General features: G+C 39.7%; 1 pseudogene; it reads left to right on the forward strand.

Annotated features, from left to right (window-relative positions):
• The first annotated feature begins 9688 nt into the window (after positions 1-9688).
• On the forward strand, positions 9689-56695 carry LOC142442443 (sperm-associated antigen 5 pseudogene; annotated as a pseudogene).
• The last annotated feature ends 15394 nt before the right edge of the window (positions 56696-72089 follow it).

Genomic DNA, 72089 nt, shown 5'->3' on the forward strand with positions numbered 1-72089 from the left:
AGCCATCCACCAGGGAAGCAAATAAACCCACATGAAAGAAGCATACCAGCCTGTGTGATCATGAGCGTTGATGGGATAGGTATTAGGTATCAAAAAATCCGAAAAAAATAACTATATGGATATGAATTGGGAGTGGACCCAAAGCTCATCTATAGAAAATTGAATATTCCCCCATCCCCACCCCTGAAGGGTTATAAGGAAGGGACGATTCAACCAAGGTGTACTATAGGACCAATGAAACACACCTCATTCCTCTAATTCCTCAATGCTCCCCGCGTGCCACCCACACCCCTCCGAGTTGCCATGACCCAATTCTACCTTACCAATCTGGCTAGACCAGAGAAAGCACATTGGTACATATAAGAGCTCTGGACACATGAAATTCAGGATAGATAAACCCCTCGGAAACAGTAGTGGGAGTAGCGATATCTTGAGGGTAGGTGGGTGGTTGGGGAGCAGGAAGGAGGAGAAAGGAGAAACCCATCACAAGGTTAGATTTTGTCTCCCCCCTTCAAAGGGGACAAATAACAGAAATGTGGGTGAAGAGAGGCAACAGGCAGTATAAGATGCAAATAATAATAACAATATATAATTGGTCAAGGATATAGGAGGGTGGGAATGTCGGGGAGGGAGAGGGAAAAAGAGGAGCTTATACCAAGGACTCAAGTAGAAAATGTTTTGGACATGATGATGGTAACATATGTAAAAGTATGCTTGATACAATTGATGTATGGATTGTTATCAGAGCTATAAGAACCCCAAATAAAATTATTAAAAGAAAAGAAAAAAACTCAAAGAGGTAGTTCTGTTCTATCACTTTGCATGCTATGAGTCAAAACAAACAAATTTTTAAAAATCTCAAAAGCAACTAACAAAAATTGCATTGTATTCTAAAATGACTGGTGAACTCCTCTGTTTCCAAAATATCTAATAAAAGGATGGAAACACTGTGTCCCAAGTATGTGTCAAACAAAATTAAGCAGGGCCCCTATTGGCCTGGAGGTTTGATGTGCATGAGTGTGTGTGCTTTGTTCTTATTATCGCAAAAGCAAGTTTCTGGGGAAAGGCAATTGCATCATGAAATCTTCCAAAGAAAACTATATGACGCCACATTTGTCAGTTCATCATTTTTTGAATGCACAAGTTAGTGGCACTCATTATATTAACCATGTTGTCCAAACATTACTAGTCTCCATTGTTAAGTTTTCCATTTCCTCACACAGAAACGCGGTGCTTGCTCGACAATGGAATGCCCGCCTGCCTCACAGGCTCTAGTTGCTATTAGGACATTGTGATCCTATTCTAAATGTTTCACATAAGTGGGATCATACCATATTTATTCCTCTGTGTTTGGCTGTTTCTGTTTTGAATAATTATTCGATAATTATGATAATTATAGTGTTTAGAGCTGACTATTCAAGACTCATGCTTGTGAGAGTCGGACACGGAATAAGGAAAACACAGAAGAATTGACGCTTTTGAATTGTGGTGCCGGAGAGGAATGGTGACCGTATCATTAACTGCTAAATGGATAAACTGTTTCGAGTTGGAAGATATATGGGCAGCGTTTATACTTCATCCTAAGAAGCAAAGATGGCAAGATTTGGTCTTACATACTTTGAGCATATTGTCAGGAGAAGGCCATCATACTTTGTAAAGCGGAGGGGCAGAGAAGGAGGGGAGGCCCTCAATGAGATGCATTGGCCGAGGGCTGAATCAATAGGCTCAAGTGTAAGAAACAGGGTGAGGCTGGTAGCGGATCGCGCAACGTCTCATTCTGTTGTGCGTAGGGTCACTGTGGGTACGATCTGACTCAATGGACCTAATAACAATGTCCCAGTCTCTAATGATCTTATTCAGTGCTGGTACTATTTCTACACGGGTACCAGGAGATGAACACCTGAAGTCATCTCAAGGAAACATCTAAGCTGTCCTTACAGAATATAGAACTAAAATCAGGTTAATAGCAGCCATCAGCGCCAAGCACTACTTCTTCCTTCTTGCCTGCCTTCTTTCTTTCTTTCTTTTTCTTTCTTTCTTTCTTTCTTTCTTTCTTTCTTTCTTTCTTTCTTTCTTTCTTTCTTTCTTTCTTTCTCTTCTTTTTCCTTTCCTTTTTTCCCCTTCCTTTCTTGTTCCATTCTTTTAGGGAAAAAGAAACCTATATAATATGGGGTAACAAAATAATTTTCAAATTATGTTCTGACCCTTGTCAATCAGTACTATGCTAAAAAATCATTACCTTAAAAAGATAAATAAATTAAGTTCACAAAGTACCCCTACCTATTTGATGTATTTCGCATAGAATGTCCTCATTTACTCCCCAGCCCAGTTTTACAAGAATGATGCGTCCTTTAGTTCTTTTCATACTAGAAAACAGACTCATACAGGTTAAGCGAGGTAGGTCATCTTAACCCCTGCCTTCCACCAGTAGTCACTGAAGGCCTGACAATCAGATGTGTTGCAAGAAGCGCAGCCAATGCACTCCTAGAGGCGAGGACGGCAAGACTTCCTCTTGCAGCCTTTGGAGACATCGCCAGGAGAGCACTCCCTGGAGAAGGACGGCGTGCTTCATATAGTGCACGCACAGCGGAACAGACGAAAGCCCTGAGAGAGGTGGGTTCCGCATGGCTCACAGAACAGGCTGAAGCCGAGGCCCCATTGTGCGGATAAACAACCTGGCAGAGTCTGGGCTGTTGTGTCCAGCATAGCCGTGGGTCGGAACTGCCTGGAGGGTGCCGAAAGCAAAATCAAATAAAGAAACGATGCTGATGACAGAGAATCCAGGGGATTCTCTCCAACGTCTTTACTCTTTCCTCACTAAAACCCTGTCCTAACAGGTTTGTTGTATGTGAATGTTTTTTAAAAGCACACAAAGCAAATTACAGAAACATCTCCCATGCTTCCCCTATGTCCATGCTCTGAAAGTATATATCATTAAAATAAACAAGTATTGCTTACAACTGGAAAATTAGCTGCAATGCTGTGTAAGCATAATTTCAAACAACATAACCAATACGTACTTTAAGTCCATGACAGAGAAATGTTCCGTCACTCAGGCAGGTACCACATATATAGAATATTCACTGTACTGGCAGCCTATATGTTATTATATTCTAATTATTTTGATCACATTGTAAAAATATAAGTTCAAGAGAAAATCAAAGAGTTCTGAACTGTTGGTAAAATATACTGGGGGGAAATTCACCTTATTTACTTATGTAATTTTTGCCTTAGAAGTTGGTCATTTCTCATGAACAGCTAACAGCAAGCATGCTGCTAATTATGCCATCTCTTTCTTTCTGGACTGATAAAGATATTGATATCCAACTCTACATAAATAAGGAGAGAAATTTTTAATTCAAGATAATATCACTAGTGGCAAGAAATCTATCTATTGAACATCCCAGTTATACAATCTATCAGGATCCGGGGAACAAATTGAGAGACTCCTGAACTTGATTTTGGTCTTTACCTAAAGATGCCATGGACTGGACACTCGTCCTTCTCTTTGGCCACCCAGTACCCCAGCATCCTTCCTGTGTGGGCCAATTTCACACGGGATGAGTCTTCACAGGAGAAATCATTTCCATCTCCAAGGAGAAAATTTATAGACACTCATTTGCCAGCCTCCCTTGAAGCTAAGCTATAAATAATGGACAGAGAGTCTCCCAATCAGATCCACCTATTTCTGACTCAAATTTGGAAACTAATGGAGCAAGAGGCACAGTCTTTCTCGTTGGCAGCATCTGTAGCTGCTGAAAGATGGAGAAGCAGGAGGCGTGAAAACAGTGGTACTTTGTCCTCAATGAGCACAGCAACCATTTCATCATCTGACCTGTGCTAAGGAGTGGTTTAGATGCAGGTCCTGCTTCTGAGAACTGGTCATCTTTCTCCAGCCTTCTTCACTAGCCTACGAACATCCTAATATTACTTTGATACATTTATATTTAGCGAAAACTAGCTGCAGCTTATGTCTATTGCTTCCTTTTGAGAAAATAGTAATACAGATCTCTATTTACAATAGAATCAGTAGGAGATTTTTTCCCATAAGCAAGTTTATAATAATTACTGGAGGAATACCAAATGATTATTTAATATGTGTCTATGCCTATTAAGTTATGCTAACTCTAGTAATTATCACTAATGATCAGAAGTCAGAATCTCAATATATTTTTCTAGACCTATCCCGGGTTAATTCATCTTCCTTTTATCAAGAATTCAATTGGCCTCATCTGCTTTTCCCTTCTAATACTTGTGATGAATTAAGTGATATTGAACACTTTGTCCAATATATCCCAACTCACTGATAGGTTGCCTACCAGGGAAAATGGCTCCTAAAGGTCTCAGGTGTTAAAGTGGATCCAAGAAAATTGCTTAAACTCACGCTTAATCTTAAATCTTACCTACTGACACCACAAGGCTGAGCTATTCTCGCTTCTGCATTCTCAAACGGGATGTCGCTGTATTAAGAATGTCATTGGGTCCAGCAAAACTGGTATTTAGCTACTTGTTGTCTCCTTAGAAATCTATATTATCAACATCTAATAAATCTAGCTAGTCTTTCCTCCTTTCCCCTATGGAACTGAATCATGGCCATCATTGATTTTCATGTTTTCACTATTTATATGTAGAAATCTGCTCTTACGTTGGAGGGTTTGCCAATTTAAATAAGCATCTTAATTTTCTTTAAAAGAGCCTTCATGGTTCAGTGAAGCACTCAGCTCCTCATTAATGGCTTGACAGTTAGAACATACCCACAGTTGCATGGTACAAAAGGGGAGCATCTCTCCTAAAAATAAGAGTTTAGAAAATCCTACTCTAGAATATATGGGGCCACTGTAAATCAAACAATGACCTGATGAATCCTCACATTAGCTATATTACTAAAGCCAGGGGAAAAATTATTGTAACTCATAATTTTCAAACAATTGAATTTTAACTAAGGATTTTATAGTTAGCAATTTTTGAGCCCAAATAGACATTAAAAATGTAGAAACACACACATAGTGTGTGTGTGTGTGTGTGTGTGTGTGTGTGTGTGTATTCCTAGCACTAAATCAGATTCTACATTTTTAGGCCAATTTTCATATAAGAAACAGGTAGACATCAACATACTAAGCAAAGCTGTTTAAGATTCCTTTGCTTTTTGGATTATATACATGGTTCTTAAATTTAAAGCTTTTAAAAATGTGCCCTAGAGAAAAACGTTTGGACAACTATCAATTTTATTTTTAGTCATACTTCTAATGCATCATTTTATAGAAGCTGGTAAAATATAATAGTAGTGTTAAAGATCAATGGCTCTGCTTAACTGTATCGATGTAAATACTGTTTTATCATTTATTAACTCTCTGACCTTGGGCAAGTAGCTTAGTGTATCTAACCTTTAGTTTCCTAAGTGAAATAACAGTGGTAATACTCTTTGCTGTGTCATAGGCTGGTATGAGAAATAAGCAGGGTAATAGACAAATAGTACAGGTAACAGTATCAAGCACAAAACAAATGTGTAATATATATTAGCTGTTTTTCTTATCATGGGTCTCACAGTAGAGAGATCCTAGAAAAGAACTGAAGGCGATGAAAAAAGGAAGGGCAAGGAAGTTAGAACTACTTAAACACAAATACTGATTCGACTAGGAAATTTAAAGATATATGTTTAATTTCAGATATTAATAATAGTATGCGTATGTAAAAACCCTCAACAATGTCACCAGTGATTAGCAACCTTTGGTAATTACTTCAATGAAAAAAAAAACACAGCTGGTGCCTAAAAAGGAGGCCTTTGTTTATCATCGATTTACAAGAGTTCTATAACACCTTTGGTTGTATAGCCTTTTTGTAAATGGGTACACTGTCACACTCATCTCTTTTTTGTCAATAGCATCCCAATTAAAATTTCCATTCAGAATCCATGCTCTTATTTGGGAAAAAAAGAGCTTATCTTTCACCGAAGAAATATCTTGAGAAATGGAGTTACTACTGCCGTTGCTGTGTTTTGCTCCTTCCATGATAGGCGCGAATTGTCCAACTGAACTCAAGATGAATCGTGCAGACCTGTGCCCAGGTTCACTACAGTGTCATCACCAAAGGCTCAACCGTTTTGCTTACTCAGCTGTCTTGATACTACTGTAGACAGAATTTTGCATCTTGTTTGGATCTCTCTCTTGCAGTCCCTGAGACAAAGACTGAGTGCAGAGAGGTCATTTGGGAGATGGGAAATAGCATCCATGACTTAAGGAAAGGATACAGTAAGAAGGAAGAGGGTAATGAGCTTTAGGACAATGGTTTTCTTGGGATACTTTGGCAACCTGCATGTCTCCACATGGACCACAGAGTCAAAGTTGAACCACATTCTAAGTCTGTTCAAGTCTGACGTGGACATGCTATAGTTCTCCCTGGAATGTGACAGGATAAATAATCATAGAAAGAGGTGACAAAGGGTCTGCACCCTGTGAACAGATGATTTGAGGCCATTCCTCACCTGCACCCTTGGTTCTGCTGAAGCATACAGCTCTCTATGCCATTCTCCTCTGAGCCCAGTTTCAGATGGCAGAATTGTCCAATCACAGTTGAGAGCTTGTCCTTCCATGATACAGTGATTCATGACGTATGAGATAGTTTATTGTGCCAGCCTGGCCAATAAATACAAGTCGGATTCTTTGAAGGGTGGAGACATAAATGGCTTGGCAAGCCTTGCCTTTCTTGTCTCTCGCTCTTTGATCATCGGACCAGTGTGCGGCTGCCTTGCTTATTCTGTCCCTCAATTTACAGGCTACACTACCTGTGGGATGCCTAGCCTGTGGGCTGTGTCGCTGTAAGTTGACGTCCCTTTACGACCACATGTTTGGAATTTACAACTTTTGAGCTGGGGACTGACTGTTGGCGACCTGGCTGACAGTTGGTGACCTGCCTTGCTGTTTGTTGCCTGTTCTGGGATAGCCTAGCTCTCTCTAAAGAGGACTAACTGGTGGCCCTCAAGATTTCAAGGACTGCCAGTGTCTCACAACTCTCTCATGGAAGTAAGTTGCACTGAGTCATTTGTACTGCTTTACAATTTAACTGTTCACTTCTTGAATTATATATCTATCTATCTGTATATAATTTAACAGTTCATTTCTTGTTATATATCTATCTTTATAAATAAATACATATATAAATATAAATATATATATATAATTACTAGCAATCTGGTTTTGTCTCTCTAGAGAACCCTGTCTAACACAATGTATGAGGTAAGTCATCTGACTCCTCCAGTTCTAGCTTGATATAGAAAATTATGTGGAGATTTAGCTTCATGGTGATCTTGTTTTTCTATCTGTGTAAACAATAAATTGCCTAAATTTCTAACTGAACATTCAGCAGTTTGAAACCACCAGCCACTCCATGAGAGAGAGATGAGGCTTTCCATTCCTGTAAAAAATTGCAGTCTACAAAATCCATAGAGGCAATTCTATGCTGTCCTTTAGGGTTGCCATGTGTGAGGACTCACTCAATTTCAGTGATTTAAAAAAAATTATTGGGAATCATTGTCTTTTTATTGATACTGAAGTATCCCAAGTCAATATGGCAGCTACAACCACATACCTCTTAATTCAACTAAGATATTATATTGTAAAGCCAACAGGCATATTGGGCAACTTGGAAGTTATGTGACTATAGATGATGGAAAATGCAATTTAAATATTTTAGAATACCTTGGTAAAAACCTTGGCCAATGTGTGAGAGTGGAAATATGTATGCCTTCACACCCATTATTTTTAATTAAGGCTATCTCTGTGGAACACAAACTGTCAGCTCCTCTAACCTATGGTATCATGAGGCAAACTGCTCCACTAGTCTAAAGATGCAGATGTTTGATGTCAAATAAAGATAGCATATACAGAAATGCTAATGAAATCCAATTGCACATGGACAGAGGACTGACATGATCTAATAGGCCTTATTAAATCCAGAGGCATTGTAAGGGAGAGTGAGTCACAGAATCTAGTGCAGGTGAAGAAAGTGAATATTAAACACCACCTCAAAGAAGAGACCACTTAAGTAAAATAAGTCTAGGTACATCATTGCTCTGCATTATATATAAAAAGAAGCGGAGGCTAGGAAGAAGAATTCGGCATCGGGTCTGAGAGGAAGGCATGTTAACCAGCTGCAATGTGCACGTGGCACATCCTTGCTGGCTAAAGTGAAAAGGACTTGAAGTCCTTGCTGACGAAGGTGAAGGACTGTGCCTTTCCACCTGGATTACAGCTCGATGTCAATAAATTCACCCCCTGAAAAAACAGACCAATAATGATAACTGGATAAATTATTGAAGTTGCCGTGGATTTGTCTTGTTTGAATCAGTAATCAATCCTGTGGATATGGTGGTCAAGAGATCAAATGACATATGGTATTGGGTGAATCACTATACAAATCCTCAATACAAGTATTGAGAAATAAGGATGTTACATCGAAGACTAATGAGCACCTGACCCAAGTTATGTTATTTTCCCTTACCTCGTATGCATATGACAGTTGGACACAGAATACGAAAAAACAAAGAATTATTGTTTTGGAATTGTGGTGCTGTTGACAAATATTATAAGTTACATTGGCCACCAAAAGAACAAGTAGATTTGACTTGGAAAGAGTACAACCAGAATGCTTCTTAGAAGCAAGGCTAGCAAGACTTCGTCTCACATTCTTTGAACATCTCAAAAGAGACCAGTCCCAGGAAAATGACATCATGCTTGGTAAAATAGAGGACCAGCAAAAAGAAGAGGAAGTCCCTGACAAGAAGGATTGATATGGTGGCTAAACAAGGCATGCAACAGAAGAAAACCTGTAAGGATGAAGCAGGGCTGGGCAGTGTTTTGCTCTGTTGGTCATAGGGTCGCTATGAGTTGGCACTAACTCAATGGCACTTAATAACATCATCCTTACACTGTCCATGTGAAAGATTTGACCTATCATCAATAGAGATCCAGGGGTGAAATAAAGCAAGAAGAGCAACATGACCAGGTATACAATATAACCTAGAAATAAATACTTGTTAAAACATGGAAGCTGCATTGGCGTTGAAGCTGAAGAAATTCAATGGACCAATCTAGAGAGGAGAGATGATGTGATACCCTGAACTCAAATGAAGACACAGGCATGGAGAGGGAAGAGCAGATGTACAGAAAAAAGAAGAAAAGATTGTATAAACAGTGGCACTGGGGAGGATGGAGAGGACAGAAGTAAAAGACGCTTTGGAATATGGATCAATACACTAAGTCTAGCATGTTTACAACTATCACCAAACCAGCTCTCTCTTCCTTTATTCTGAATTCTGGCGACCCCAGGTGTGTCAGGGGAGGACCGTGCGCCGCAGGGTCTCCCATGACTGCTTTTCAGAAGAAGATCGCCAGCAATGTCTTCTGAGGAATCTCTAGACTGACTTTCCCCTCTTCCCTTTTCACCAATGATTATCCAAGTCCACTAACAACTTGCAACACACAAAGAGTCTACAAATAACAGAAATTATGAATGGAGCGGATCCGGTGCACCTAGAGGAGAAGGTGCAGGGGTTAGGGCAGATAATGTTTTACTTTTAGGAATGAGCTGGTGCTTTCTCCTCTACATTCTGCTACCTAGGAAGAAACAAAAGGAACACATCCTTTAGGCTTTCATTTTAAATAAAGCAAAATAAAATAAACAAAGACACAACATGGGTTTTAAAGAGACTGCGCATGGAAAAAACAGAGTTCAAAATGAAAAGCAAGATAATTCTATTGACACGTTCTATAAAAATGTCTTTGTCAGGAATCCAGTGCCAGTGCCCAGGAAACGCATGCAGAAACATAGCCAGACGCCGTACGCGACTGAGAAGCCAGAGAGGCGCAAAGGTCAGGACTCGGGTGTCAACCTAATGTTTGTTCCTCGAACCTGCCAGGGCCTCTCAAAAAGAGAAGACCTGGACATTTGTTCCAAGATGGGTTGAAGTCTAGAAAATTCTGTGGGGGTAGAGCTATTCTATCACAGATAGATAGGATCACTATGAAGTCCTATTGATTTGATGGCACATAACAACAACATATGCAAACTAGTGCAACACAGACTATTTTTGTTTTAATGGTTGACATTTAAAGTGCTCTGTGCTTTTCTATTACTCGATAAATATTTGATTTGGTGAGATTTGATGGTCCCTTGCGTGCATTCCTGGAGCAAGGAGCTCCCAACAGAATTGGATTCTGTCTTTCTTGTAGACAAATTTTAAACTAGCTTTCTTTCTGTTCCATGCTTGTCACATTTAATGTTAATGATCACCTTCGAACCATCAAAGTAATTTCATATCCAAGTGAGAGACAGTCCTTCTCTTAAATTCTGATAAATCTGTTGTGATTCAATTGCATTGACTAAGCAATTAACAAGGAACAGAGCTGAGATTGCAACCTTGGCATAAACAACAAAGCAATTTAAAGTGACAGCGTCGTCAGGTGAGTGAATCTCATTTGACAGTCTTACCGAGTTTAATATCTTACTATTGGTGTTCTGGGAATAATGTAAATGAAGCATGAGAATAGGTTTGTTGGGGTATTTCTTTTTTTTTCCTTGCATACTTATTCATGTCAGTGCTCGTCATTATGTAGAGGAATTTTAAAAGGTTATGATGAAATGATGTTTACTTTGGCTTATATTGGTGAAAATGGGTTCAGGTACAGAACACAAGCTCACCTCTGTCAAAGGGAGCTCTTACACTGTGCAATGGATGCCATAATCTATGCATGATTTATTTAATGTCATGAAGCCAACTTTTTCTATTAAAAAACTATCAAGTTTGACATTCATATACTGAAAATATGGAAAGCAATCTCACCTATTGCATAGGCTTCACATTGACATGTGTCATAAAATACACAGACACCAAAAAAGCTTTCTATTTCTTTTTAGTGTTGCATTCAATAGATTCACTAGAGAATTTATTTTAACTCAATTGTCGATATAATGTTTAATCTACTTAAACACACTTGCTCAATTGCACACACATGGTCCACAAGGCACAGTGTCCCCAGAGACAAGTCTGGGCAACTGAAAATAGTTTTAAACATTATTCCATTCTACTAAAAAACGAACAAAACAAACAAACAAGTAGGATTTGCATACAAGATGAAATCAATCTAAAAGTGGCCGGGAGAAGAAAATGCACACTGGTTCTCACTGCATTCTGGAAATACAGTCAATACTTCTAATGTGTCATTTTCCCTAGAGGGCAGATGCACCTATAAAACAAACACTGATCGCATTGTTATAACTCCCTTTCAATGAATAAAATCCAATCTTTGGCATAGTCTTCAGCCACCGTTTTTCATACCCTCTTCTGGATTCCTGGTTTTAAGTAGAGGAGCTAATACCCAAGGGCTCCAGAGGAAAGATAATGCTTTGAAATTCTTGATGGCAACATGTGTACATATCCATTTGATATAATGGATGTATGGAATGTTATAAAATATGTAAGACCCCCAATAAAATCACTTACTTTTTTAAAAAAGTAAACTTAACAATAGGCAATAAAAAGTAGTCGCATTAATTATGTGGCAGGGCAGAAATTAGTAGTAAGTATCAAAAAGAGAAAAGTAGCAAGCCAAACTCTTTTGTTCTGCTCATTCCTTGAGTATTTGAGGAAATCAATGTTTTAGTCATGGTGGTAGAGATTCTCCTACTTATGTGCCACCTCTGTTGTCTATTGTGAAGATTCATTTCTATGCAAGCTATATACCTATTTGTTGACCATGTAGACTCCTCAGATAAAAATATTGAAACTATAATAACTTTAGCTTGAATAAACTCTAAGTTTAAAGACTTTCCAGTGCAAAATTGGTTATTCATCGTACTTTGTAATATAGATAGCATTTCTCACGTTTTAAAAATATTTTTTACACTTTCCATCAAAAACAAGAACAATGTCCAACAAAAAGGACCATGGGCTAACAAATTATTTCTGAAGCTGGCCATATCCTCGGTGTCAATTTGCTCTGGAATAAGATGAACATAGGAAAGGGAAACACATCAGGTGAATGAATAATCTTTGCACTGCAAACCACTAGACAGCAGGAAAACTATGACTATTGCAATACATTGCTCCCCTTCTTCCAGTAATGCGGATACCACCACTGCCAAAACCAGTCCTTAAACTCTGAAGGCAAAGATGTCCATGACCTATGACCTAGTTGATTGCATCAACCTGGCCGATAAACACATGTGGGGTTAATTGAAGGGCGGAGGGATCAATGGCTCAGTGAGCCTCGCCTTTCTGGTTCTCGGGTCTCTTGCTTTGTGATGGTCGGACCAGGGTGCAGCTGCCTTAGCCAGTTCCCTGCTTTAGCTGGAAAGATTCACTTCCTGCAAGACATCCCCAAGGAGAAGACGCATGGACCTGCACTGATGCAGCCCTGGGTGCTGGAGCAGCCGTGTGGAGAGCCCTGCCTGCATTGAGATGCTTACTCACTCACTGATTCGGCTTTCCTCCTGCAGTCGGTGTCATCGCGTGTGTTTTGTGAGATGGAGGAGGACTTTTGTGGATCGGCATCGGATATATGGGTTAATATTGGATTTGTGGGCTTGGGCAGCACTGGGTTGGGGTATTTTCTTTGTGTGCACTTGACCTGTATGTAAAAGTCTCTCATGTACATGAGTTTCTGTGGGTTTGTTTCTCTAAAGTACCAAGACTAATACAACCGACCAATCAGATCACTGTGGACGATCCATCATACAGCTTGTTGTTGCTGTTGTTGTTGTTAGGCAACATTGAATCGGCTTTGATCCATGGCTACCCTGTGCACAACAGAATGAAACAAGGCACTAATGGCCCCATATATGCCCATTCCAAAGAAAGAAAGTGATGCAACATAATGCTCAAATTATAGAACAATTTCATTCATATTACAAGCAAGTAAAATTTTGTTTAATATCATCTTACAATGGTTGCGGGAATACTGCAACAGGGAACTTCCATAAGTTCAGGCCAGATTCAGAAAAGGATGTGGGTCAAGAGATATCCTTGCTGATGTCAGATGGATCTTGGCTCAAAGTAGAAAATATCAGAAAATCCATTTATTTGCATTCCGTTGACTGTGCAAAGGCATGCAACCATGTGGACCATAATCAACCATGGGCACGTTGAGAAGAGTAGGAATTGCAAAACTCTTCTTTGAGCTCCCAAGGAACTTGTATATAGATCAAGAGAAAGTTGTACAAACAGACAAAGGGCATGGTGCATGGTTAAAATGAGGACAGGTGTGCATCAGGGTTGCATTCTCTCACCATACATTTTCAATCTGTATGCTGAGCAAATCACCAGAGAAGCTGGGTTATATGATGAAGAATGTGGCATCAGGATGGCAGGAAGGCATATGAAGAAGCTGCAGCATTCAGAAGACAAAGCCATGCTTCTGAAGAGAGAGGAAAGAGTGAAACCCTTGCTGATGAAGATCGAGGATTACAGCCTTCAGTGTGGATGACAACTCAATGTCAAGAAGACCAACATCCTTACAACTGCACCAATAGGTAACATCCTGAGACATGGAGGAAAAGTAGATATTGTCATGGATTTTGTCTTGCTTGGATCCATAATCAATGAATATTCATGTAAGCAGCTGTCAAGAGATTTAAGAACGTATTATGTTGGGTAAATCTGTTGCACAAGTCAAGGACGTTATTTTAAGGACTAAGGTGTGTCTGAATCCAGCTAAGATATTCTCCACTGCATTCTATGCATATGAAAATTAGAGATTAAGTAGGAAAGACTGAAGAAGAGTGCATGCATTTGAATTGTGGTCCTGGGGAAGAATATTGGAAGCATCGTGGACTGTGAAAAGACACTTACCTGTGTTGGAAGAAGTATGGTCAAGTGCTCCTTAGAGGCAAGAAGAGCAAGACTTTGTCTTGCTTATTTGGGGCATGTTGTCCAGGAAGACCAGTTCCTGAACAAGAGCAGCATGTTGGGTAAAGTGGCAGGCTTTCAAAAACCAGGAAGGCCCTCAATGAGGTGCGTTGCTTCTGTGGCTGCACCAAAGGACTCATTGCTTCAGGATATAAAGTAAGGAGTAAAAGTCTGCCTACAGACACTTAGACAAATCCAGAAATTATTTAGGAAAGAATATGAAATGGCCTTTTTTCCAATCTAGAGGCAAATTCAGATCACAGGAAGATTTGACTACATTTTTTAAGAATTTTACTGACATTGTGATGGACCTTCTGAAAAGAATACTGGTGGCACAAAAGTTAAGTATCAACTGTTAATAAAATTAAAGAGTGTTGGCTTAAAATTCCCACTTGCTTAACAGAAAACAATCTGGCAATCTGTTCCAATTAGGTCACAGCCTAGAAAGTCCCAGGGAAGGTCTGAGATAAAATCACTCAGCTGCCCCTAACAGCAATGTGAATCTTTTGAGCACTAGTTCAATAATTCATCAAAATCCGTCCTCTCCCATAGATTCAGGGTGAAGGTAGGAGAAGTATCTACTACCATTAGAGCCAAGACCAGTTTGGTCCACATCCAGAAAAGGCCATATCTCTGATTGTGAAATATTTTCTACCATTGGCAGAATTTTCTTTTATTTTGTCAAAGTTTAGAGGGGGGAATGGTTACTTTGATAAATGTACATAGTATTTAAATGTCCAAAAATATATCTACTCTGATGTCAAAGAAGTAACTTCATGTAACTAAATTATATTTTCTTGGTAACAATAGGCATGTGATAAAATGGGCATTAAATTGAATTGAGCCCCTCTCTCCAGGGTATAGCTTGAAAGGCAACCTCTATGATTACAAATCACTCAATAGGAGCGATGCAAACATTTCTTCATAAGAACTATTCTCTTGCCCTTTGTCAAACCAAATCCACTGCTATTGACTCAATTCCAACTCATGGTGACACTGTAGAGGATTGGGAGATTAAATCTTTAGGGCGGGAGACAACCTCATCTTTCTGCCATGAAGCAGCTGGTGGGTTCACACTCCCCAACTTTCAGTTGGTAGCCCAAGGCTTATACCACAACACTGTCAGGCTTCTTTATAGCTATGGGATTGATATGTAGTGGACAAGAGAAATGTGTACCCTCGGTAACAGGTACAGCTGCCCTGCTTAAGATACTAGGGTGACAAGCTCTAAGTGGGAGACTCATTATTCTAATCAGTCAATAAAGCATAAACTGCATCCATGATTTAGGTTTCAGAACATGAATAAACATATTTTAGAAATTGTGTTGTAATGAATAATAAGCAGAAATCCCCTCGAGCATGGGCCTGAAAAAAGATGCCAATGCTCACTCTGAAGAAAGTGTCGGCGGCTTACGCTCAAAGACTGTGGCTTGGCTGAGCAACCTGTGACGGTTAGATTTGGCTGGCTTTAACACTAGCTAACATAGACCGCAACAATTTAATACATGAAAAATAATTGTTAAAGTGATCTTCGGATCAACTACAGTTTATGGAAAGTATAAAATTATGGCCATGGGATTACCAATTAGAGCTGGAGACGTAATTATCTGGCCATCATGCTCTTGAGCATTTGGGGGTTTAATATCTGCTGCCTGTCTTTGAAGCAGGAACTTTCAAAAGACAGAACCTTTGAATATGTAGTTAATAATCAAATAGCAATGGTGTAGCGTATTCAGAAAGTTCAGTGACTTGTGAAAAATCTACCTTCAAATGAGTTCTGAAACTCCCAAAGGCCACGGTGCTTTCTTACGGTGCTCATCTATTGGATGAGAGAAGGTCAAGTGCCTGGTCTCATTCTTGTAAAAACAAAAATTAAGATCACGCCATTAATTGTTCCTAGGGTTTTGTTTGTTTGTTTAAAGAACTCCTCAAGAAAAGTGAATTTCAAAGTAAAAGAGTGAATTGCTACTGGTAGATTATTTTGTTCGCCGGTCGTGGAAAATGTGGATAATACCAGTGTTGTTCTCACCAAGAGAAAGAATCATTTGTCTAGTTTGTAAATGATTAAAACCTAAATGAATTTTCCCTTGCTGAGTGTGTTTAAAGGAGCAATGAATTATTTAATGCGACTTTTCTAGCCAAAGGCTCTAACTCCCCATAAATTATTTTTTTCTGCATTGGCATGGTAAGGTGGTAAGGGAAGATATTTATAAAATCTACCTGTGAGTAATTGTATAGATTTGATGATTTAAAAAAATAATTTTATCAAACCTTCAAACTCACTGGGATCAAGTCCATCTGATTTATAATAACTCCACAGGACAGAGTAGAACTGCCTCTGAGATTATATATCTTTACAGGAATAGAAAGTCTCAGCTTCTCCCATGGGGCCGCTGGTGGTTTCGACCTAGTGATCTTGAGGTTAGCAACCCAAAGCACAACCCACTATGCCAACAGCACTCCTGTTGATTTAACAGTTGCTACCTATAAAGTTTGCATTGGATAATGTTCAGAAGAGATTGGTAGCCCTCCTTCCTAATCTATTGTAGCCTGGAAGTTTGTCTGAAACCTGTTCAGCATCATGGCAACATTAAAGTCTCTACTGATAAGAAACCAGTGATTGCTGCTGGTTTCCCATGAAGTTCGTGCTGAGAACTTACTCTCCCACATGGAAGGCGAGTAATATAACAGTGAACCACCGGAGGCCCTTCTGGTTGGACACAGGGTTTAACAAAAATGTTTCCTCTCAAAACCTGATTTCTAATCTTTCTATCCAAGCAATTACTGGACTAAATGATGAACAATTAATATGAATACTGCTAGCAAAAACCATTCATCCATCAATCAACTGAAGGGAGTTATTGTTTTTTAATTTATCCCACAAAGACATGCATTCCTGTTAAGTTTAACAACCTAGTTCAGTAATTTTAAACAAGAGGCAATTTGCCCAACCAGGAAACATGTTACAATGTCTGAAGATATGTTTTGGTTGTCATAACTGAGAAGATGTTACCCTAAATATTGGGCCCATTCCCTGAAGTAATAAGCCTAATTAATAATCACTTCAAGTGGAACTGGTTTATTAGGAGGCTAGCCAACAGGGCATCCTACAGCAAAACAAAAGGCTGCTTGGTGGATGCTCTAATTACCTCAATTTTCCAAGTGCTATTGATACTGATTTCTTCTAACAATTTTAATCACAAATTACATGCCGATGGGCTATATTCTTAAGATACATGACAGGCTACAAAGCGTCATAAAGCACAGCAAGTGCCTAAAGCATAGTGAGTCTCTACAAGAAGAATTCCTAATTCACAATCTTAATTTCCCCTTCTAACCCAGTCCTCCTTATCAATCTTATACAATGAACAAAAAAGCTGGAGGGGAAAATTCAACTGCAAGCAGGATTCACATATGAATTTGCATTCCAAACCCTTGCTTTGAACAATTGGAAACAATCAAAACATACGGTGTTATATGTATAACAACACTTTTTATACCCAAACACCAGTGATATAATTCAAACAGTCTTGTCACAATTGATAGTCCACACCTCATGTGGTAGTTAGATGATTTTTTTGTCATCAGGAAGATGTATGGAAGTGTGGGGGTGGAATTCAAACTGTCAATCGGGTCACAACTCATAAGAAAGATCCCCGTAACCTCCTGCTCTCACTCCCTAACACTCTGCCTTCCAATCTGCGGGGACTCTGGTGGCCACCTCAGGAGTGGCCGGTACTCTGCTACGTTTCCACTGACATTGGGTCCACAAGTCACTCACTGGCCTGTGATCTTCCCGTATCCTGCATCATTGTATTTGGCTGTGTGAGTCTGAACACGGTCTTATGAACTAGTATTAGACTCATGGACTTGAGTTGGCCTAGGCTGGGATGCTTTCTTTATATATACTTACTTCTTAATAGAAAGCTATTTCTTATAAATATATAAAGGTCACCGGATTTGTTTCTCTAATCAACCTGGCCTAACACACCCCACTAGCGCCTTAAACTTTAGACCTCTGTTATTAGGTCTTAAGATGAAGTTAATTCATTGCTGGTTATTTTCTATGCTTAACCTAGAAAGCGTCAGCATATCTCTGCTACCTGGCAAGAGAAAACTTCTTAACTACTGATTGGAAGTAGTAAAAAAGCACTAGCACGTAAGTGGAATACAGTATATACAACAACAGATAAAATTGCTTTAAAAATGAATAGGAAATAAAACCTAAATTATTTACCAAAATGAATCAGGGATCCACTAAGTGAGCCAGAGGTATTCATTCCAAATAAAAATGTCTATCTAACCTTAACTTTTGCTATTTCCTTGATCCTCTCACTATGAAAATTTTAAGTTTTAGTAAAGATTGAAACAGCACTTTCCTTGACTCTGAACACCTATGAATATATCTGAATATAGTACAAGTAGTTTTGATGGCCTGGTCTCTAAACAACTTCTCTCTGAAGTTTCCCAACCCTTGACTAATTGGTATTATCAGTTATGAGAAGGAGCCTCAGGCACTTAACTGCTGGTATTAGGTGTCATTACGTCAGTTCATACTCAGCAACCCTATGTAGAACCAAACTAAACACTGCCTGATCCTATGCCTTTGTCACAATTTTTCTTATGATCGAGCTCATCTATACAGTCACTGCATCAATCCATCTTGTTGAAGGCCTGCCTCTTTGTCACCACCCTGCTTCTTTACCAAGGATGATGTCCTTCTCCTGGGACTAGTCCCTCCTGGGAATACGTACAGAGTACTTGAGATGAAGTCTCACCACCCTGACCTCTTAAAAGCATTCTCAGTTTACTTCTCCTAAGACAGATTTATTTGTTCTTTTGGCAGTCCATGATACTTCCAATATTCATTATCAACAACATAGTTGAATGCATCAGTTCTTCAGTCATCCCTATTTAATGTCCAACTTTCACTTGTATGAAGCAATTGAAAATACAATGCCTTGCGTCAGAAGTAACATCTTTGCGTTTTAACACTTTTAAAGGTCTGTGCGGCGGATTTAACCCAGTGCACTGCATAATTTAATCTCTTGACTGTGATTCCATGAGCAATGATTGTGGATACAAGCAAGATAAAATCTTTGACAACTTGAATAGTTTCTCCACTTATCATGATGCTACCCGTTGGTCCATTTTTCAGGGTCTTGGTGTTCTTTATAATGAGTTACAATCCATCCATACTAAAGGCTTCAAATCCACTTCACTTTTAGCAAGCTAGGTTTTGTCATCTGCATATCACAGGTTGTCAAACCCTGATACCACTTCTTCTTATATAATGCAGCCTCTCCGATTATTTGCTCAGCATATAGATTGAGTAAGTGTGGTAAGAGGATGGCCCCTGACATAAACCTTCCCTGATTTTAAACCATGATTTTGTTCTTTTCTTACCATTATCTCTTGATCCATGTGCATGTTCCAGAGGAGCAAAATGCAGTGTTCTTGGATTTCCATTCTTCTCAAGGTTATCCATAGCTCGTTATGGTCCACACAGTCAAATGCCTTAGCATAATCAATAAAACACAAATAAACATCTGCCTTGTATTCTCTGTTTTGAGTCCAGATACATCTGACATCAGTTGCCTTTTCTGTTCAGCTTATTGACTTCATCATTTCTTCCATGTGCCTTGGTTATGCTACCATTAAGAACAAGTTTCTGAGTCTCTTCTGACATTCAAGCTGATATTTTCTTTGTTTCCTACCTTTTTAAAGACATTTTGCTTTCTTCATGAATAATGCTCTTATTTTGTTGTATTAGTCTTGGTTGACTAGAGAAACAAATTCAGTGACACTCATATATGTGTAAGAAAGAGCTTTATAACAAAGAGTAAGTGTATATTAAGAAAACATGCCAGCAGCATGCAAATCAAGTCCAATATTAATCCACTAGACTTATATTAATCCATAAATCTCTCTTCTGACTCACACAGCACATGCAATTATGCAAAATTCAGGAAGATCACAGGTCACTGGGTAAAAAGTGTGGATCCATTGGTGGTGGAAGCATCTCCAGAGCTCTCACAGGTCTAAGTGTGGCTCCAGTAGCTCCCCAAGTGACTCAACAGCCGGAAGACGAAGCAGAAAGAGATGCTTTCACAAGCCCAGCAAATCTCCATCTGGCTTGTGAACAGGAAGATGAAGGGAGAGAGAGAGGAAGTTCCAAGAATCCTTCTGAGAAGGCCACTTCCACAAGGAAGCATCATCAGGCTGTGACCTGATTGACAGGGAGACTCCACCCCTTCACTTACTTATCAAGTTGACATCAATTATTTAACTACCACAGAGCACCCCTTGTCAACTTGTCACCTTTAGCCATACATAATTTTTAAACAAAACAATAATAAAATCACATCTGTGCCTAACAGGATAAAACTAAAATGCATAAAATTCAAAATGCGCCAACCTCATTTGAACATTATATTCTATAAGGAAACAAAACAGAAATATTCCATAGTTAATAATTGTAGTTATGTGAACACATACCATAATCCTATCAATATATTCCTTTGCCCATGAATGGTTGTAAGTCAACCACTTCATACCTTTATTTCCTCCATTTTGGGTATCCAATTTATATATTATTCACTTTCATCAACCCAGTGCTCTGAGAAGGCAAGCATGTCCTTTGATGTGAATAATCTTCATTCCATTTGGAACCTTGTGAGTCTGCATCCATAAGGAAAGTCAAATCTGGACAGGCCATCCATGAAGTCAGAGCCATCGGCACCAACTCAAAGACTCAAAATCTTATCATCGCCTGGTCCACTTTTGGTCAACTCAATGTGCCCCCCTCACCTAGATTCACCAGGGTCCCCATTTAGCAGCCATACTGTTCAATGATGGGTGCATCACAAATTCTCAATCAGCTTAGCCCCCTTGTGCTAGGTCATGAACTTCAGACCAGCATCCTGTTCTCATTGTCTCCTCTACTCCCTATGAAGCAGGTCCATGGGTATTTGTGACCAGACCCAACCTGTCTCTTTACTGCTGAATTTCTCCACTCCCACTGAACAAGTGGATCCAGGTGGTCACCTAGCAAGCACTTCAGGCTGCCTTCAGGCTCCTTTTAAAATTCAGTCCTAAAGAGAAGAGTTCTTTCATGGCTCCAGATTTTTGCAGGTTCAGGCACAAACAACTAATTCAAAAATCCAAACGTTTCTTTTACTCCCTCCGCCTATCAAAAGTCCCCTAGAGAAGTCTCTTTGAATGCAAATATCCTGAGCACTCAAAGCATTCAGAGGGCCAACCACTACATGGGCTTCTCTTTTAAGAGCCTTCTTTGCAGGCATGGCCTAACCCATTTAAAGATTCAAAGTAATGGCTGAAGGCAGTGAGTTTTAAGCTCTCTATTTTGATACTTCCTATTAATCATTTCTAGCAATCATTTTACCAGTAACAACTGGCAAGAGAAAATGTTCAACACTGTATACAGCCTGACCTAAGCTCAATCCTTAAAACAGTCATATTCCATCCTCATCTAAACTTATCGCTTTTGGCCTTAGGCCATTTTGCCCGCTGAGCTCAAAATTTATATTTATCACGTTCACTTTTTTCATTTCAAACAGGAATAGCCAGAGATTACCACCAAGGAAAAGAATCTAAACTTTAGCTTCTCGTGTTCTTTCCAGGAAACAATAGAGTGAGTAAACACTGTGGGCCTATCTGACCTCTGGCTAGCCAAAATAAATAAAGACTTCATGAGGCAGAGGTCAAGCCAGCATGCACTCTCCATCTTCATAATTTGTATCTCCAGTACCCCACTCACAAGATACCATAATGTGTTAGGCCAGGTTGACTATAGAAACAAATTCAGTGATACTTATATATGTGTAAGAAAGAGCTTTATATAAAAAAGTAATGGTATGTAAAGAGAACATCCCAGTCCAGTCCAGATCAAGTGCATAAGTCCAATACTAGCCCATTATACCAATACTAGTCCATAAATCCTTCTTCAGACTCATACAGCACATAAAATGATGCAGAATACAGGAACATCACAGTCCAGTAGGTGCAAAGTCATGTGGATCTAGTGGTGGTGGAAACATCTCCAAGACTCTCACAGGCCTCAGTGTGGCTCCATGTGCCTTGTCAGCAGGAACACGGAGGCAGAGAGAGGAAGTTCCCAGAATCCTCATGAGAAGGCCATGCCCACAAGGAGACATCATCAGGGTCTGTCCTGATTGAGAGGCAAGACTCTACTCCTATACTTATTTATCATGTTGAAATGGAACTATATAATTACCACACTCATGTAAGTTGTGCTCAGTGCAGCAAATCTGCTTGGGGTGTTCTCAAAATTCAGATGGGATAAACTCAAGATTAAATTTGGAGCCTTGTGGACATTTAAATTTTTTCTTCAGCAACAACTTGAACTTACACACAAACAATTGATGATCTGTTCCACAGTCAGCTCCTGGCCTGGATTTGGGTGCTGATGCTGAGTTTCTCCTTCATCTCTGCCCACAGATGTAATCAATTTGATTTCCATGTATTCCATCTGAAGCATTCCTTTCACGTTGTTGAAAAAGAGTATTGCTGGAAAAGTCAGTGGTCTTGCAACATTCTATCATGAGATCCCCAGTTTCTTTTCTATTATCAATGCCATATTTTCTAACTCTCTTCCTTCCTCTTTGTTTCCAACTTTTGCATTCTAATCACCTCTAACTATCAATGCATCTCAATTTCACATTTGATTAATTTCAGACTAAAGACCTGAGTAGAATTCTTCAACTTTTTTTATCACTAGCTCTGATGGTTCAAATTAATAATTGATGTTTTCAACTGTTTCTTCTCATTTTGAGCCATGTCTCATAAGTAAATGAAGCCCAAAAAGTTACTCCATCCTAGTCATTATGGTCGATTCTACTTTGAAAAAGTAGCTCTTTCTCAGCCACATGTTGAGTGCCTCCTGGCCTTAGGGGTTAAACTTCTGGCACTACACATGGCAATTTTGTGCTTTTTTAAAAAAATGAGGGTTTCAGTATCTGACAGTGCTTTAATTCTATCCACCAGGTTTCCTCATAAGCAGGCAGCCGATTTTTCCTTCATAGTCTGTCCTTAGTCAGGAAGCTCTGCTGTAACCTGTTCACTTTGGATGCCCCTGCTGGCATTTGAAATATCAGTACCATAGCTTCCAGCCTCACATCAACACACGAGCCACCAGACTTCAATCAAATGACAGACATGTGGTATAGCTATATCACAGGCTAACTTAGATATTTGGTGATAGCCTCTCATTGCTCTTCCTAATGGAACAAGACTAAAAAAAGCAATACACTCTAATTATATAATAAATGAAGTCTTTATCATATCATTCATAGTTAATTCCCTAGTTGGACAAGTGTATGCTGAGATGACAAAGTGCTGGCAATGGGTAGCTGCATTGACAGTGTTCCAATTGAACAGGGACTTTCTAGGGAATGTGCAGGCTTAGGATACCATAAAGAAGGAACAACCTAGCCTGGAGCTTAGCATGTCCGGGGCTATAGCTGCCATTTTGACAGCTTTTCATTCGAAATTACTGTTTATCCCACAACCAAAGCATGCTCGACTATGATTTGAAAAGTAGATACAATTAGAAGAATGGGTAGATTGAGACATGTAGCTATAATACACATCTCTATGTGGGCTCTAAACCACAGGTCCCCAATTTTAAATGTTATAACATGCTAATTCTTCTTCCTCGTATCCTGGAAAATAGTGCTGTTAGGAAGAGCTTCAAGAGGGGTGAAGGGTACAACAAGGTCTCCTGCAGAATCTAAGTCTTCTAAGAATCATAAGTTAATTTTTTGTTTGTTTGTTTCTTTTTTTGGTCACAGATATTTTGCCCAAGAGTGTTGCTTTCACAAAGGCAATCTTTAAAACTTGACATAGATGAACTGGTATGTTTTTCTATATAGGACAATCTAGAGGTACAGTAACTGGATTAATGGTTCATTGAGGGTACAGCAAGCAAGGTTGATGGAAAATGAGGAGCTAATACTGATGAGTAGAAGAACCAAGAAAATGTTCTAAAATTAATTGTTTGGATATTGTAAAACTGTTCTTGATGTGATTGATCCATTTTGTTTTATGATATATAAATTATATGCAAATAACACTGTTAAAAATTAAAATTAATAAATAAGTTTATAATTCAACGATCAAAAACAATGGAATTTAGGCTCCATTTTTAGATTTTTCCACTCATGTACACTAAGTGCCTCTGAATTTAGACTCCCATATATATTTTCCTCTTGATTACTTAAACATTTTTTTAATCTTTTTAAGGAAATTTAGGTTGGTGTACTATTCCTGTGAAGCCTGGTCCTTGTCTCATTTAGATGCCTGCTTGTTTTAAGAAAAACCTTTAAGACCTCTGACAGTGCCATTGATAGCCAGATGCCCTCTATTATTTTCACCATGCTTTATTATAGCATTTTATTTTCAGTTAGATTTTTAGAAAATTTAGTATGAAATAGGGCCACATTTGAGAAACTTCTTTGATGTAATTCAAATTTTTTTAAATGGGGGCTAAAGACCTTTGATAATAATTATAAGTATTGGAAATGTCACCAATTATTTTTTATGTATTGGCAAATGCCATGTGTCAAGGAAAAAGACTCATAAAAAGGAGTGGCTTAAATCAGGTGAATAACTGACACATTGCAAAGGTCTCACAATATAATGAAATAATTTTTATCCAAACAAATAACAGAAAATTAATATTCTATGTAATTTTCCCCTAAAGCACAATGCAATGGTTTAACAAACATGTTACCATCATGAAAATCCAATGAGGCAGTTCTACTCTCTCCCATATGACTTAGATACACCAGAATTAACTTGGTGCCTGTGTTAGGCTATACTAACTAGAGACACAAATCCAGAGGCACTCATATATGTGTAAGAAAGGCTTTATATTAAGAATTGCATATTAATAAAACATCCATAAGTCCAAAACTGGTCCATAAATCCCTGTTTAGGCTCTCACAGTCACAAGCAATGATGCAGAACACAAGAATCTCACAGGTTGGTGGGCACAGTCAGGTGAATCCAATACTGGTGGCTCTGGCACCAATCAGGGTCCACTAGCAGGAAGGTGAAGGCAGAAGGAAAGGGGGAGGTTCCCAGGATCCTCCTTATGAAAAGGTCACTCCCACAAGGAGTCACCATCAGGCTGTGACCTGGATGACAGGTTGAATACCACCTCTACACGATTATAGATCTTCAAGTTGACATGAAATATGTAACTGGCACATTTTAAAAGAAACCTCTGTATTAAGATTGTCTATTTGCTAGATAAAGTTCTCTAGAGTCAAGGATGGTGAGACTTCTCTCACGTACTTTGGGCATGTGGTCAAAGAGACCAGTCCCTGGAGAAGGACAACATGCTTGGTCGAGTGGCAGGATGCAAAAAGAGGAAGACCTTTGGGAAGATGATTGAAATGTGAGGCCAGCACAGGACTGGGCCACGTCTGGTCTGTGGTACATAGGGTTGCTGTGAGTCAGAACAGACCCAATGACACCAAACAAGAACAACCTGAGGGCTGAGACCCATATAAAAATATTGTTTTAAGTAAGTAAAATTCTATTTGAGAAATAATACCAGGTTAAAGGAGCAAACATCTATTGACCACTGTTTGGACTGTTAAGTGCTACCTAGTATTACATTAGGGCATGAGGCACACACATACTTTTTCTTTTTTTAGTGTAGGGACATACTTTATTTACTACTTGTATCAGCACCTTTTCTGGTTATTATTATAAAGTCATTATGATGTTTCCTATACTCACAATAGGTTTTATATTGCCTGCTAATCCCTTGCATTCATAATTGGCTTCTTGCTATAATTTCCTCCAAATATCTTCCACACAACTGTAGACCAAATCCCTCCAAACTGCAAAAATGTTAATGGTATTCTTCTTGATGCCCAAGGACCTCCAAACCCACTGCCATCAAGACAAGTTCAACTCACAGTGACCCTATATGCCAGTATAGAACATCTCCAAGTCTTTCAATCTTTAAAAAACAGAATGCCACATCTTTCTCCTCCAGATTGGCTGGGAAGTTCAACAGCTGATATTTCTGTTGGACAATGAGTACCCTAACCACTGCACCACCAAGGAGCCTCAAAGAGTCTCAACCAAACTTAATTGCCCAATAGCCTGTACTGTTTCCATAATTGTGACCTAAAAGGAAATTTGAAGCTCATCCAACTTTCCTTGTTCCACACTTGCTCCATATTCCTATGTACAAGAACAGAACACTTTTTGCCAGGCATGAGTTATAATTGTTTGCAATAATAAGATAATTGATAGAAACAAAACCACAAACAACAACTCAAGAGAATGTATTCTCATCAATTGATAGCACTAAGAACATGTGAATAGATGATAGATGGCAAATAATTTATAAATAGATTGATGATAGATATATAAATATATAACCTATAGAAATAAATATAGATAAATGGAACATTTTAATTTTGCTTTGTTTTAATGAAACAGCCAACTTATTTAAAATACTGAATTCATTGAAGGATGTAGCCAGGACTCAAAAAAAATCCTGGTAGGCCAGAAAGATTGGAATAAATCTTAAAGCCTTGTAATTTCATTTTTTTCTTTTTAATCATTTTATTGGGGTCTTGTACAATTCTTATCATAATCCATATATCCATCCATTGTGTCAAGCACATTTGTACATATGTTGCCATCATCATTTTCAAAACATTTTCTTTCTACTTGAGCCCTTGGTATCAGCTCCTCATAGCCCCCCCCATCCTCACTCCTCCCTCCCCGATGAAACCTTGATAATTTACACATTATTTTTATTTTGTCATATCTTACACCATATCTAATGTCTCCCTTCACCCACTTTTCCGCTGTCCATCCTCCAGGGAGGAGGTTATATGTAGATCCTTGTAATCTGTTCCCCTCTTCTCCCTCACCTTCCCTCCACCCTCCCAGTACCGCCACTCTCACCACTGGTCCTGAGATGTTCATCTGTCCTGGATTCCCTGTGTTTCCAGTTCCTATCTGCACCAGTGTACATCCTCCGGTCCAGCCATATTTGTAAGGTAGAATTGGGATCATGATAGTGGGGGCGCGGGGAGGAAGCATTCAAGAGCTAGAGGAAAACTGTATACTTCATCATTGCTACACTGCACCCTGACTGGCTCCTCTTCTCCCTGCAACCCTTCTACAAGGGGATGTCCAATTTCCCACAGATGGGCCCTGGGTCCCCACCCCACACTCCCCCTCATTCTCAATGCTATGATTTTTTCTCTCTCTCTCTCTCTTTTTTTTTTTTGTCTTTGATATCTGATACCTGATCCCTTCGACGCCTTGTGATCTCACAGGCTGGTGTGCTTCTTCCATGTGGGCTTTGTTGTTTCTCAATTTAGATGGCCCCGTGTTTATATTCCAGCCTATAGGACCCCAGATTCTATAGTTTCTGACAGCTGGGCACCATCAGCTTTCTTCACCCCATATGTTTATGCACCTGCTTTGTCTTCAGCGATCGTGTTGGGGGAGGTTGGTGTGCTTCTTCCATGTTGGCTTTGTTGTTTCTTAGCTAGATGGACACCTGTTTATCTTCAAACCTTTAAGACCCAAGACACTTTATATCTTTTCATAGCCGGGCACCATCAGCTTGTTTCACCACTTTTTCTTATGCAACCACTTTGTCCTCAGCAATCAAGTCAAGACAGGCTGGTGTGTTTATTCCACGTGGGTTTTGTTGTTTCTCAGCTAGATGGCTGCTTGTTTATCCTTTAAGCCTTTATGATTTCAGATGCGATATCTTTTGGTAGCTGGGTATCAACAACTTTCTTCACCCCATTTTCTTGTGCACCCATTGTCTACAGCAACTTCAGGTGCTCTATCTTTTGGTATGCAGGCACCATCGGCTTTCTTTACTACATTTTCTTGTGTACCCACTGTCTTCAGTGACCGTGCCAGGAAGGTGAGCATCTCAGACTGCTGAATTGTTAGAACAAAGTGTTCTTGTGTTGAGGGAGTATTTGAGCAGGGGCCCAGTGTCCATTTGTTTCCTCAACACTAAACCTATAAATATATGTACACAAATCTATTTCCCCCTTGTCATATATAAATATATTTACATCTCGGTTTCTTCCCTCTCCATATGAAGTTGGTAATCAGTTTTTCCAACTCTTTGAAGAAAGATGCTGCAATTTGGATCAGGATAGCATTGAACTTTTATAGTGCCTTAGGTAGAATTGACATATTTACAATATTGAGTCTACCAATCCACAAGCATGGACTCACCTTCCATTTGTTGAGGTCACCCTTGGTTTCTTTAATAGTGTTTTGTATTTTTCTTCATACAGATAATTTTTTCTTTGAGTCAGGTATATCCCTAGATATTTCAATTTGTGTTTGGCTATTGTGAAGGGTACCCCCTTTTTGATCCCCTCTTCTGTGTCCTTGTCCGATGTGTACAGTAGTGTGACAGAATTCTGTTTGTTGATCTTGTAACCTGCTACTCTCCCATATTCTTCAATTGCTTCCAGTACCCCTCTCATGGGACTTTTAGGATTTTGCATATATAAAATCATATCATCTGCGAATAATGATAGTTTCACTTCCTCCTTCCCCAGATGAATACCTTTTATGTACTTTCTTTGCCTTATACTGTTAGCTATGACCTCCAGTATGATGCTAAATAGGAGTGGGGACAAGGGACATCCTTGTCTAGTCCCCCTCTTCAGAAGATTTGATCTCATCTTTTCTGCATTGACTACCACATTGGCTGTTGTTTTTTCATATATAGCATATATTATATGGAGGAATTTTCCTTCCATTCCTATCTTCTTTAGTGTCTTAAAGATGAATTGATTTTGTATGTTGTCAAATGCTTTTCTGGGCTATCGATATTATCATATGGTTCTTATACATTTTCATTTCAATGTGACGAATAATACTAATGGGCTTTCATATGTTGAACCATCCCTGTATCCCTGGTATGAATCCCACTTTGTCATGGTGAATTATTTGTTTTATATACTTTTGTATTCTGTTGGCCAGTATTTTTTTAAAGGATTTTTGCATCGATAATCATTAGGGAAATTGGTCTGTAGCTCTCAATTCTTTTGGGATCCTTGCCCAGTTTAGGTATCATAGTTATATTAGCTTCAGAGAAGATAATTTGGGAGTTTGCCATCTTCTTCTATGTTCTGGAACAATTTGTGTAGGACTCATGTCAGTTCTTCCCTGAATACTTGATCAAATTCTCCTGTAGATCCATCTGGTCCAGGTGATTTTTTTTTTATGGTAATCCCCTGATAACCTTTTCTATTTCTTCTATTGATATGGGTCTGTTGAGGTTCTTGAGGGTCTTTTGGGATAATTTAGGGAGGGATTTTTTTCCCTAGAATTTGTCCATGTCTTCCAAGTTTTTGAATTCATTGGAGTACAGCCTTTCATAGTACTGTGTAGTTATCCTATTGATTTCACTATGGTCCGTTGTAATATCTCCTCTTTCGTCTCTCATCCTTACTATTGAAATGTGTTCCTTACTTTCTTTGGTCAAATTCGCAAGAGGTTGATCAAATTGATTTATCCATTCGAAGAACCAACTTTTAACAGCATTGCTTCTCCCTTCCCCCCCCCCCATAGTTTTCTTATTTTCTCTTTCTTGAATCTCAGATCTAATTTTTATTATTTCTTTTCTTTGGGTATTAGTTGGATTTTCTTGCTTAATCTGCTCTAGATGCTATAAATTTGCTGCTAGTGTATCAATCATAAGCATCTCCTCCTTCTTTACATGTTTACGTAATGCTATGAGACTTCCTCTAATGACTTAATGACTACCTTTGCTGTTTCCCATATGTTTTGGTATGTTGTGTTTTCATTCTCACTGGTTTCTAGAAATTTCCTAATTTAATCTCTGATCTGAGACAGTATGCACTCATTTGGCAAAAGTTATTCATTCTCCAATGGTTTGCCCTTGATTTCTTTATCTTCCTTTTGTTGATTTCCAGTCTTATGGCACAGTGGTCAGGGAGAAAGGTCTGTATGATATCAATGTGCTTGAATTTTTGTAGGTTCAATTTATGCCCTAACATGTTGTCTATTTTCGTATATGTGCCATGTAGGCTTGAAAGAATGTGAATTGTTTTGTATTTGGGTGGAGATCTCTGTAGATATCTATTAGATCAAATTGTCTACTTGTGGTGTTTAGATCTTTCACCTCCTTGTTCAGTTTCTTTCCAAGTGACCTATCTTTCTTAGAGAGCAGTGTATTGAAGTCACCTACTATAATTGTTGAGGCTATTATTTCTTTTTTCATCTTTTTGAGTGTTTGATTGATATATCACACTGGACGATTGTTCGGCGAGTGAATGTTCAGAATGTTTAGTGGTTCTTTATGTAATATTCCCTTGAGCATTACATAGTGTCCATCCTTGTTTCCTTATGGTTTGCACTTTGAGGTCAAGTTTTTCCGAGATTATGATAGCAACTCCTGCTTTTTTTGAATTGCTGTTTCCTTGGTATGTTTTTGTCAGCCTTTGATACTCAGCCTATTTTTGTCTGTAATGTTGAGATGTGTCTCCTGTTAGCAGCAGATCGAGGGGTTGTGTTTTCCAAATCAGTCTATTAGTCTTTGTCTCTTAAGGCATGAGTTCAAGCCATTAATGTTCAGGGTTATTACATCTATCCGTGGACAGTGTTGTCATTTTATACCTCTTGTGTTGGGTGGTTTCCTACTTCCATTTCTTTTCCGTGAGTTGTGCAGATGTGTGTTTGTGGTTCATTCTTGCCTTCTTTTCATTGTTGACCCAGTGTTATCTTGAGAGATGATTTCCTTTTTGTGGTCTCCGACTAGAGTTGTTCTGTGTGGAGTTCTCATATATGTGCTTGGTGAGTGTTGTTCTTTTGCCCAAACTGGGTCAGAGAGGATCTATGGTAGTGCTGGGTTCCGTTTAGCATATTCTTTGGGACTTTCCTTGTCCGGGAGGAGTCTCACTTCTCCATCAATCTTGTTGGTAATTTGACTGGATAGAGTATTCTTGCGTTTGCATTATTTTTCTGCAATTTTCGGGAAAATGCTGCTCCACTGTCTCCTCTTCTTCATAATCTCTGCTGATTGGTCTGAGCATATTCTTATCTGCTTGCCTTTATATGTGGTTGACAGTTTCCCCCTAGCTGCTCTCATAATTTTCTCCTTTTCCTCATAGTTGGATAGTTTAACAATTATGTCTTGGTGACGTCTTCTGGGGACTCAATCTAGCTGACGTTCTCTCAGCCTCCAGGATAGTTGCCTGGTTTTCATTCATTAAGCTAGGAAATTTTTCCTCCAGGAATTCCATTACTATTTTGGATGTTAGTTTCTTTGATGTGCATTCCTCTGGCAAGCCAATAATTTTGATGTTGTTCCTTCTCATAGCGACAGTCATAGCTCTGAGGTTTTCTTCAGCTTCTCTGATGGACTCACTAGCCTTTTTCTCATGTTTATTAATTTCTGATTGAGAACCATCTAGATTACTGTTGTGGTTCTCTGCCTCCTCCATTCTCTGAGCGAAGTCCATGAGTTTGCTATTAGTTTTTGTTATCTAGCCCCTTAACTCCTGTATTTCCCTTTGGTGCATGGCTTTTATTTCCTCTATCATTTCATCCTTTTTCTGTAATGTTTTATCATGTCCTTTGTGGCTCCAAGCAGCATCCTGAAGATTTATTTCTGTGGAGGTCAACCTCTGCCTTTTCTATGACTGCTATTAGGTCCAGGTGGTCCTCTAGCATTGGATTTTATTTCTTTTTTCTTGTTGAAACTGTGGAAGCAGCTTGCTGTTTTTTGGTCGATTTATTGGAACTAGGTACCATTTTCCCCATTGTCTCAGAGCCCTGGGCTCTCTCTTTGGGAGGTTAGTGTTGGTGTTTCTGCTGGCTGCCTTTAATCAACTGCCTTGAGAGGTTGTATTTCACCTTTGTCCTGCTGGGGATTCTCTCTTACCTTGGCCTATGGTTTGTGCTCCAGCCACCTTCAGGTCTCCTTAGGGGCTGTTTGTAGCTGTGCTTGCTGTGGTCTGATAGAAAGTGTTGACCCAAGTGCATTTTTGACCCAAGTGCATATTTAGGGGATAGGTTGGGGATTTGGTGATCTGTTTCTGGCTAGGGGAACTTCCCTCAGGTAGGTGGGTGAGAGGGGGGCTGCCACTGGTGTGCAGATCCACCACTTGGAGCACAAAGGGTGAGGCGGAGTGAGCAGGGAGAAGGGAGAATGCAGTAGGCAAGTGCCAAAGGCTTGGGTCTCTATGCCACAGCTTCAGAAAATTCTGCCACTTGTGTTCACTGCCTGGCAGGCCTGAAGTAGTGTGGCAGGATGGGGATCTCTTTGTGTGTGTCTGTGCCTGCGTATATGTATGGGGGAGGAGGCCCATGGAGGGGACTGACTGGCGGATCTGCTATGAGTGCAGAGATGGGGTGGGCACCTCTGGCCTGAGACCTCTGAGTGTGGGGGCAGACCTGGTGGGTGGTTTTCACTGAACACAAAGGCAGGGGCACAGCCTCAGCCATCTGCCTGGTTGCCCTTTGGTGCTTGGTGCACCCTGGGAGGTGGGGGAGGGTCTGGCAGGCTGATTCACCTCGGGCACCCAGATGTGGCCGGAATCTCTGTGTTGGCTGACTGCAGGGACTGCGCAGAGCGCTGGGTCTGGGCAGCAGCCTCTGCTGTCTGCCTGGTTGTGCTATGGTGCCAGTGCATGTGCCTCCTGGGTGGCGGGGAAAGGATCTGGCCGGCTGGTTCACCAGGGCGCCCAGATGGGGCTTGGATATGCGGGGGTTATGCGGGCTGTAGCACCCACACAGACCCCGGGCACCCTGAGGCAGGGTGGAGGGTACTGGCTGTTGATTCTGCACAGGGTGCCAAGGCTGGGTGCAGCCTCCACTGTGTACCTGGCTGCCCTGTGGGGCTGGTCCAGGCAGAGCGGGCACCCCGAGCTCCACACAAGAGACCCTGGGTGTCCTCAGGGAGAACTGGCAATAGGGTGGGAGTCCACATCTGGTTGAGAGAAGTGCTCTGAATAGTCTTGGGAATCGACTGACAGACTTGATACCCCTCCTAGGCCCCCAAATTTCCCCACTCACTGGTGGATACCTATCTGTCAGTCATTTGCCCCCAACTTTCCCTTGGCACATTTTTAATGCAGTTTTTATGGTAAAATTAGATGCCTCAGGTTATCGATATTCAGGCCCCCTTATATTAGAGTATATATGGTATATGATATTATGAAGTCATATGTGAGAAAGTGTATAGCATAATGTCAGGTACATAGGTGTTCAATAGAATTCCTAACACCTGGGCAATAGAAGTGCTGTAATTTCAGGTAGTGAATATAGATAGCAATGATACATTAATTTGCTATATCTCTTCATTTACCACTTCTAGGCAATTCTGATTTTCTCCTGTTCCTTACAGCAGGAATTTCCTAAAATCCCCAGTTCTGGATCTTCCCTTAGGTGTCCAATGGCTGCCTGATTCCTCTACAACCCCACTGTTGTGACCCTCTGCAAGCATTGGGGTGACACCATCCTTTTCTCTAATCTAGCGACATAACAGATGGAGGAGATGGTTTGAATGATCAGAGTTGCTTTATGGCCCAGCATAGGGTCTTTTTCAGAATATGAGCTATTTTCATTGTAGAAGATAGTGTTTTGTTTTTGTTTTGTTTTACTGTTGGTTGGAGAGCTTTGAAAACATCTATGAAGTCGTGTTGTAGCAATTTCACAATACTGCTTGATATGATTGAACTATGGAATGATATGATATCTGTATTAACTCCCAATAAAATGGTTTGGAAAAATGAACGGGGGTTAAGGGTTATAAACTTGGTGGGGGGTGTCTTATAGAGTATTTAATACAGTGAAAAGATACAAATAGCTGACTCATATTTACTGGCAAGGCTGGGTAAGTGGAAGGAGAATTGGGGGGGTCAATGAACGAAGAAGAAATGGGTAGGCAAGGACAAAGTTATGGAATGGAGTCCTCTAAAGCAGAGACATCTCTGGTCTACAGATGTGAACAAAGCAGCTAATCTCAGAGACTATGAGCCAAAGGAGAACCTAGACTCAAAGACACAGCAAAGTTCAATCACCAATGCATATGTCAAATGTCTACCTCTAAATAAGGATTACGTGAAAAGGCAGACAGGCATTGAGGAATCACCTCACGTGCTACTCTCTTAAGAGGCCATTTTCTGACCACAATATGTATTACTCCTTTACTGGCATTCCTTTTTTTGCAACACTTTGTTTAGTTTTGATTTTGTCTTTGTTCATTTATTATAATTTTTTTATCTATAATTTTCTATACTAAAATGTAAATTCCCTGAGAGTAGAATTATGACATCTGTTTTCTTCTCTAATATGTCTAGCACCTTTGAACATCTAATAAGTACCGTGCACCAGTAAATTTTTTTCAAAAATTGTACAAATAAAACTCCATAATAAACAATTAAAAGACTAAGTCAGCCAGAGGTAGTAGATGCCCTTGAGAGAGTAATATTCTGCTGTTCTTTTCAGAAATAACTCCCGGGCAAATGAGTAACCATCTGGATAATACATTCAAATCTATTGTTCAGAAGGTAAAACATGGGAACAACACAATTTAGGATACTTAAATTGAGAGCAAAAAAATGTCTAAGTGAGGTTCAAACACTGAAGGGAACAGATTTGGTTGAAGACATCAGTGGTTTTCCAAGGATCATCTCAGAAGAGTAGTAGTTGTAATGTTGTGGGTTACAACTTGTTCTGCTAAGTGTATGGTAGCAGTTCAAAGCCACCATTGACTTTAATGGGAAAAATATGAAGCTTTCTACTCCTGTAAGAAGTTACAGTCTCTAAACATGCCAGTGGGAAGTTCTACCCTGCAGTTTAGGGTCACCCTGAGTCAGAGTCAACTCGATGGCAGTGAATGAGTGAGTAAGTGGGAAACAGTTCTAATTGAAAGTTATTTGAATCCCAATTCAAGACTATTAAATCAGGTAGAGGCCCGCAATGTGTGTTTTCACAAACTTTCCTGTGTGATAACAGTACACAACAGAGTTTGAGTTTGCACTACATGATCCTTAGAGACCCTTCCAGTGCTCAGGATCCATGATTCTGTAAGAAGCAGCAAGCAGAGGAACCAGCGTAGTTGTTAATAAAGAATTCCTGAAGCACGTATAAAGAAAAGGGAGCATGCAGAGAGAGAAGGGCAATAAGGAGAAGAATGACGGCTTAAGATGCAAACTGTTTAGATGTTTCCTTTATTTTGCTTGTTTTGAGTAGAAAACTATTTTCTTCAAAGAAATGCTCTAACAGGCTAATGTATCTCTCCTCCTGGGATCCCAGAGTCTTAATATAAACATAAATTCTCCAAGAAAACAGTGGACTATTATATTTTCCATATGCATTTCATAAAGAATCCCTAATTTGCTGTGCACTATTTAGGAAATGTAGTCCAACAATGGTTCGTGTTTTAGAGAGCTAGTGTCCAATAAACGGAATGGGCTGAAAAAATAGTGGTATAATCTAAAGTTTACATTTTGCTCATGACTAGCCATGTGTGCATATTCAAAGATTCTATTCCATCAGCAGGATATTTTTGTCCTAATATAACATGAGCTAGATATTTATGTTTCTAAGGGATTGCATACTTCACTAATTTTTATATGAACAGGTGTGCCAAGTAGCAGGGGATTATATGAGTAGCCTGCAAATATTCATATTTTTAACCTCAAATAAAGTGAAGACAAGCATTTCTTACCCCTTCAATTTCCAGTTTAAGTTTAAAGAAGCTTAAAGAGAGCATGGCTGTGATTCATGACTCAGTGCTAGCTATGAAATTGCATTTTAACTGAGGACATAAAAATACGCATATGAGTTACAGTGATAGTAAACAATGTTTCAATTAATTTACTTAAGCATTTTCAATTTTCATTTCACAGCCGAAGGTGCAATATGGAATTCTGAACACAAAAACATAGTGATCTGTATACATAATATTCATGAAGTTATAGAAAATGTTCACATTTGAATCACAAAAAGAACCATTCAAGCTATATAAGCACAGACACCGGGAGCTTCGTGGGTTCTATAAACTACACCAAGTGAATGTAATGAACACCTATTAATCAGAGTAATATTTTGTTCCATTTCCAATTAAGTCCCACAATGAATGTTTGTAAGGGAGAATGTGGATGCCTGAAGACAAGTCTATTATTTATTTAGATGTTATTTATTTATACCCTCAGTTACATGCAAAAATAATGGACTCTAACCACAATGTAAGTAATCAATAAAATAAAACTATTTTCAAAAGCACAGAAAAAAATTAGCCAGGCAATAAGTGGGAAGTCAGAGGAAAAGGGAAATAATTATAGAATAAAACCCAAGAGAACGCAAGTCACCACAACAAACAAAAGAGCTAGCTTTGAACTTCCTGGCGACTACAAGAATATCTATGTATAATGAGTTACAAAGCTTTCATTAATGATTGAAAAGGAGCCTTACAAAAGATACAGAAAGACAAAGGTTATCTTAACTTTAGAGTCAGAAAAACAAAACACACCATAGTTGTGAAATAAGAAATATTAAATACATTTATGTATAATATTCTTAATTTCAATTTTATTAAAAATTGGGAGAGCTACGGAAAACCATATTTCCATAACTCCAATAAAGTGAATCAGAATTTTGTATTGTTCTACACCAACTACCTTAGCATATACTAATCAGAGACCTGGGAAAGTATAAGAATACTAAACTAAAGTGTCAACTGAATTTCACACAGTGTCTGACTCTGTGAAAGATGATTCCATTCAGAGATGCTATCAAGCCATGGTATTTTCAATAGCCTAATACACATGTGAAAGGTGGATATTAAATAGGAAGCCCAAAGAAGAATCTGTGCATTTGTATTATGGTACTGGCAATAGGTAATAGATAGATGATAGATAGATAGATAGAGATAGAGATACACACACACACACACACACACATACACACACACAAAATATCATAGACTTCCAGAACAAACAAATCTGTCTTGGAGGAAGCACAGCTAGAATGCTTCTTAGAGGAAAGGATGGGGGGACATTATCTCGTGTACTTAGGGCATGTTGTCAAGAAAGGTCAGTCCCTGGGAAAGTCATCCTGCTTGGAAAAGCAGAGGGGCCCCATAAAAGAGGAAGGCCCTAGACAAGATGGGTGTGCACAGTGGCTACAACATAGTCACCATCGGCTCAATCATAGCAATAATTGAGAAGGTGGTGCAGGACCCAGTAGTTGTACATGTTGTAGAGAGGATTGCTGTTGATGTGGGACCAACTGGATAGTGTTAAAAATAATCACAAAAACCAAATATTCGAGGAGTCCTTGGGTGGTACAAATGGTTAACAAGAACAACTACCAACTGATAAGTCGTGTACTATAGATGTATGTCACTGACATCTTTCCTATATAAATATATCTACACAAAAGAAATGGTGATTTCAGGGAAAAAATTAGATTTCAGGGAAAAATTAGGTATAATTTGAAGGTATCAAACTAAAACGTAGTTAATCTCTTTTAAAAATGCACTTCATGAATAAAGGCTCTTACTCTCAGACACGAGGAAATTATCCTTCGATTTTGTTTCCCCAACCCTAACAATGAACTAAGGTTAATAATTGAACTGTTAACCTCAAGATTGGTGGTTCAAGCCCACTGTTTGCTCCATAGGAGAAAGATGAAGCTCTCAGAAAGGTCTCAGAAATCCATAGGATCACTATGCGTTGAAATTGGCCAGTTAGCCGTGGGTTTGGCTTCAGTTTGGGAACAATAAGGTAAATGCCCAGCAAATCTTTTGATAATAAATATCATTCAGGATTTGGGGAAACAGGTTATGGGGAAGCAGGGGGAAAGTTCGTTTATTGATTCATATATTGCCCAGCTCCCATGTGCCATGTATTGTGCTAGTTTTGAGGCTACAATAATGGGTTAGGCAGCCCTAGTCTTTGTCCTTGTGATGACTGACCACAAACCATTATGCAAATTAAGATCCTAGCTCTAAATGTGATGGTTTCTCAAGAGAAAAATGAAGAATCTCAAAGGGGGAAATAGGAATAGACCTTAATGGGAGGTTTCCAGGAAAATTTAGACTGTATCTCTATTTTCCTATGTTACTGCATTCTAGGGGAGGAGAGCATGTGGCTTTGAAATAGAATTACTGTCTCTCAAGAGAGCAAAAACTTCTAGAAATTAGTATCTTATGGGAAACACGCTCAGTGAAGCCAGTTCATTATCTGGTGACAGATATGGTATGGTCTTAGACTGGTCACTCTGGTGTGCATCAAGGTGCAGGGTACAGTCCCTGCACTTAATAATTTCAAAATCTAGTTATAAAATACATTTCAGGTCAAATCTAAAGTAAAGATTGGTAACTGCATAAAAGAGAGATCACACACCCACTCATAAAGTTCAGAAGATGAAAAGTGCCTCCCGAGGGAAGGATCAGAGAGCTTTATGAAGGGTGACATTTTTCAGGGGCACTGAAGAATGCATATGCAGAATGCTGACAGGAGGAATCAAAAGAAGGGTACTTCCGTTGACAGCAAAGCAAAAGCAATTGGGAGAACATGAGAAGTTGGAAGTAGTTCAGTAGTTGTCAATGCAGGACACATGTTAAGTTAATAGGGAGTAGAAGATAGGCCAGTGGGTTACTGTCAGTTCAGAAACTATTAGATGCCAGACTAAAAAGTCTGCTCTTCATCCAGGAGGGCATGGGGACCCACTGGAGACTTTTGATCAGGGGAGTGACATGATACAAAAGGAACACTAAGAACCTTAAAATCTGTAGGGTGATTTTGAGAGATGAGAGACGAAAGGCAGTCGAGCCAGCTGGTAGTCCAGACAAGAGGTAATGAGGGCCTGAACTATGGCAGTGGGGATGGAAATGAGAAATTAGTAAGAAATGATGAGCCCCGAGCCCATTAGGAATCACCTGCAGTAACCGATGTGATCACAGCAGCAACCTCACCTCCATTAACTCCACTGCATAGTTTCCAGGAGAATAGCTCCTGAAGCAAGCACACACTTATTCGGTCACCATCGTATGAATGGCCTGAACTGCATTGGAGGACCCCACATGCACTCTCAAAGCACACAACCTTTGACTGGAAAAATGATCACCACTGACTACACCAAGAAACTGGCTCCATTTCTTCCATGTGCCCTTTTCAACAACCTTCAAGTTACTGAGATGCTTTCTTTCTTCCTCTTTCTACTTCATTTTAAAGGAAATTCACTTTTTTTTTAAAAAAAGAAATTTTTCTAGGTCCTTAGTAGGAAAGGAAAATGAATTACATATTCAAATAATAACCAAAAAACCTGTGTCCCAGAAATTTGAGGCATCTTGAGTCAAAAGATGCCTCTAAGAACTTTATCATTGATGATAAATAATATTAATATTCAAGCCAAATTGATATTTATTTTGAAAGTTATAACTCCATTTACTAGTCAAGAGGTCATCAGGCCACATTGTCCTCATCTAAAACTGGAATTAAAAATTCTATTGTCATTATGTAGGTTTTCTTGAGGATTATATCAAATAGCCACATAAATAAATTAGCATTTGCCCTGAGCTAAAATGAACAAAAGTTCCACCAAGTAAACTGTATCTAAAAGAGCTTTGTCCCAAGATGATGCGTTAAACCATCATTCCACAAACTAACAGAAATGCTGAAGGCCCATACTTTGTTTTGATATTAAATTTAGTGAGAGCTCACATGCCAGCCACTTCACATGAGATTGCTTGCTGAGAGGTGACATGCATGTGCGTGTGCACACACACACACATAAATATATACATGTATATTTATATTTAATATGCATATATAAATTATATATATTACAGAACATTTGACACTTTTTCTATAACAATGCTCTTAAACGTGAGAACATAAAATCAAACAACCCCTATACCCAAAGGAGTTTCTACACCGTGGTCCCTGATGTACATTTTCTCAAAAGCAATCTAACAAATGTGGGGAATGCTGAATTTCCTATTCCTCTCCCTTTAGAGATTCACAATGCATCTCAGCATTTTAAGGGTTCTTAAAAATTTCAATAAAAGAAACATGTTAAAGTATTTTAGCCAGTTTTTTTCTCTTAAGTTACAGAATTTTTAACATTAGACATGACAATTACCATGCTAATGAATGTTAAACTCATCTAGATTTTAATTAACGCAATAAGAACTCTAAAATTACTATAAATAAACTACTTATAAATTGTTAAATAGACTAAAGGCAACTATTTACATTTTAAATACCATTTGCTTTTCATCTTTTAAGGTATAGCTATTTCTAAAATATTGAAACAAGTTATTATTGGGGCCAGCATTTAATTTAAAATTTAATACAATTAATATCTTGTAATATTAACATGCAAACTGCAGGATAAAGCTATTTTAATAGGTGTCTTGGATTCTCAGTAGAGCCATTCTGGGAAGGTTTCAATTTACTATTTGTCTCTATTTATTTGAAAAAGTATTTATACTTACTGTGAACCCAAGCATTTGGCATTTCAGAGTACCCATAAAGAGATGCTAAGAACTTTTAGTCATAACACAACTGCATAGGATTAAAACTTCATCATTAAAGGGGTATCAAACGGCCATTTCCTAAAGTATGCTAACTTTGATCTTTTCTTGATCCCGGAGAAGACAAATATAGAACAATTTCTCATTCCAGAAGTACTAAGCACATGGTTAAGGATGCACATGCTAAGAATTCACACTTGTGAGTTTCTACCCAACTTTCCCCAAATTTTTTTCTCCTCATAGAAGTATATTCAGACTGGTTCTTAGATTCAAGGATATGAAACCTTGTATGATATACTTTGGATAGTTTATCTGAAGAGACTAGTGCTAGAAAAGGGAATCGTGACCTTCTTAATTAGAAGGTCAATGAAAAAGAGAATGACCCTCAATGAAATGGATGGGCACATTGGCTATAACAATGGGCTCAAGCATACAATAACTCAGAGGAGGCTGCAGGATCAAGATATGTCTTGTTCTGGTGCGCCATGAGTCGCAAATTACTTAAAGGTACCTAACAGTATGTGGCTGTATAGATGTGTACCTTTGAATATTTTAGCCTCTTCTTGTTGCCAATGTTTATTGAAGAACCATTACTTCTTAGTGGTGTTCAACTGTATGCAGTAGCTTTTCTAATCTTTCTCTCAGCCAGACTCCCAACACACCATCTTTATCCCATGATGCACCCTATCCATGTCATTGCTGTGTAGAATAAAAATCATAAGCATGTTTCTTCTTTATAAACTCAGAAGGAATAGTCTATGCAGACATGGCAGCTGACAAGACACATGGAGCTACTCTAGTGCCCTGAGCTGGAGGAGCCACGTGGAGACCCCTGCCACCACGGAGATGCTTCTACCACTGATGGATCCACAAGACTTTCCACCAACTGGCCTGTGATCATCCTGAATTCAGCGTCATTATTTGTGCTGTGTGAGTCTGAAGAGGAATTTGTAGGTTGGTATTGGACATATGGGCTAATATTGGACTTATGGACTTGATCTGGACTGGACTGGACTGGGATATTTTCTCATTATTCAATTGCTCTTATATATGAAGCTCTTTCTTATGCACATATGAGTGTCTATGAATTTGTTTCTCTAGTCCACCCAGACTAACCCAGAGGGTGAGGAAAGCAGGTGGATTGGAGACCGGAAATCTAAAAAGGGGAGCGGGTGATGGCATGTCATAGTGATTGCAATTGAAGAGTTGAAACAAAACGTGTATGAATTTTTGAATTAAAAATTGATTATCTTTCTATAAATCCACAATAAACATTTAAAAATAAACAAAAATAGAAATAAAATTTCAATAACAAAAAGAAATCCAATGACACTGCATTAGGCAAATCTGTTGCCCAAGGTCTCTTTAATCTGACAGAGGAGAACTGTCGCTCTGCAGGCTGCACTGCACCTGATCCACGCTGTAGGATTCCTACTCACCTCATGTGCATGTGAAGCCTGGATCACAAATAGCTAAGACAGAAGCAGCGTTGATGGATTTGATTTACAGTGTGGGCAAAGAATGTTCAAACAATCATGGGCTGCCAGAATATCATCCATCAGTCTTGGAAGACATACAGCCAGAATGCTCTTTGGAAGACAGAATCGCAAGACTTTGCCTCAAGTACTTTGGGCATGTTATCAGGGGAGAACAATTGCTGGAGAAAGTCATTATGTTTCATAATGACAAAGGACAAGGTCAACCAAAAAAAGGAAGGCCTTCAATGTGATGGAGGGGCCGAGTGGCTGTAACATGAGCTCTGTAACAATGGTGGGGATGGCACAGCATCGGAGGGGTTCCATTCTCTCGCACTTCTTGGGTCACCGTGAATCAGAGTCAGTTGAATGGCACCTAACAATAAGCACTTTGCAGAGATAGATGTATTGATACAAAGTGGCAAAAAATAATGAAGGCTTCTACATTCTTTCATATCTGATACCATCCTGTTTTTCTTATAGAATCTACTTTTATAATCATGTTTACAAACTCTGAGATTTCCAGAAATTAAAAGCTTTCTCCATCCAAGCAGAAATAGGACGGAGTTAAAACACTTTCCCGACACACTGTAGGCTCACCAGAGTTCAACAGAAAAGCTGTTAAGAAAACCCATTCAGTGGTAATAGTCTTCCGAGAGGATGTTCAAAAGATAAAATGATGACCCCAAGTTGAACTGAAATCCAGGGAGGCCTCTGCTCATAATTACAGTTCTCAAACCATTTCAATTTAAGGACATTTCAGGGGCTTCTTACAGGTGAACTATTTGTCAAATTGCTACTATAACGTGTGTCATAATGTGTATTTTGGATGCTCATCCCACACCTTGCAGATAAAATACATTTTGAATATACAGCTTCTGAACCTGATAAATAACTGTCATTTTCTTGTGTAGTTTAGAATGTCATATTCATATCTTAATTGATAATAGAGTGAAAACGACATTCCAACTGCATCCCGCCTTACACAAAAGTTCACAGACGAGCCTGGCAGTAATAAAACCAAACTGCGTTATGTGTGTATCTAGAAACTGACTATACTGTTATGCAAACAGAGTCCTGGAGGAAGTTGAAGCTCACAAGTTAAGTTAAACAGCCTGGACTTGTCTCTGGTCTCCACTCCGGTCACTTTTCGGCCTTTTCTCTTGCTTCAGTTCCCTTATTGGCAAAGGAGATGAGGTGAACAGTTTTCAAAACTCATCTTTCCAAACTGCTGCTAGAGTTATAGAGAGGTGGTGTAATGTAGTGAGAGAACCCAGACTCTGAATTCAGAAATCTATTTATGACTCGACATGCTGTGTACACTTGGGTTGCTGGCACAGTAACCTAGAAACTCAATTTTCTCACATCCGTAACATGAAGGTTCTTTCAATGTCGGGCCATAGAATTGATCTACAAGTGGAGTATTGTCCGCATGGAAAGAAAACAGTTTTATAAATAGTGTATTTTAATATAAACATTAGTTTATTGCCTACATGAGCACTATTTCAGGGATGATGTTTGTAGATATTATAGATCCTTTGAATTTTCTAGGAAATAATTACAAAGAAATACTTATGATACCAATATTGTCAGAATATTAGAGGGATTTTCAATCATTTTAAGAGCAATAGAGTTAGAGTGAAGATACACACTGTGTATGGCTTATTTATGTATAACCATCTACAACATAGCAAACCTATTATCCTGAAGAAAAACTATTCCTTACATTTCTGACCTTCCCTTAGGTTTAGAGCCAGAGGAACTTTCCCAGCCCAGTATTGGGGAGCTTTGCTTATATGCAGTGAGGCCAGCTTTGGAGGCAGCTTTCAATGACCATTGAGCCAATTCTGACTCATGGCAATCCCATGTGCTTCAGGGAAGAACATGTTCTACAGAGCTGATAATGGTTACGATCTTAATCGATACAGATATTTTCCCCGGGTGCCTCTGGTTGTATTAGAACTGTTACTTTTTTGGTTAGTATTCTAGTGATGAATTGTTTATGCTACCTGGGGACTATGTGTGAGCTAGCTAGGGGATAGTTGTCTGCTTTCTACTTTCAATCACCCTAATCCATAGCTCTTACACATACCTTAGTGTGTTAATACTACAAGAAGTTAGAAGAAAAGAAAAATAAATAAATGATATCTTGAAGTCACATAAAGACCACAATGACTAGGAGAACTGCCATTCTGGTTGATCTGTTCTAGGTAAAATGCATGGATTGTAGTAAGCCCAACAGCAGGGGTTAAAACCAATTTAAATCACTAGTTCTACAAGAGTAAATTGATGCAAAGAAATAAAAAGACAGCAAACTATTAAAAGCAGTTCTTTTATACCAGATCATGGTAAGATCATGCTTGATAGGCAAGTATGGAGTGTTTTATCATTATACTTCAGCATTCAATGTGATTTTTGTTTTGTCATTACTCATTGGATTTTATAGTTTGATAGATCTAAATACTGGCTTCTTATTAAATCTATTTTATTTTACACTTTGTGTTCTGTCATAAAATAAAAGTTGCTTCCCCTCCTACCTACAGCTTCCACATCATTCAGACACATTTCATGTTAAGACTCATCTGTGGCAAGTTGGAGTTCACGGTACTCTGCTGTGATTCACTACATTCTATGTACAGACTTATAGTACTTTTGTCCATCACGTCTGAAGAATCTGTGCAGCACTGTCACCTGTACTGCAATTAGTAAAATTTTCTGAGGGCAGAAATTTTCTATTAGTCTCCTTTGAGCCCAGCAAAAGAAGGAAAAACAGAAAGGAAGGAAGGAAGGAAGGAGAAAGGAAAGGAAAGGAAAGGAAAGGAAAGGAAGGAAGGAAGGAAGGAAGGAAGGAAGGATGGAAGGAAGGAAGGAAGGAGAAAGGAAAGGAAGGAAGGAAGGAAGGAAGGAAGGAAGGAAGGAAGGAGAAAGGAAAGGAAAGGAAAGGAAGGAAGGAAGGAAGGAGAAAGGAAAGGAAAGGAAAGGAAGGAAGGAAGGAAGGAAGGATAGAAGGAAGGAAGGAAGGAGAAAGGAAAGGAAAGGAAAGGAAGGAAGGAAGGAGAAAGGAAAGGAAAGGAAAGGAAAGGAAGGAAGGAAGGAAGGAAGGATGGAAGAAAGGAAGGATGGAAGGAAGGAAGAAAGGAGAAAGGAAAAGAAAGGAAGGAGAGGAGAGGAAAAGAAAAGGAGGGAACAGGATAGGAGGAGAGAAAGTGTGGCTGTCGTTGCCATCAAATAAGTTCAGATTCATAGTAAACTTATGCACAACAGAGCTACATATTGCCTGGTCCGATGCTATCCTCCCAATTTATTGTTATGTTTGAATCCATTGTTATAACCACAGTGTCAATCCATCTCTTCCAAAGTCTTCCTCTTTTTCACCGTGCTTCTACTTTACTGAGCATCATGTCCTTTTCCAGGGACTAGTCTTTCCTGGTAACATATCCAAAGCACATAAGACAAAATCTTGCCATCCTCAGTTCTAAGAAATATTATGGCTATACATCTTCCAAAAGAGATGTTTGTTCTTTTGGTAATCCATGGCACCTTTAACATTCTTCATGAGCACCATAATCCCAATATACCAATTTTCTTCATCTACTTCCTCATTCAATATACAACTTTCACATACATATAAAAAGGCCATGGCTTGGTTCAGGTACACTTTAGTCCTCAAACCTTTAAGGAGGTCTTGTGAAGCAGATTTGCCCAATGCAATGTGTCATGTGACTTCTTAAGTGATGCTTCAAGTAGTATTGATTGTGGATCCAAACAACTCCAATCTTTTCTCTATTATGATGTTAGCTATTGGTCCAGTTTTGAGGGCTTTTTCCACTGCTGTTGCTGTTAATTTGTATTTAATCTTGCTGCAATATGTGATCTCAATCAGAAAGTGCTTTAAGTCTTCATTACTTTTCAGCAAGCAAGGTTATGCCACCTGAATATTGTTAGTTGTTAAAAACAGTCCTTAATGAGTATGTAGTTGCTCAACTGAAATGTAGCCAAGAGGAATTACTAAAATCCAAATAAAAGTCGGACATAAGAGTGGGACAATAGGAAAGTAAAAGGAAATAGAGGAAAGATCTCAGAGGCAAAGGACCCTTATAGCTGTCTAAATACTGGCGCATATAGATATAGATAGATAGATATAGGTATAGATATAGGTAGAGGTAGAGGAAGAGATAGAGATAGAAATAAATATGTGTGCATATATTTGTATGTTAAGTATTAAGAAGCAGACAGACATTGTTCCTCTACTCAAGTCCTCCCTAAAAGTAAGAACACTTTGTTATAATAACTGAGCATTCTGTGATGCTCACCTTCCTGACAGGATCTCTAAAGACAAAATGGGTGCATAAGCAAATGTGGTGAAGAAAGCTGATGGTGCCCGGCTATCAAAAGATATAGCATCTGGGGTTTGAAAGGCTTAAAGATAAACAAGCGGCCATCTAGCTGAGAAGCAAAAAAAAAGCACATCAGCCTGTGCGGTGCAATATAACACGGAAGAAACAAACAACTTTCCACTAGTACTTTAATGCTTCCTCTCCCCCACTCCACAATCATGACCCCTTACAAATTCTACCTTACAAATCCAGCTAAACCAGAGCATGTACAGTGGTACAGATAAAAGCTTGCAACACAGAAAATCCAGGACATATAAACCCCTCAGGGCCAACAATGAGAATAGTGATACAAAGAGTGTAAGGGGTAAGGTGGAGGAAGAAAGGGGGAACTGATCACATTGATGGGCATATAACCACCTCTAGGAGGGCAAACAACAGAAAAGTGGGTAAAAGGAGACAGCAGTCAATATAAGACATAGAAAAAACTAATTTATAAATTTTCAAGGGTTCATGAGGGAGGACGTTGTGGGGGGAGGGGAATGAACTGATACCAAGGGCTCAAGTAGAAAGAAAATGTTTTGAAAATAATGATGGCAACAAATGTACAAATGTGCTTGACACAATGGATATATGTATGTATTGTGAAAAGAGCTATAAGAGCTCTTTTAATCATTTATTACATGATTAAAAACAAAAATGAAACAACAAAAACCTTCCTCAAATCCTGATACAAAATTCTTCCTCGTATAATTGTTAGTCTAGCTGGGTACATGAGAGAAACAAAGCTACAGACACTCATGTATAAGAGAGAGTTTCATAAAAAGTTAAGTGCACATCAAGAAAACATCCCACTTGAGCGCTGTCCAAGCCCACAAGTCCAACATTAGCCCATATGTCTGGCACCAATCCACAAAGTCCTCCTCCATTTCACAGAACACACTCAATGACGCCGACTGCAGGAAGAAAGCCGAATGAGTGTGTAAGCATCTCAGCGCTGGCAGGGGTCTCCACACGGCTACTCCAACACCAAGGGCTGCATCAGGGTAGGTCCATGTGCCTTCTCCTTGGGGATGTCTGGTAGGAAGTGAGCCTTGCCAGCTGAATCAGGAATTGGCTAAGGGAGCTGCACCCTGGTCTGACCATCACAAAGCAACAGAATTGAGAACTAGAAAGGTAAGTCTCGCTGAGCCATTTATCCCTCCACCTTCCAATTAACCCCACATGTATTTATTGGCCAGATTGGTACAATAAACTAACTACCTCATCTAGTTTTTGGATAATTTACTCAGCATACAGATTGAATAAATATGGTGAGAAGATACAACCCTGACAAACACCTTTTCTGAAAGAAGAGAGAAGAGAAAGGAGAATGGAGGGATGTGGAAAGGAGGAGAGGGGATACAGAGACGTGGAGGAGTGGGGGAGGGGGAAAGAAAAGCAATTGCTATTAGGTAAATTCGTGGTAACCCCAGGTATTATACAGTAGCATGGCACTACATAGAGTTTTCAAGGTTGTAGCCTTTTAGAAGCATATCCCATCCTTGCTTTGGAAGTGCATTTGTGTGAGTATAAACTACCAACCATTTGGTTACGTAGTGGAGTGTTTGACTCTTTGTACCACCCAGAGCATGCAGTATCAAAGACAGGTCTTAGCCTATTGCTCTCCTAGAGACGCAGCCCTGATTATTTCAGGATGTGGTCGAATGATAAGATGCAAGGCTAGACACAGGTGGATTGGTACACACTTTCCAGAGCCAGTGGGGGGAGGCATTCGAAACTATGTTATTTGATTGTCAGGCACATGGTCCAGTGTTAATTTATCAAACAGAGTTTGGGCATTGAAATTCTGAAAGCCAGTCACAGGAAAACAGATGGGAAAAACTTCAGAACATAGCCAGTGGATTATATCAGAGGAGTAAATGTAAAACCTGGACCACTTTCTCCTTGAGGAGTCTGATAATCAGGAGACTTGAAAGAAAGCTGCTAAGATTTTTCAGTCCCAGAGGGCAGGAAGGGCCGTCAAAGGTACAAATAATGATCAAGCAATTATGAGAGTACCTGTGTGTGCAGTAACTTATTTAAGCCCCGCAACATCTCTACTGAAGCCAAGACAAGAACTCTGTGGCTTAATAGGATCACAGACATAAATGAAAAGGCACCCACAACCAGCCCAAACTAATCTTCTGTCACCTCAGACAATAAAGCCATCCAGTCCATAACACCCGAAAAGTGCTTTATAGTAGATCCTACACCGTAGAAGACATTAAAACCGTTGCAATCAGTCCTACAAATGATTAAGCGCAGAGTTTGCAATGCTTTGCAGATTATTCATAGATGACTTTTGTATGCAGTCTCAAAGTATGTGAATAAATGGCTAAGTTTAAATGTATATACAATATTTACAGTACCTCAAACTGCCTAAATTGTGTTGGTAATAAACATCTGAATTTATTAAAGAGTCATAAGGGAAAAAAATAAATGTTAAATATTCAGAACAAGAAGTAGTTTTATCCAGGGGAATATATTATAGGCAGATGGAAGTGAATATGCAAAATAGTTCCTGTTAAATAAATGCTCCAGATAAATTCTCAAGTTACAACATGTTTGCCATCCTATATAATTTTCACTATTTTTAAAAGTCTGTTACAAGAGAGGAATTTTTAAAAATTAACTTATGTTATTAATGAGTCTGATTTGACCCAATGAAAATGAATTTGGAATACTTTGTAGCAATACTGGATAGGAAAAAAACAACAACAAAAAATTAACTTCTGGCAGTGTAGGATTAGAGGTAGAATAATTATTTTTTTACAGGACTATGATAGGATGACAGATGCATAAGAGAAAGTTCTTAAATATGTTGGAGATGAAGCCCATTAAGCTCCCAAACCCTGTGATATCTGTCCCATCATTCAGTCTAGGATTCAATATTGGAAAGGATTCAGTACTTGAAAAATACATTAGTTGGTGTCCTAACATTATAGCCTCACTTCTGGAATGCCCTATTGAATTTAGGAGTGCAATTTCAGGACAGGTGGGGGTAAGATTTCAAGATTGGGAAGGAATACATGTATAGGGGTTAAACATAAGATCCACTTATTTAACTTACTTGACTCCCAGCTTGATTACTTTTAAATATAAGACGTTCAGCCACTTGCTATAGCTCTGTACTTCTTTTTCATAATCTATAAAATAGAAATAATAATACCACCTACCTCATAAGATTTCTGGGACCCAAAAATTGTGCAATAGCTATCCAAGGATGACACATAGTAAATGCATGACTCAATTTGGGGACCAACATCTGAAATAATCAAACTAACATCTGAAATAATCAAACTGTTGAACTTTCACACAAATATGCTTCTTGCTGCAAGAATGGGTAGCTTCTCAGAATTTTGATTCCCTGAATATGCCATTAAGACGTTTCCTTGGCTAAATACTAACCAAATCACCAAATAATTCCAAATGTTCTAATCTTTAGTTGGAAAAGCAAATCAATGTGTACCACACTTAAGAGAAACAAGTCCAAACAATTAAATTCATCTACTTGCAAATAATTCAGCAATAACTGATTAGGGAAAAAATATACTAGAAAAAAATCCCATACTTTAAATAGTTATATTTTACTAAAATAGAAGAAGTGGTGAGTAACCTATTTGAAGTTTAATTAATAAGCAAATACTCTTGAAAATACATCTGAAAATTTTATCATTCACTGAAATTATTTGAAAATATGAATAATTTAAGGTTAAGATAAGTCTTGGATGTCATCGAGTCCAAAGCACTCATGTCTCACAAGAGGAAACTGATGCTATAGATTGTTAATCACAGAACAACTAGAATCACATCCCCAACTACTGTGCCATCTTTCATTCCAAGCCATCCCACTGGCAAAACAAACAAGCAAAAACAACGATGACAACAACAACAACAAAAATCATGGCCATAATAATTCCAACTCATTTAGATCCTATGTAGCATTTTCATGATTCTAAATCAATATAGCAGTAAATAACCTCAAATTTCTCCCCAGAAGTGGCTGATGGATTTGAACCAACAATCAAATTTAATAGCACAATGCCTAACTGAAATTACCCCAAGATTCCTCATTATATTGATAGTGGGCTGCATATATGAGTATAGACTTGAGGGGGATCATATCTTTTGGTAATTAATATTAATTTATCAATTGCTATTTGGGTTGTCGATTAGGTATTGGGTTTCTAATTTCAGGGTTGGCAAATCCAACTCACAGTCCACTTCAAGGAAGAAATATGAGGCTGAATACTGCCATAAAAAATGTATAGTCTCAGAAACCCTACTTAGAGTTGTTATGTATTAACATCAAGTACACAGTAGTGGGTTTGGTTTAGTGAGAGTCAATAGGAAAATCCATTCTTATGATGTAGCCCTGCTCAGTTCTCACCTTACGGAAGTGACGACTGAAGACAGGGGCGATATAGCAAAATGCGGTGCAAAAGTACGTTGTGCCCTGCTCTCAGGAAGAGCAGTGTGTGGGGTCGTAACCACTTGTCTTAACATAAGCAGCCACCTAAGTGAGGTTTCACCTATGTCCACAGAGACAGATCACACTAGCCTGTATGCTCCAAGGGTTGAAAAATAATCTCAGTGAAGGAAATTTAACATATTATTATTTGGTTTCTCTTTTGACACATTTTAATCTCGTCTAGTTTTTAGAAGAAATGGTACAGGAGAGGGACAGAGTGAAGGAGGAAGACCCTTGACAGATGAATGGACACTGTGGCTGCAACAAAGGGCAGAACCATCAGAAGGCCTGGGAGGAAGATGTAGCAGCAGGCGGTCTCACACTCTGCTGTGCACAGACTCACTGAGTCCCAAGCAACTCGGTGGCACCTAACAACACAAGTCTCTATTGTCTTCTGCTTTCACTTGGATTAAGATTTTCTGTGCTTTATGTTGTTGTCTTTGTTGGGTGGGGGGATTGTATGATTTTAATACATAAAACTCAAAATAGGTAAATCTATAGACACAGTAACTACATTTATAGTTCCTAAGAGTTATGGCAGGGAGGTGGGATGGGAAGTGGGGCACCAATAATAAAAGGTGCAAGAACGAAAACCATGCTCGAAAAATTTATTGTGATGATGTTTTTACAACTTTTAAAACAGATTTAAAGCATTGGATTATAAATTACATGAAATAAATGTCATTAGAACTGTTAGAGAGGAAGGAGGAGAAGGAGAAGGAGGAGGAGGGGATGGGGAAGGGGGAGGGGAAGGAAAAGAGGAAGAAGTCCTGAAGGAGGAGGAGGAAGAAGTCAGTGAGGAGAGTGGTAGGTTATTGATTTTCATGTCGTGGACCTGGTTTAATTCTCAAACATGGACTTGTTACACATTCATCACGGGGGAGGTTTGAGCATTGCTATGATATTTAAACTGGTTTCAGAGGAGCTTCTAGACAAGGTTGCACTCAGAAGGTCTGGCAATCTACTGGCACATATTGCTTAATGTAAATGCCATGTATGGATCACAATGACTTAACCCCTAACTGATCATGGGGATGGTATAGGGCCAGGTAGTCTTTTATCCATTTGAGCATAGAATCACCATCAGTTAAGGCCCTACTCCACAGCAACAATAATGGTAGTATTGAAAGTCAAGTGCCCATGAGTGTGTTGATTCAAAAGTAGTAAGAAACCATCCAAAAATAAGCCAGGTTGAATCATAAGACTCCCAAAGTGTCCATTGACTCCTAATTTAAGGCCCTTAAACAAGCAATCTATGAAGAGATTTTAGAATGCTTTTGTAGGTTATGTTTCCAAATGTGGTAATAGGAAACATTTCTCATTTGACTATGTTTAATATGACTTTGTCATTTCCCTACTCGACAAGTGGAGCCCAGCTTTCCTCTCCTTGAATATTGACTAACCCTGTTTTGAACTGTAAAATGTGGTATAAGGAATGTGAAACTTTTTGTTGTTGTTTTTATTGTATTTTTTATTATTAAAAGATCATTTTCTTGAGTACTCATAGCTCTTATAACGTCAATTAGATCAAGCATATTTGTACATCTGCTGCCATCATTATTTTCTAAACATTCACTTTCTGTTTAAGTCCTTGGTTTCAGATCCTCTTTTTTCCCTCTTGTAAACTATACATTATTATTATTATTTTCATATCTTACACCACGCACTGTCTCCCTTCCCCCCTCCAGTTTCTGTTGTTTGTCCCCCACTCACGGCAGGTGGTGATTATGTTTCAATTGTTGTAATCAGTATAAGGAATGTATAACTTTTTAAGATGGAACTCAAAAGGTTTTCACAGCTTGAACTTTACCGTTTATAAAGTTATTATTTTGTTTTAATTTGGACACCCAATCACCATACTTTGTGGAAGCAACAGACAGCCTCTGCTTGGCTCCTAGATGTTAGTCAACACCAAGTGGCAGCATGTAGAGAGTGATTTTTGTTAAATCTTTTTATTGGGGCTCATAAGGCTCTTATCACAATCTGTACATACATCAATTGAGCATGGCACCCTTATACATTCGTTGCACTCGTCATTCTCATAATTCACCTTCCACTTGGGTTCCTGGAATCAGCTCGGTTTCCCTTTTTTTTCCCCGTCCCCTTCCCTCCCCGATCCCACCCCTGGTCCCTTGATAGTTTATAAATAGTTATATCTTATCTTACACTCCCTGGCGTCTCCCCTCCCCCGCCTCCCCATTGCCCATCTCCCAGAGAGGAGGTTACACATAGATCTCTGAGATCGGTTCTCCCTTTCTACATGCCCTTCCCTCCTGGTGTCGCCACTCCCACCGCTGGTGTTGAGGGGTTCGTCTGTCCTAGATTCCCTGTGCCTCCAGATCCCCACTGCACCGCTGTACATCCTCTGGTATAACCAGGTCCACAAGGCAAGGTAGAATTGGGGTCATGATGATTGGGAGAGGAGGAAGCGTTCAGGAACTAGAGGAAGGTTTTTAGTTTCATTGTTGCTACACTGAGAGTGATTTTAAACTGTGCCACCATCACACCAGCCTCCTTAAGACCACCGAGACCACTCTAACTCGAGTCCAGTTTAAATGGTGCCGCTGTACTCCACCAGATTTAGCTTTCCAAGGCCTCCCATGTAGTTTCCAGGCAAGACTGGGTGCCTATGCTTTGGTCTCCCATTGCACATTGACGTTCCCAGATTGTTGTTATTTATGCCCTCTCGTCAACTCTGACTGTGGACAACTTTATACAAAACAGAACAAAATAATGCCCGGTCTAGTCATCTTTATCATCAGTGCACGGTTTTTGTCCATTCTTGTGACTACTGTGTAACTCCATCTCATGGAGGACTTTCATCATTCAATTGGTCTTTGGCTGTACCAAATATGGTAAGGAATCAATCTTCATTTCTCTAGATTCTTTAATGGGATGTTTCTAATGTGAGCAAGGTGAAATCTTGACATCCTAACTTTTAAGGAAAATAATGGTTTTATTTTTTCTAAGACATTTTTTCTCTTGGAAATTCATAGAATATTCATTATTTGGGGGCCAGCACCACAATAACAGTTTAGCTGACTCTAAAAATATAAGACACCTCCAAAAATGTGAAGATTCGAGAAAAATCTTTCTAGACAGTTAAAATAGTGTTTCCAAAGACCCTGGGGTTAAAAAGAACGTAATCTGTTCTAGTCGCTGAAATGAGGCAAAACAAGAAGCCCCGAGTTCTTCTGTGAAAGAATTGGGTTAATGGAAATGAATAAGCAGGGACCACATGACACAAGGCCATGTGGTTGGAAAAATAGGTCAGCTTTTAATGAGTGAAAAGAAACATAGGACGACCATCATGGCCACGGAATAATCTATGTAACATTTAGAAATATTAGACTTATGAAGGCTAAACTGGGGTGGAAAGGAGACTGGAGCTATACCGATGATAATGTATAGGCTTGGCAGAGGGTATGTCTACATATGTATTTACACATGCTGCAGATATAATAGAGCATAGCGAGGCAAAGTTATGAAAACTTCTTAGCCATAACTAAACACCTGAAGAGAGAAAGTCACTGGACCTGGGAACTCAGAACCATAGTCTCTAGGAACATCAAGGTCAATTAGCAGAGAACTGCAAAAGGGTTCTATATCCTACTTTGATAATAGAGACTATAATCTTAAAAGTTTGTGAATATCCACCTAAGGTAGAACTATTGGTCTCTTATGATCTGGGACATAAAATAAAGTGAAGAAACAAAAGACACATTTAAAAACGAGTCTGTTCTGGAGTTAGTGGGGGAAAATTAGTCCAAAGAACTAAGGGACCAAGTGAACGTCCACCTATACAACTTTGATACCAGAAGAACTAGATGGTCCCTGGCTACAACTACTGACTTCACTGAATGGGATCCTATTAGACGGTCCCAGATGGAGAGGAGACATGCAAAACCAAAGTCAATCATCAAAAAGACCACACTTACCAGTCAGGCAGAGATTGATGGAACTATGAAACTATGGCCATTTGTTACGCATCAAACCCAGACCTGAACTCCACGGTTATGTTTTCAAACAATGGAGATCTATAAAATGAACAATAACACTGGGGCTTTAAGAAAACAATCAACAGGCATCTGTGCCTGCGGCGGGGTGCCATGGAGCTCCTTTCGGTGTCGGAGATGTGGAGGTGAACTAACTGCACCTCAGTGCATCAGCTGCGCCCCAGGGGGGAGATCCATTTTGAGAACTCCTCTCTGAGAACTGAATCTGCAGCCCAGTACCTGCACCAACTCTGGTGAAGGGCATCTGGGGAGCCCTTCGCTGACCCCACTTTCATGCAAGCAGACGCTGCAGAAAAGCAGCACGTCATCTCCACAGGTTCTTGTCTGTACCAAGAGGACCGATTTCCCTTCAGAACTATTCCGCGCTCCCCCAACGTGGTTGGAAGCTTGTCAGCGTGGCTCGGATGAGCAGCTCCTAGACCAGATTCCTAATACCAGCTCTACTCCCAAAACATCTGAAGAAGCAGTACAGCCATTGGACAGCGATCTGGTTAAAACCAGGGTCCTTGGCCCCTCTCTAGTGGACCATCAGCAAGACATTCCCCTTGTGGCTCCTGTAGCTGCCATGACAGAGACAGACAGCATCTCTCTTGAGGAGCCTTGGAGGTCAGGAGACCTGGGGAGAAAGGGGATGGCGCCCTGTATGAAAGACCGCTTCAGATGTCGCTGCTCCCATGCCCGGGAAACCTACATTTCAGGCTCTCCCATGCCACCTTTTGGAGTGTTCACCAAATCCCTGTTCTGGGCAGCAACTGCACTGCGCCAAGGAGAGCCCGGGAGACAGTGGGACTGAGGCTGTGCCTGAGAGCATGCTTCCTTCTGAACGCAATGCCTTCTGACCCTGCTTGCTGGCCCCGCTTTCCCCTTCACCTGCTTGGGAAGCAGATTTCCCTGTCAATCCTGGGGAACAAACTGGTGAGCGCAGAGCAATAGAGGAACAAGACGTGAGCCTTCCAGCTCCCCCCAGGGATGGGGGAGGGGCTGACTTGAAGGATGCAGCACTTGTATCAGCTATGGACGGTCTTCTGCCCACATGTCCGATACCAGATCCAGGAGAAGCAACGTCTGAGGCAGCTCTAAGCCCAGCAGAAGACGCCGGCGTGGTTCTTGTCTCTGACCCAGGGCCCTGGATGGCCCCACTGACGGCTGGAAAAAGGTGTAAACACTTCGATCATGCTGGAAAATCTCTGCCAGAGCGTATGCCTCCCTTCTGTGCTTCAGGATGCTTCGATTGGCACCCCCAGCTTCTTGACGTGCTCATTGGGGACTTGGTTGAGTCCCGCACCAGAAGAGGAAAAGAGTATAAACACATCCCAGAAAGGCTTGGAGAGCCTTAAAGACAGAAGTTCTGAGACAGAGCACCTTCCATTGGGCCATCCTACAGATCAGACTGCCTTGTCTCGACTTGACCTGGAAGAGAGCTTGCTGAGCTCTCTTGTCATGTTGGAGGTCCTGTCCCGCCAGCTGCGGCACGGGAAGAGTCATCTGGCTGTCCCTCACCCAGGAACTCAGGAAAATAGCAGGCATGCTAACAACTCGCCCAGTGGGATGACTGAGAAGCCTCAGGAACGTCAGAATTGCCAAGCATTTGGACAAGCCCTGCAGCAGGCCAGCAATGTCATGACGTCATGGGTGCTGGTCTCCACAGAGGTGCTATCCTGGCTTTACCTGTCGCTGATGCACTTAGGAGAAGATACATTGGCTGTGAGTCAGGAGCTTCTGCATGCAGAAGCCTGGTCTCCTGCTGTTTTGATGTGTTGAAGAAATGTAGGCGAAGGTCCAGAGCCTCCAGGAAGAGAGGGAGCACATGTTGAGGAAAATCAAGAATTTCAGCCTTCAGTGGGTTACAACTCAATTTAAAGAAAATAAAAAATTCTCATAACTGGACAACAGGAACAAGCCCCAATATGAAAAAACACAGAAAATATTAAAAACCAAACCAATCACAAAGTGTATCAAAAAGGAGATCAAGTAACAAAGTTTTAACCATTCAAGTCAGAATTATCATTTTAATCTACTGTATTCATCTCGCCAATAGTGTGTCTGATAACCAGGTAATTCCTATCAATCAATTATGAGTAGAGAGAGAAATCACTGGAGCCTTATTGCCTGTGAATATCCAGGTAATGTATTTTGAACTTCCAATGTAAGCCATAGCCTTGTGCACACCAGAATCTTATTATTTATGCTCTGATGTTATTCACTCCTTTATATTTGTTTTATAAGGTTTCTAATCTTTGGGTAATGCATGTTGTGCTTCTTCCACATAGGCTTAGTTGATGTCTCACTTAGATGGCTCCTTGTTTAAAAACAAGCCCTTGAGACCCCAGATGCTATTAGGCCACTATCTAATTTCTTCACCACACTTTGCTGTAGCATCTATCCCTGTGTTCCCTCCACGAGGGTGAGTATTAAGAAGGGACATGTCATAAGAACTAGTTGTTCTTCGATTGCAGCTAGGATTAAGTACGAGCTGAAAATCCATTTCTCAATAATTGGTTTTTTTATTTGTCTCTGGTTCACCTTAGAGACAGCCTTGTTAATTTATGGTAGAAAAGCTTATTGATTGTCTCTCTGGAACATAAGAAATTTCTGTTTTCAGGGTCACTGATTAGCCCGTGGTGCTAATGTTATAACACGATTGAGAGAGGGAGATTGAACACTTGTAGGTTAACTGCATATACATGGACGAGTGCAGAATAAATCCGTACATGACTGGATGCTATTTGCACAAACAATGGGGCTGGTAGTCAGACACTGGCAATGTCAGTCACCGGTCTGCCAGAACAACACCTATCTTAATACAGCAAGTAGGGCATTAAAGTAGTACAAAAATGTTTGTCTCCCTCTAAAAATTCAATACCCTTGGAATAACTGTCTTCGGCTTCTTCACATATCATGTAGTTTGTCCTGAGTTCTCAGGCTACGGAGGTGTTTGTGGTGGAGTCTATTTCACCTAGTGGGGTTTCCACATCGTATGCCGCTGGTATGGCCTTTAGAGTGTGTTGTGCACCTGGAAGACCCAGGGTTGAATGTTGCAGTGTTCTTTAGTCTGGGTCCCCAGGGGGTGTACAGAAACTCAGACTGATGTGACTTATTAGGAGCATAATACCAGGCACACTCTCCCCTTGTGGTGCTTACAAGTATTGTTAGTCATTTCCCCCTGCTAGGAAGTTGGTTTTCCCCCTTTTGCTACCAACAGACATGCACTTGTCTTCTCTCTTTCATATTTGCTCCCTTTCCCTCTCCCCCTAATGACTTTCCCATCAGTATCCCTAATCCCTCTGACAGGAACGACTGCAGTGTGTGTGTGGCGGGGGTGGGGGTTGGAGAGGGTGAAGGGGAGAGGCTTGTCATACCTTTACATGGCAGGCACTAAGCAGTCATCTTCCCTTCTCCCTCTCCTAAATACTGTCCGGAGCCATGAGGCCCGGCCATTGCTTGGAATTTATTAGGACTTGCCTGGAGCCGTGAGGCCCGGCCATTACTTGGAATTTATTAGCCTGAGCTCTGGGTATTCTTCTACCCCAGCCTACGTGACAGAGCACTGCAGCTGTAAAGCTTGAGCAAACAAGGGGTGATGCTCTTTAGATAAGCACCCATGTCCTGCATCCCCTTGATTGGGCAAAAGATCATCTTCCCCTATGCTTGATTTGCATGTACATGCCACTCCTCTGCGTACCTAATTGAAGACTGTAAACTCTTACTGACTCATGGGCAGGGCAAGCTCCCCTGAACTCCCTGATTGGCCTGGTGCCAAGGTAGCCTACTCTGCATGTGCAGCTGAGGCTCCCCCCTTGGCTGGCCCTCATAAACTGTGACTCTTTGTTCATTAAAACAGGACTTGATCAGGATATTGTCTTGTCCTCATTCTCCGTGCCTCTTGTACCCCCCCAATTCCCACTTTCTCCTCCAGAATCCACGGTGAACGTCCTGCAGGACGGGACAGAATATCTAATCCCAGTTCATGTGAGGATCCTTCCTTCAAAGTGGCCTTCAAGATACCAAGATGCACACACAGAGAGGATGGCTCGTGGTTCATGAGTACCAGTCGGGCTCTCTACTGAGCTGCCTGGACAACCCAGCCAGCAGACTGCATGGCCGGAAAGCCCAAGCCTGCTCCCATCCTGGTGTTCATCCATACAGCAGTGGACTCAGACAGCATTAGCCCTTTTGTGATGGACTAACTTCACTCAGCATAATGGTTTCCAGATCCCTCCATCTTATGAGGTGTTCCATCACTTCTTAGGGATGTATAGTATTCCATTGTATACATACCAGTGTTTTGTTTTGCTTTTGAATCCATTCTTGTACTGATGAGGATTTGAACTGTTTCCAACTACTTAATTTTGAGAATTGTGCTGAAACGAACAAGCAGACATCTGTCCGTGATGGGTCTCATATTTATTTTGGATACATACCCAACAGTGGTATTGCTGGTCTTATGGTATTTCCACTGGCAGTTGTATTAGGCATGGACACATTGCTTTCCACAGTGGTTGTACACATCTGCAAGCCCACCAGCATTGTGTAAGAGTTCCATGCTCTCCAAACCCTCTCCACAACTTTTGTCCTCAATTTTTTGTTTTTTAAGTTGGACTTTGTTTTTAAATTATGGGTGTTAGATGGTATCTCATGATTGTTGTGACTTGCATTTTTCTGATGACTAGTGAATGAGAGCATCTTCTAATGTTAGCCATTCAAGTGCCATGCTTTGTAAATTGTTTATTTAGGTCCTTTACCCGCCTTTGAAGACAAATACTTGTTTGTCTTGTTGTTGGTTTACAGTAGTCTCCCAGTTTTAGTACTTAATACTTTTAGTAATAAAAGTTAATAATTTTAGTAATTAATACTTGTCTGTTATATTATTGCTAAATATCTTTTCTCAGTCTGTGGGTGTTCCTTTTACTCTTTAGGTGAAGTTCTTGTATATAAACAAGTGTTTTATTTGTAAAAGGTCCCACTCATATATTCTGCCTTCCACTGTCTGCTTCCTTTGTTATGCCTGGTACCTCAAATCTACCCTGCCCTAGGCCCCTTTGATTTGTCCCAATTTTCTCACTGATGATCCTGAGAGCTTTAGGTTTTATATTTAGGTCTCTGATCCACTTTGAGTTCACTCTTTCTGAATGTGGAACATTGTGGGTCCTGTTTCCTTCTTCTACGGATGGATATCTATTTTTTCCAGCAGCACTTACTGAAGGGGTCATTCCTTTGCCCTTTGATGTTTATTGGGTCTTTATCAAAAATAATTTGTCTGTAAGCAGATGCTTTTATCTCTGAGGTTTCTGTCCTCTTCCATTGGTCTATGAATCTATGGCTACACCAGGACCAGGCTGGTTGACAACTGTGCATGTGTAGTATAGTAGATTGTTATGTTTTCCAGCTCATTTATTTCTGCTCTGATTTTTATGATTTCTTGTCTTCTGTTGCTGGAGGGTTTATGCTGTTGACAGTTCTAATGGTTGGAGGTATTATGTTAAAGTGTTGAAAATTATTTTCTGCTCTTTTTTATGTGTACATTAATTACTAAATAATTACCTCTGATTTTTTAGCTATTTTGCTGTGATCCATAGGTTTTGTTATTTTGTGTTTTCATTTTCAGTTGTTTCTAGGAAGTTCCTAATTTCATCTGTTATTTGGACTTACAGGCAATCTTTTTAAAACATTGTTATTTCCTTCCTCCAAAAATGATTCCACACTCTTGTTATAATTCATTTTCTTTGATGATTTTCTCAGCATACAGATTGAACAAATTTGGTGAGAGGACACAACCCTTAGCATAGTCAATAAAATACAAGTGAATGTTTTTTGACATTCTATGTTTTCAGTCAATATCTACTTGACTTTAGCAATGAAATCCCTTAATCTATGCCCTTTTCTAAATCCACCCTGAATTTCTGGCAGCTCCCTGTCAACGATTGTGGAATAATCGTCAAAAATATTTAATAGCATGATATGTAAGTGATATTAATATATAGTTGGCACATTCTGTTGGGCTTGAAATGGGTACAATTATGGACCTTTCCAGTCAGTTAGCTAAGTAGCTGCCTTCCAAATTTCTTGGCATAGATGAATGAGTGCTTCTGGTGCTCCTTCAGCTGGTTGAATCATTTCAGCTGGTATTCCATCCATTCTGAAGCTTGTTTTTGGCTAAGGCTTCCAGTGAAGCTAGAGGGAAGGGCTTCTTTCCTCCCGACCACTGCTTCTTGGTGTTAAGCTGCTGCTTCGAGAGGTTGGTGGTCCGCTAGTTCTTTTAGTGCTTTCTTTCCATCTTTTGTGGACACTCTCTGTCTCATTCAAATCTTGCCCAGGGACTCCTTCAATATTCAACTCGAGACTAAATATTTTCTGTAGCTCTTATAGTTTAAGATACATGTTCTTAAACTGTGCATGTTCTTCCTTTATAATATTCTAACTCTAGGTCTTTACCTGTTTTATTATATTATTTGTTTTCTCAAACTATCCTTTAAAATGTTCAATTCAACTCTTTTACCTCCCCCTTTCTCCCATCAACCTTGGCTACATTGCGAAGAGCACGTTTCAGAGTCTTTTCTGACACTCACTGTGACCTTTACTTTCGTTCTTTTAAGTCACGTCTTCCCTTCTTGATGTTCTTGACGTCATCCCACAGCCCGTCCAGTCTTGAGTCATCAGTACTCAAGGGGTCAGATCTGTTCATGGAAGGTTTTTGAGAATGAGGATGGCAAAATGTACAAATGTGCTTTTCACAATGGATGGATGGATGGGTTGTGATAAGAGCTATAAGAGCCCCCCCCCCCAAAATGAGTTTTTAAGAAAGAAAAGAAATCCAGGTGGGTTATATTCAAAATATTAATATGGCTATTGCAGACTTGCTTTAATTTTTATTTTCTTCAGCTTCAGCATGAACTTCTTTAGAAGAAATTGATGGTCAGATCCATAGTCAGGCCCTGGCCTGATTTTAGCTGCTTCCATTGAGCTTCGCCATTGTCTCTTCCCATAGGTGTAGTCTATTAAACTTCAGTGTTTCCCATTGGGAGAACCATGTGTATAGTCACTGCTTATTTGTTAAAAAAAAAGAAAACGTGCTTTCAATGAAGTTATTGGTCTTGTAAAATTCTATCATGAGATTTCTAGCTTTGTTTCTTTAGCCAGTACCATATTATGCTTTCTGTTGTTTTCTACATTTGCATTCCAATTTCCAATAATTATCAAGGTATATTAATTCATGTTTGATCGATTTCAGACTCAATAACTTGACAAGATGTTGGTAGAATTCTTCAACAGGTGCATATCATTTGGATCTAGAAGTTGGTGAACAAATTTGAACGATACGTGTAGTGACTAGATTTCCTTACATGTGCATAGATATTATCCTATAGCATATAGCATTGTATTTCAAGATAGATTTTGAAATTATCTTCGCAATGAATTCTCTTGAATCTGTCATTCCTGGCACATTAAACACTATGATTTTTTTATTCAAAATGGCCAATACCAGTCCATGTCAGACCACTAAAGCCTAGAATGCCAATTTTGATGTGTTCTGACTTATTTCTAACAATTTAAAATTTTCTTATATTCCTACTTTATACATCTCATGTTCCATTTTATCTACTCCATCCTCATTGCCTCTTACATAATCGTACTTCCCACTGGGTTGTAGGCAAGAAGAGTGCCTTATTAATTACTGTATTATCAATGTCTCAGGCAGTGCCCTACACAAATACCTTCTAAATAGAGATTTATTCATTGAATATGTGAATATGCCTTCTGGGTTAGGCTGGGTTCTCTAGAGAAGCAAAACCAGTGGCTCTAGTATGTGTACGTATTTAGGAAAAGATTTAAATCAAGAGAGGTAGCAGACAGGTGTAGAAGTGGTTAAGTCTAATCTGGTTCAAGTCCATGGGTCAGATGTAAGCTGAAGGCATCTTCTGACTTAGGTAGTTACAGGTTGATGAAAGAGAAGCAAGAAGATAATGCAAGAAGACCACAGAATCAAAGGTAGGCCCCCAAAATATAAGGTTGGCAGTCTTCTGATGGCTGCTGGGATGGGCAAGTGATATAACAGGAAGGTGATGAATTAGATGCAGGATCCAGATCCAGCTGTATAAGTGAGCCAGCTTCCAAATGCTGCTAATCGGTGCTAAAACTAAGCCATACCTGAAAGAAAGAAAGAAAGAAAGAAAGAAAGAAAGAAAGAAAGAAAGAAAGGAGGAAAAAAAGGCCTTGTCCCAAGTGTATCAAGACTGTGGCCTGATTGAGGGAGGGGCACTCTACCCTATACTTCCCACAACTGCTTGGCTGCTTCGTAGAAGGTCCCATCATGGAGTTGACCACAGTATTTTAGATCCTATCATGGGAGAATTCTTGACCATCTAGGTTGAAATCAAACCTAACCGTCACACATTCATCATATTATGGGAATGAATGGAGTAAAATTTGATTCTGGTTTCTGATCTGAAAGAACAAGGTAATCATGCCATCGGGAATAAAGTGAATTTATATCAAGCAGACAAGCCACTACTGTGCTCTTGTTATGAAACAGACTGGGCCTAAAAATGTTCTAGGGTTGTATGCAAGACTAACATATAATTGGCAATATTCAAAGCATTCTGAAGCCAGTAGATGAGCAAGTCACTTATGTAACAACAGAATATCTTTATTATCCATAGTTGTTTACTTATATATAGCTTAATACATACACATAAATGTTCAGTTCTGTATTTAAATGATATATTTTGAGTTGTAAGCTACCTTAAGGAAGAAATGTGGAAACAGAAAATGTAAACTCCAACTTATGTCTACACAAGTATGAGACTGAACAAGAAATAAATTTCCTCTTTATTCTCCTAAGATGCTAATTAAATGAATGAGATTTTGTCTCCTTTCTCAAGGCAACTATTTAAAGACAAAAACTACAAATGCCAGTTTGCGCACAAGGCAGGGCCATTGTTGAGAACAATTTAAAGGTCTTTATTTCCATGTGGGTCATGAGAGGCTGGAGGAAGTTCATGTAAAAGTATGATATTTTGTCTGAACAATCTAAGACTCAGATAAAAGTCAGAACTATTTTGTGATTATACAATACCAGATGAGGACACAGTGCAAAATCATGGCAAGAGGAGATTTGAGTTCACAAGCTTTATGGAAAGTTTAACAGTAAAGAAATGGTTCAATAAGGTGGGCATCTGCTTAATAAAATCAGAAAAATTCTTTCCAACATCAAGATTGTATGGATAATATGCTAGCTGATGTATGATACAACTTTTATAAAAATAATGAAAACATTGGAAATACATTCAGAGAGTGGGAATGTTGATCATCGTACGATGTTTACATAAGCTCAAACCTAAAGCTGGATTTCACTTAGATACCACTACTATGTTCTCTAGACATGTTATATATAGCACATGTGAACATGTTGTCAGGAGAGACCAGTCCTTGGAGAAAGACATCATGCTTGCTAACGTAGAGGGACAGCAAAGAAGAGAAAGGCTCAACAAATGGATTGGCACAGCGGTGGCAGTGAGGAGCATTCAGGACCAGCCTGTGTTTCATGCCATTCTCCACGGGACTGCTAGGACTTGCCAACACCAAACAGCCACAGCGGCATGCCACTAACATGTAAAGAACCATAGTCAAAACATCACGCAAGGTCATGTGATAGGCATCTGCATTTTGGGGACTGAAGCTCTGTTCCAAAATCAAACTCACTGCCATCAAGTCAAAGCCGACTCATGGTGACCCTCTGACACAGGGTTTTACCGCTCCGATGTGTGTCTGAGACTGTCCCTCTACACAGGAGTAGAGAGCCCCATCTTTCTCCCTCAGCAGGGCTGCTGATGCTGAACTGATGAGCTTTCAGATGGCGGCCCAACTCATAGCCACGAAGCCAGCCATACTCCTTAAAGCCCCGCTAGTTTCTTGCAACTTGTTAGCATGGTTTCACGTTTTAAAAGGGCACGAGCCAAACATTTCTGTTTGTAAATTCAATAAATACACCTTTCTCTTCTACCCTTAGTTCCATTATTTCTCTGAATTTCCAAATGAATCACAGGGGGACATAATGAAGCGAAAGCAAATGCGCTCTCTTATTCCCTTTTGCTGTCGTGCCACAGTTCCCCATCCTCTCCTCTCTTCTCCTCCTTACCTCTCCCTGCCCCGCCTCATCTCTCTCTCTCTCAGACATACACACACTCACGCGCGCACACACACACTCACATGCTCAGGCAAAGAGCAATACCATTAGTAACGGATGCTCTGCTGGAACAGAAATTAGACCGAGCTTTCATAAAGCACAGACAGAGGAGATAAAATGCCCCTGACAGCAGACAAAGAAGAATCTGGCTAATTGCCGACTCAGAAAAAGATTTCTTTGGGTAATTTTTTTTACAGGATTCAAAAAAATGAATATGTAGAAGCTCAAAGCAGCATGAAGACATTCACACTGTTTCTGGCTTCTTCCAAAATGCCACATTTCTTTCTCTTTCACACCCAAGCCGCTCGAGCTTGTTCATAAACATATAGTACTAGTGACATGAACTAACAGATCCCCTTTCTTCAAAATAGCTAGGTGCATTTTACAAGCTGTGCTAGAAAATAAAATGGCAATTTTTTGCATATGGATATTCAGGTTTTAATAAATCTTTGTGGTAAAAATGCTAACTCTCTAAACACAAAGCAACAAACACAGCCTAATTACAAATGCTGTTATTCCTCACAAAGATCACTTTTCCATAAACACCACCTGTATCCAAATCGAAATATCTCTCAAATAATTCTTCATAACATGCGATGTACTCATTCGTTTGGGTACCTCTCTGTCTTCTTTATAATTCTCAGCGAGTGTTTCATATGTGCTCTTAGCGTCGTAACTGGGACCCAAGGGAAGAGGGAAACACTCAAGGGAACATAAAGGAACCCCGGGCGGACAGCACAATAGTACAAAGAAAGGGCCAGCACAGACCCAGGGACACGAAGATTAGCTTCCTGGGGCCATCATAAGTTTTCTTAGGCAGCGAAATCTCCTGCAGATGAAAAGCAGCTGCCCTCATGCTATCACCTTGACTCCTTGCCTGGACTCTGAAGTGCAATGGGAGGACTCTAGCTGATCTAAAGATCTGTTCCACTTATTCGATTACACATCTGCTTCTATTCATAGCACAAGAAATTCCTCTAGGACCAAAAATGACATTGTTGGCACATGAAAGGCACAAATGCTTGGATACCTTGATGGATGCATAAATGAATTACTAAAGAAAGAAAGAAAATAAACAAATACAATCAAATAAGGAAATCAACCTAGATGCCCATCAGTAGACAAAAGAAAATGGAAGAGTTTGTTATGTATATATTTATATTTACTATAATAGGAAAAAATTAGGGCCTCTGAGAAAATTCTCAACAGCAAGCAATAAGAAATGCAGACAGATGAATGGTCTAACAGCACATACCTCTAAACCACAACCATTGGACAAAACATATTGTTCAATTCTTGGAGGCATTATTCAATCTTATTACAATTTATTTTCAAGAAGATAAGATGCTCAACTTTGGTTATAGGGTTTTAATAGAGCTAACAGCTAGACTAAGTCAGTACAGAATTACTGAATGTTAGTCTCTACCCAGGAAAAAATCTGAGCCCGGAGTCCCTGTGGATAAGGAGGTCTGCATTTGGGAAGCAATTTGGGAACAGAACCTAGTTGAAGACAAGTTATGAATCTATATTGTATCCCTGGATGTGATAGGTATTTATTAGTTGATAATATAGCATTTTAAGAATATACCTCATTTATCTAAAATATAGAAAGCTCATAAAAGCTGCAGTGTAAAACAAATTTTAATAACTGACTGAGTCAGAAATACCAAATGTGAATTGGTAGCATGAAATGAATGCCCCCCTATGCCCTCCAGTATCAACCTGCTCTGATTCACGCCAAGCCTGTAATTCAGGCTCACTCAGCTCCGCTCAGGATTTGGTCTGTAGCCAACAAGAAAGCACGTGGGTCAAACTGCTTAATCAAGATGTGTTCTGGTGCACTCACCATGCCTGCTATTTTAATGTGAGCCGAGCATTCATCATTTTAATTACAGATTCACAGCACCTTAGCCATTTTGTGGCAATCAAATTATTCAAAAGGTTGACTCTTTGCTATTCCCATCCAAAGGAAAGAACCGTAGGGAGGGAAGGGGTGCAAAGGTGGGTGGAGCTGATAAAAGAAGAGTCACGGGAACTGACGCTAATTAGACACATGCTATGTGCCACTCGCATTTATCGCATCCTCCAGTCATCGCACCCAACCTGGGGCAGACACAATCATCGCCATGTTACAGATGGACTAGCACTCTCAGAAATCCACTGCATTAACTGGGTTATTTAAAGAAATGGTTTATTTAGTTTGTGTTTTCAAAAATCAGGATATGGGTTCAACTGGGTCCAATTGAGATAGTCTCCTAGTCAGTGCTGAGCCCCTCAAGCAACTACAGCCACGTGGAGGTCAGGGGAGGGGGGGGGTGCTGGTACTGGGAGTGGACCCTTTGTCAGGAGGAGGCTCCCTGCCGTGACCTAAGCCCTTGTTTGCATTTAGTGAGCTAGAGGTTTGAGCTCAAATATGCCACAGTCACTTTCACTTCAATCTGCTGACCAAAGAAATCACAAGGGCAATCTTGCCTTAAAAACTAAAACAAACAAACAAACAAAACTCACTGCCATCAATTTCATTCTGACTCATCATGATCTTATAGCACCGGATACACTTGCCCCCGTGGGTTTCACAGACTGTATATTTTTGAAGAAGTAAAAAGCCTTATCTGTCTCCAATGGAGTTGCTGGTGATTTTGAATGACTGACCTAGGGGTTAGGAGCCTAACTTGTACCCGTGCAACCCACTAGGCCACCAGGATCTCTAGGAGGAATTATTTATACACACATTTTAATAGAACTAGGCTCAAATAACACTGCCATGTAATTGAATACAAAGAAAAATGAAGAATGGGAGAAATTTGTAATCAACATACCACAGATATGAAGTGGATTGTTTGGGTTTTTGTTGTGGTTGTGGTGGTTTTTTTATCTAAGGCAATTTCACAGATAATCATAGAAACATATTTTGATCTTGTCTTTTTTGGTTTGAAAGTTTATTTGTAGCTATCTAGAAATATTTGTCATTACATTCTTCGACAATCCACCTATTTTCAGTTCTATTTTTCCAACTGTTTTATTGTTAAGTAATTTATATATCATACAATTCAACAGATCAATCATTCCATCATATCACAGAGAATTGTACAATCACTGCCTCATCAATCTCAGAGACTCCCCCTCCCCCATGCTTAAATCGCCTTTAAGATGATTTATGCAATCACAATCGGTTCTGGTGCTCCTACTCTGCTCCCATCCTCATTAGTTACTGCCCAATACCCTGCCCTGCCCCAACCCTGCTGTCCCTATTGCCCCTTGACTCTGCAATTATCATTATGCGTCCAATCCGTAACTCCTATGCTTCACAGCTTAGAGACTCAGCGGAAAACAAAATTGTGCTAAGGTGGTAAGGGAAGAAAATAACAGTATACAGTGAAAAATATGAATAATGTGTAAGATGGAAAAGACCCCTGACAATAATCAAAAATCCATGGGAGAAACATCTGTTAGGGAACCAGTAAAAGATATTTTCACCCAGAACAAATTCAGATTGTGTCTACGTGTGGAGTTCAGTCCAGCATAATCAAGTTTACAATGGTGTCTGCTGGATAGGAAAGCTGATCAGGACTCTTGCCTGTGGCTTGAGCAGATTTGCCAGTGGCTCAGTCTGAGCAGATACTATGCAGATGGGTTTGGGGCTCTCACCATCCCCCATAACCCTCCACAAATTGGGTGTTCATAATTTTTGCTCTGGTGTTTTTCAACTCACCATATTCAAGTTTTGTAATTGTTATCTTTTTATCACGCAAGCTTGTGTGCTTTTTCCATGTGGACTTAGTTGACTCTTCATTTAGATGGCTGCTTGTTTGAATACAACCCTTCAAGACCGGCCCAGACACTATTCTAATCAATAACCAGGCACCATCTACTTTCTTCACCACACTTTGCTATAACACCCTTATCTTCAGTGATCATTTCATGAAGGTGAGTATCAAGCAAGACCATAATGTCAGAACTGATTGTTCTTAAGTTGGGGCTAGTTAGGAGAATGGCAGTTCTGCCCAGACCAAGCAGTAGCAAATGAAGAGGGAAAGAGAAAGAGAGAAAGAGAGTAGACAGAATCCTGGCCCACCAAGCTTCAAGGAATGCATTCCCACTCAGAGCAGCCAATGCAAAGAGAACCTTAGAGTCGGCCACACCACGAGACATGGCATCCCTCTACTGACCCACAGCACTATAGGGACACACCAGAGACACATTGTAGGAATTGTGCCTGGTCTGACCCACTCCCTCCACCAGGGAGTGACACAAAGGGAGCACAACAGAGCAGCAAAGCAACAAAGTCTCTATGGAGTTCTGAAAATAGACTTCAGATTCGGGGCATTGCTTGGTACCTCATAGGACTCAATCAAAAAGCTTTCACAAGGGTTAGCAGACAGACCTGGAGCTAGTCATGAGTTATTTCTGTTTACTTTCTTTCTTTCTTTCTTTCTTTCTTTCTTTCTTTCCATGCCTATCTATATAAGAAAGGCAGGATAAACAATCCCAAGGACCAATGATGGCAGTGGGGGGCAGGGGCATGGGAGAAGAGGAGGTGGGGGAAAGGGAGAGGGAAGTCAACAAACTCAGGGACACAAGAACAACAAGAGATCTAACATCTATGGCAAGGAGAGCATTGAATGCCTGGTGGGGTTCCATCAAGTGCAATATAGCTGAGAGCAAGTACAGAGAGATGAATGAAGGTTGAACATGACAGTGGGCCAGGAAGAAAGTAAAAAGCAATACAGGAAAGAATTAGGAGGCAAAGGATATTTATAGAGGTATAAACATAGGCATATATATGTAAATACATTAATATATAATGATAGGAATATAGGTCTATGCTAAGTATTTATATGCTAAGTATTAAGGGAGCAGATAGACACTGGGTCTTTACTCAAGTTCTCTCTTAATACAAGAACACTTTGTTCTAATACCCCAGCACTCTGCGATAATTGCCTTCCAGACACTATCGATGAAGACAAAACGGGTGCATAAACAAATGTGGTGAAGAAAGCTGATGATGCAAGTCTATTAAAAGATATAGCATCTGGGGTCTTAAAGACTTGAAGTTAAACAAGTGGTTATCTAGCAGGGAAGCAATAAAGCCCACATGGAAAAAGCACAACAACCTGTGTGATCATGAGGTGTCAACAGGAACAGGTATTCAGCATCAGAAGACCCAAAATAAGCAACCATTGTGATGTAGATGAAGGGCATCAGAATGGAGAACCAAAGCCCATCTGTACACAATTGGATATCCCCTCACAGAAGGGACAGAAGAAAGTGAAGAGCCAGTCAGGGTACAGTATAGCACAGAGGACACATACAACTTTCCTCAAGTTGTTTAATGCTCCTCCCCGTCCCCCACTATCATGACTCTAGTTCTACCTTACAAGTCTGGCTAGACCAGAGCCTGAACACTGTTACAGACAAGAGCTCTCAACACGGAGAATCCCTCAGGAACAGTAATGGGAGTAGCAATACCATGAGGGTAAGGGAAAGGTGGAGGAAGAAAGAGGTAGAAGGTAGGGGAAGAAGGGAGAGAAAGGAGGAACTGATTGCAGTTGTAAACATATAAACCCCCTTCCCCTGGGGGATGAATAACAGAAACATGGGTGAAGGAAGACAATGAATGGTATAATATATGAAAATTTTAAAAATTATAAATTATCAAGGGTTCACTAGGGTGGAAAGTAGGGGAGGGGTAAAAAGGGGAGCTTCTATCAAGGGTGCAAGTAGAAAAAAAACTATTTTAGAAATGATGATGAAACATATCTACATATGTGCTCGATACAATTTTTATAATAGCTGTAAGGGCCCCCAATAAAATGATTTATTTTTTAAATGTTTAATGATTTTTTTTTAAGTTGGGGCTAGGATTTAGTGCCAGCCCAAAACCCATTCCTGGATCTATGTTTTTATCTTGTTCATTTATTTCTCTGTTTTAATTCATTTGCTGTAATGTGGAAGCCAATACAAATGTCATATCATTCTATAGTCCAATCATGCCAAACCTAATTGTACAATTTCTTGCATACTCATACATGTTTTCTAAAACATACTTTTCCTTCCTGAATTTCTTGCCATCATCTCCCTCTTTTCTCCCCTTCTGTCAATAACCCCCTTCCCCTATACTTGTTGCTAGCAGTAAAAGCAGTCAGATGAGTTCATGCAACCACTATCCAAACTTACACCTCAACCACTAATGCCCAATGTGAAGAAATTGAAGCTGTTTCCTGACTTCAGCAATCTAAATTTGATCAAATATGAAGTATATATTGATAATTATTGATAATGAAATATCAAAGATGGAAATGAAGTAAAGGTTGCTGGAAAACATGGCTTTAGTGATAGAAATTTTGAAGATTTTTATTATAGGATTCTTTGACGGTTGGTAATACGTTCAAACATCAGCAATGACTATACATGTAGATTCGCTTGGTAAAACGCAGGAAATCAAACTAATTATGTATATGAAAAGAATGATGGGAAACTCAATATCTTCACTAAGACCAAGAGCCAACTGCAGAACAGGTCACTAGTTGGAAGTTATATGCAACTCCCAATTTGAAGAAGAAGAACATTTAAAGAAGTATAAAAGCCAGACTACAACCTTGTAGCCTGCTTGAATTTGGAGACCATCTCAAGAATAAATTCGATGCATTGAATCATAACAACTGAAGATAGATCAGTTGTGAGAAAACATTAAGAGCACCATATATGAAGAAAGAAAAAAGTCATTTAAGAGAAACAGGAAGCAAAGACACTTCCTTAAGTGGATGTTAAATGTTGGCATTGAATATAGATTAACTATGTGAAAGGAAGAAATGATGGTGTACAAAGGCTAACAGCAGGTCACAAAAGCAGCTTGAGAAAACAAAGTAAATTATTACAATTTAATGTGCAAACCTGTGTCAGAAAACCAAAATGGAAAAACAGCATGATTGACATCTCCTAAGCTGAAAAGAATGGAAGAAAAAACTCAAACAATGAATTGAAATTTTGAAGAACTCTACAGGCAAAATCCACCATATTCCTGTCAGTTTGTCACACTGTAGCGGCTAGTACATTACTGTGATGCCAGAGTTTTGAATAACAAGCCGGATAT

Source organism: Tenrec ecaudatus, chromosome 3 (assembly GCF_050624435.1).
Source record: "Tenrec ecaudatus isolate mTenEca1 chromosome 3, mTenEca1.hap1, whole genome shotgun sequence".
Classification (NCBI taxonomy): Eukaryota; Metazoa; Chordata; class Mammalia; order Afrosoricida; family Tenrecidae; genus Tenrec; species Tenrec ecaudatus.